Below are 72,089 nucleotides of genomic sequence, written 5' to 3'. Positions count from 1 at the left end.
GCCTTCTTTTCTATCTTCCCAAGCATCCACCCCACACTCATGGCTTCCCCTAGAGAATCCTTTGATAGTTGGATTTCATCTATTCATAGGTAGGACTTAGCAGAGCAAATTTACCCAATCTTTTGCAAGCCACTCAATCTTGAATCACACTTGAGATCTTTCCTTCCTGTCAATAATCCCTCTCTTCAGTTTATTGATAAACCTCTCCATGGGCAGTCTATCATGATTGCTACCTCCCCTCACCCAATGGGTCCCATTCGATATTTTAAGATCTCTTGACCAGAGCGCTAACTTCAAGAAGATTCTTAGCAGGGCCATGGAAAATGTCCCTCTCTCTCTCTCTCTATGAGTTTGCTATTCCCCTTGGGGATCCTTCATCTTTTCCCATTCATTTGATAGAGAGAGATGCAACCCTTGCTATTCTCTTCACAACTAGAAAGTTTGATGAGGACGTACAACAACACCACGAGGGTCCTTATGCATCTACAAGCAGTGGAGCAGGTCCGTCCACAAGTGGTGGAGCAGTCGAGATGAACCTAGACATAGAACCTGAGGAGCATGCTGTAGACCTGGCCAATGAGCAATTTGAAAGCCATGTCATCCTATCAGATTATTGGAGTCATGCATGCCTATCCTCCACTTATAATCATGACGAGCCAACAACTAGGCCACACCTCGCATCAATTGATCCAATCACTATTGAGGGTCAAGAATACCTTACCCTTTTAGAAGTGATGGAGGAAACTGGTCTTCGAGAGGATGAGGTTACTATGCCTGGTTGCAAATGATGCCTATGATGATATCATTAACTTCAGTGCTCCCATCAATCCAAAAGTCAATGAGATAGCATGCTATGATGACTCAAGCTTGAGTAATCCATCTCACACAAAAGGCAATTGAGGATGTTGAGTAGCTGTCGAGTAGTTGCTAGACTACCAGATGTTGGAGGAGGAATTCTTGGATTTGCAAAGATCATTGTTCGGGGACAAGGATGAAGAAGCTAGCACCTCAACTCAAGAAGAAGTGCAAGACCAACCACAAAAGGGATTCTAGTTGGACACTATGGCTGATACTATGAAGGGATTCCAATTGGACACTGTGGTTGATACCCAACATGATGAGGCAGAAAAGGTATGTATCTTTGAACCCTTAGGGTTTAGGGTTTATTTTCATCATTTGATTCATATCATCTATATACTTTGGTAGGGAATTAAAACTAGGGTTTAGGGTTTAGGATTTACCTCACAAATAGCAAAACCCAACAACCAGGGTTTAACCAAGGTTTAGGGTTCCAAGTGAAACCCAACAACCCATAAATATTCCAACTCATATACAACAAAACTAGCTAGGGTTTAGGGTTCCAAGTCAAAAAAAAAATCCTATTTTCCTTGAAGCCATGTGCTCCAATGTCCCTGGAAAAGCATAGCATCACTTTGCAACCCCCACAGAGCCCTGGAAGCATGAAATTCAACATCATGCGACCAGGACCTACTTTTTGAAGTTGTCATATGAAGTTTAGAGGACATTGGGACACCTGGGTTCAATTAAATTCAAAAATAAATTTGTTCACTTGGAAAATAAAAAATAAAGGTAATTACTTCAAAATCCTAATTTTTCCTACCATAAATATGCTTTTATAATCACAAATCAAGCTTTCGGATGTTGATGTGAGACATTCATTCCAGGATATTTTGTGGATTGATGAATACGCTAGTCGCAAAGGCAGAAGCTGAGAATCCTTCGAGGGAGGGATGGCTTCAATTGGACAATATATTGACAAAGTGGCCCAAAACATTTTGGTTTTCCATTGGCAGTTATCACCAGATGGAAAATTAGACATTACGAAGTTCAGGGTCCTTAATTGCATGGTGATGATGAAGCCTATTTGTCACACTGCAGATCGTGTTGTTATGATAAAGCATAGTATTGCTTTATTTTTATTCTCAGACACACAATTTGGACCGCTCCATAGCATCATAGCCATTGTAGGGCTAGCTGGGGTCATTGATCCCCAAGAGATTTATCATGAAATTGTTCAACCCTCTCTTCTTAGACGAGCCAAAGAGGGTGTAGAACCCAACAGAAAGAAGCGTATGCTACTTTGCGAGTTTGGTCGTGCGTTTCATTGCCTAAACAAGCTAAATTTCACACTTCATGACCATTTCATAATGGGTTCACGAAGATACGTTATGCTTACATGGCGTGTAAAATAAGCATGGGGGACAAATCTTTTGATGCTTGTTCATTAGCATACCTTGTGACATAATGCAAGTTTGAGTAAGAAAGAAATGTAGAATGTTGTGTACAGTGGAGCTCCTAGAGCAAAATGAAAGACCAACTTTCAAGATTCCCAAAAGTGTCAAGGTCTGAAATCTAGGATGCAGTCTTTTATCCTCACTTTTGGGGGATATTCTTTGTTAATGAGATCAATTAACTCAACCTGAGTATATTACTTTGCCAATTGATGGAGAGTGGCAAAGATTAACATCTGGTTATTAGAGTGGAAAGAGATGAAATTAATCATCCATAACAAAAACATGCCACAATCCACTAGATTTAGCAAAGACATGCAAGCCATTATAGTTGCATCTGGAATTGAGGAGAACTAGTTTTCATCTAACAAAAAGGACATCTAGAGGCATTGAAGAGGCTAGAAGTTATACATATGACAAACCATTCATCTTCTAGATGAGCATCAAGTATTGTTTGCCTCAATTTGTAGTTCTAAAGCATATTTATCTTTCTATTAGTGACAACAATTAGTGGTTTGTAGTGCTATCTACTAGCTTTAGCTATGATAATGTTTCAACTATAGCCACAATGTTGTAAGTGCTTTATTGTGTGGCACTTGTACAATACTACTACGTGGAGTTGTCTATTCTTAGTAGCGAATAGTAATGTCACAAGGCTGCAATGTAATAGTTTATCCCTAAATGATAGAGTGATGCTTAACATTGCTACAATATGAGATGATAGTATTTCATAGCAATTACAACTATGACACTATAAAGTATGACTGATTTAAAAATTAGCACTACTAGCAATTAGTAGTTAGTGCTATCTAGTAAATATGTTGTAGCACTATGTTCTGGCAATCCCTTCTTTCATTTCCATGTACCAATTGCAACAACTAGTCGCGATGCTTTTTGTCGTGTGGCATAGGTAAAATACTGTTATGTGGGAGTTGCCACTTCTTAGTAGTATTTTGCAATATTCTTATGTAGTTTCCACTTCTTAGTTGCATTTAGCAATGACAATGGGTTGCTATCTATTGCTAAGCCCCTAAATAGCACTATAGTGTGGTGGTTAACACTACTACGATATAAAATAGTAAGAGTATGTAGCAATTATCACTAGCACACTATGAATTAGGATTGATTTACCAATTAGAAACTAACTTATTAGTGATAAGCCCAAGCTTTGAAGAAGGGAGAATCGAGTTATAAGTTTGCACCCAAGTTTATAAGAAGGAGGAGTGAAGTTGCAAGTTTGCACTTAAAACACATATGTTTGTGCTTTTGAAGTCATTTTGTATTTAAGGCCTTGTGGATTCATCAACAATTGGGCAAGAGGATGGAAGGAAAGGTGCATCATGACCAAGTCATGCATTTGCTAAGATATAGATCCTTATGTTGATAAATAAAGTAGACATGAGTAACGATCAAGGCGGCAACAATGACCATGTTGCACAGACTTGTCTATCAAGCAATAGGATTCACACATGATGATGTAGTTTGGCTTGGAGTTCCGTTCTTTAATTGAGGACGCATCCATGATATGTCTTCTTCTCACCTTTGGCACCTATGCCACATGTATAAAAATGATGCCACCAATGGAAGTGCATTGTAGAGAGTAGAGCTCTCCCATTATGATGTCGAAGCAAACAAGACTATTATGCTAGTAATCATTGCACATCATAGCATTTGTCTCCTATACATAGAAGTAGACAAAACTTGTTTTTTGACAATCATTATAGCAATTTTTTGGGCATTGAAAGAAGCGCAGTCGCGACATTTTATGGTTGCAATTACATGCTCAATTTCAATATTGATGGTGCATTGGTGCAGATTCAAATCATTGGCACATTAGTGTGGGTAGAAATCATTTAGTGGGGTAAGTCCCTTCAACAGATTTCTTTGGTTTACATAAGATATGAATCCAAGTGCAAAAGAGTTGAATTAGACAATTGCATGACTACACATAGTAGCCCTTGGTTGGTGGTCTTAGATTGCTATGTGGTGGGTTGGTTGTTCGAGAAAATGTCCAAGTTCCTCATTGATTGGAGTGCAACTTTTAAAGACTTTTATGTCCCATTGTGACATTTTTGCACTAACTAAAGATAAGTATAATAAAGGAGGACCCACATGAGCACGCTTGCATGGAAGAAATCTTCACTAGGCTGCAAGCTCTCCAATTCAACAAGGATGAAGCAATGCACCTATAGCAGAGGAAGGCATGCTATAGTTCATTTTGAAGAAAAGGACCATTTATGATAAACCATACAAGGTCAACTATGATACTCTAAGGTCCTGCAACTCATCTATGAAAAATACACATGGCTTCTTCCATGCATCAATGTTCATTCCCATGAAATCTCTATACCAATGCCATTGATGCATGTTAATTTTGTATCTTGATATGATAACAGGATATCTTAAGAGAAGCAGAACCAATGATTGTTGTACTTTGCATGGTGCGCTCCAAGCTCTTCTTCTTGATCTTCAACTATTTTATCTCTATCACTTTTGGCATTTTAGCTCTTAAATCCTTTGTTGGTGTGGCATCCGCATCCATTGAGCTCAACCACTTTCTAGTTCATATCATGTCAACTAGTTGACTAATAAGGCCAAGTGCCTTCTTCTTATCCACATCAACTGCTTTACCAGTTAACCCCTCATCTGAACTGAGTAAAAAAAATAATGCTGATAGAGCAGCTTCACCTTGAGCCATTTAGGTGACCACTTCATCCAAGTGACTTTGCTTGCTCTTTTTCCAAAGAATCACTCACCATTAAGCAGCTGCTGCATACATATTTTGTTATTCCATCTGGAGTGAACTGGAGTGAACCTTAATGGTCACCACCACACAATGGAGATGGGTCTTATTATTGCTTTCTTCTAATTTGTAGTATGCTCTTGCGCCTCATATGGTATCTTCCCTGCTTCATATGCTTTGCGTACATCCATGATGACTAAAACACTAACTCCTCATGAAACATAATGCTAGTGTGATCCCTATATCTTGTAAACTGTGGTGTTCAGATCAATTAAAAGAAAGGAAATAATAACAAAGAAATAAATCAATTGAAAATTATAGTCTTTATTTCATCAAAGTGAGTTTACAAAGATAACCGCTTTAGGGCACATTTCACATGAGGGGAATTGGGGAGAGGGGTTATTTTGTTCAAATTACCCCATTAAAAAAAAATCATCTTCCCCCCTTATTCTGATCTCATCAATGTGATCCTTATTGAAATAAGAGTTTACCTTTTTTCCTCCCTTATTTTCACCATTGATGAAATGAGAGTTTACTTTTTTTTCTCCCTTTAAAAAAGGCCTTCAAAGGTTTAAAAAAATAAGTTCTGATATACACAAAGCCCACTTCCATCTTATTTAAAATATTAGCATTTTTCTTCTCTCTCTTACTAAAAGAATGGCCAAAATGAATGCATAAAACTAATGCAAGAAAGGCCTCTAGATGATAATTTACTTTTGGCATTTTTTACTGATAATTAAGAGCCCATACAAAGGCCTCAAGATGATAATTATTTTCTTCCATTGGAAAATCTATATTTACATATTTGAATGTTAAAACTTGTGGCATCATGGTATGTGCACTTTTAAATAGGAAACAATGTAGGAAAATTAATACAATACATAGTTATGCATGTGAGGATGTACTAAGGAATATTATTATTCTACTTCTTGAACTTTCTAGAAAATTAATGCCAGCTCTTCGGATGTCAAAATCTTGATTATTTAAGATCCTTGAGATCTCGTTATATGTGTACATAGAGACATGTGTCTTTTTGTGCGTGTGTTGGTTACTTAAAGGATTTGAGAGAAAATCTTATAAACAGGTACCAACGTTACCCAAATTAGATGTCTTCACCTACAGTTGTAACAATCCAGCCTTTTGGTATCGATACAAGCTTGCAAGTCATTCGATTGGCAGACCAGTGAACCAGCACAAAAGAGGGGGCACATTGACCCTCCCTAGGGTGCCTTTGGGTCTCGTTCGAACAACCATGGCAGAGAGGAAGGTATAAGTAGAAGCACAATTCCCCTTTTTTGTGCTCAGTCCACTCCTGCAAAGGGCTTCAGGTAGGTCAGCTCTATGATGGATTGGCTGTCCCTTGCCTCTATAAGGATGCCATTGGGCCTCATTGCGTTACCCTCTACGGGCAGACTCCACCTCCCTGCCTGAAACTAGCCTCAAGGGTGACAAGAGGTGGTAGAACACTAACCAACCAAAAACTTTCACATTAGGATACCAAGCAAACACTCAAAACACAGATAGGGGAAGCTAGAGCGCTCCTACTCAAGTACAAAGACACAGATTGGTCCCAAAGCCTTGATGACCCTTTCGGTATTTCTTTATTAATTGAAAAGATTCCCACAAGTAAATTACACAATGAGTAACAACTCACTCGCATTTAGTGCTCTTCCCTCCATGTGACCATAGGCATCCATACTCAGTGCAAACACTTGCATTTAACATGGGAGCTGTTACTTGCAGTCCAAACAAGGCCACACACTCCCCAGACAATCACAAGTGTCCACTGACTCACTGAATACCCAAACTATGGGTGAAAGCATAACTGAGCTGCCCCCGGTGCTTAGAAGCACAAACAATCTCTGCAAGCATTCATTGTGATCACTCTGCCAAGCAAGTCTCTTCACAAACCAGCCCAATGCTCACGGGCATTCACTAGAAGGAGTGAGTGCATAGGTGCATCCTCATGAAACCAAAATCTCAACCGTGCTCATTCATGAGCTAAGTGCACACCCTCATGGACTCACTGCCCTAGATGAACCTCTATTCAGCCACTTAGTAGCAGCCCATATTCAAAGGGCACGTGGGTGGCTGTTGTACAACCCATACAGCCACAAAGCTGTAATCAATGGCCATCAAGCAGCCTGTGCTTTCCGTACACACCGTACTACGTATGCTGCTGCAATCCGTACAGCCTCGTAATTCATGCCCCGTACAGTCCATATGTACCAGCCATACAAGAGCAGGGAACACCTCCGTACAGCCTGCATTTAATGGCTAGGCTGTTTCATACAGCCCGTGGAAGAAGACTCGTAACAATCCGTACGTCATCCTATGCAACTGGTTTGCAGACCCGTATGCCGTCGCACATCACATGCGGTCATCCGTACCATCGCAGATGCAGCCGTACATCACATACGGTCATCCGTACCAGCAATGATTAAGAACTCCATACAACCGCACGGCAGCAGCAGGAATTGCCCCGTACGACCGTACAACCACCGCCATCCATCCGGTGTCTTTTGCCCCTATAAGGTTGCCTTTGAACCCCTAATCTTATTACATCATTCCTCTGGCATACGACAGACAGGAAGACATCCAGTAATAGTAGGAGCACAAGTCCCCCTTTTGGTACTCAAAGGCCTGAAAGTGGGTCAGCTCTAGACTGCTACATAGACATCAATTTTGGGGCATCTTTGAATATTACTCAGTCCACATCAGTGGGGAGTGCTATATGTTCCCAGCTGTCTACTTTGCTGAGCAGTCTTCCAGAAATGGAAGTGCTTCGCCTATCTACTTTGTGTACACAAGTCTATTTAGGAGGTCTAAGCGTCGTGTGATCAAAACATTCCAAGAATTCCCTGTCATTTCTGACAAACTATCCCCCCAATCCGAGAATATGCTTGCTATTTGATTCACAAGAGGTTGCAACTGACCCCAAAGGACCACTGGATCTTTGTATATCCCTCCCGCCCCCCCCAAAAAAAAGGTCTGAGAATCTCTTATTTGAATCTTTGATGAAGCAATACATGCAAGAGAATCATCCTCTAATCTTACAAGGAGAGATGCTTACACCTCTTCCTACTAAAGGTGAGGAGACACAGAGACCAATTCTCCAGAGTTGTCGTATCACGCGCTTAGATATCCCACACAATTGTCAAACTTTTTATCAGGAGGAGGACAGCACGCAGTAAGACCACTGAGCTAATTCCATGGCCATAGATAAGCCAGTACACAACCTGGATATCATACAGGTAGCTCAGATTTCCCCTATTCTTACAAGCCACTAACAAACTGGCAGCAACTAGATGCCTGCAGAGAGTTGATCATGCACTGGAGACTATTGGGGCTCTTCCTGTCAGAGACATGGGATGATTGGGGCTGCTATGTACTTACCTGCTGGCAGCAAATCACAAACATGCTCCATTCGGAAAATGGGTTTTGACGATGGCACATCTCAGCACACCCATCTTACATTGTATCATACTACTTCAGTAGAGGTGTACTACACACTTTGTTGTTCCTTGTGGCATTTCATGCATTGTACTATACTTTGTCTCGTATATTGATAGAGACCAAATGGGCATTTGATGACATATTTACCCCCCCGCCCCTTCTCTCTCTCTCTCTCTCCCCCCATATGCACATACATGCATACTTAAATATGTATGTATGTACGTACGTATAGACAATAGATATACATATGTGTAAGCGCCTGCTCTCTCTCTCTCTCTCTCACACACACACACACACACACACACAATAGATATACATGTGTGTAAGCGCCTGCTCTCTCTCTCTCTCTCTCACACACACACACACACACACACACACACACACAAAGAATTGAGATCACACTAACTCAATATTGGATCAATAGAGGATTAGGGAATATTCTAACCAAGGGTTAGAAACAACCTAAAGTTGAGTCTAGAGTGGAATGTGTGGAAAATCAAGGTCCCATTGCTAGGGACATCTTAGGTAAAGTAAGTCCAATTGTGTCGCCCGGTTGGCAGAAAGTTGTAGGTTGATAAAAGGGGCATGTGTTCTAACTATCAATTTTCAATCGTTTTGACATGAGGCTTCACATGTGGTTCAAGGTACATGACCTATGGCCTAGTGGTGAGATCGCCAGGTATTTCAGGGCTTGATTATAGTGTTTGTTTTGTTCCCATTGCTGCGACTTGAGAAATCCATGGATTCTTACTTGAGGCGGTTATACAAGGCATAATATGGTACTGTCACTGTTCTTGTCCTTCCAGCCCCACCACTCTTGGGGGGCCCTCACTGCTCTATCAAACCAACACAAGGAATGTATTGAAAAAAGTCCAAAAGAAGGTTAATACAAACTAGACCATGTTGCCCCATTCTTCTGATTCTTGCCTCTGAAACTTCTCAACCGCTACAACATTCACAACATGCCAAAACACGCGATCTCCATTTAAAGAATACAGGCCTCCTAAAAGACCAAACAGAGCAATATGTTGTGGGCAGTTGATAGCAAGAGCTTGGAAAACGGGGAGCAAATGAGCTTTTGGAAGAGAAGTCGATGCAATAGCCTACTTATGAAATTCATTGACAAATGGGGACCAAATAAGATAAAAAATATAAGATCATATTTTTCTACAGAAAAGAAGGCGATGATAGAGCCCATAGATACGAGAAACTACCCAACAAGATCGGGAGAGTAATAAGGTGTATGTGGAGAGGCTCTCGCCAATTTAAGTGAGAAACTGGGAGAAAAGGGTATGTGCCAAATGCATGGACAGCAAGAGAGAGAACCGACAGCACATTTTCTCGGAATGACCTGCAGACTCACACATCAAGAAGAGATTCATAAACCCTCTCACGCACCAAATCTTCAATTATAAACACATTATGAGTCCCATAAGCATCTGCGTCTCTGTTTTTTGCATCATGTGGAGTGGACCCCAAAAAATGGCGCCATAAAATTGAATATATACCTTTGTAAGACTAGAATATATCCAATCATACAAATTTAGATTTTTTGTTGTTCTAAAGTCCACAAATCTACACAGAAAATAAAAGAGAAAACGAAAGAGAAGAAAAAAGAGGTAAAAAACTCTTTTGAAAAACAAAAGGAAGACATACTTAACAAGCAAAGCAACACTTTTGTCGTCATCAGTGCCCAAGCATAAGCAGCTATACTGGGTTTCTAAAGACCCACGGAGTCTCTTGGGCAAACCCAGTGCTTACTAAAATACATCAAATAAACAAAGAGAGAAAACAAGAAATAAAGAAGAAAGGAAGAAGGTGACTAAGCCAAAAAAAAAAAAAGAAAATAAATAGAATTGAAGGTACGATGCCTTGCTGCTTCCTCATAGATGAACTCAATTCCAATTGCATAGGCTTCAATGGAATTGCATAGGCTTCAAGATTGATATGCAGCTAAAGCAAGACAACCAGAAGGGCAACAAGAATTGCTGCTATGACGGAGTATTTCAAAGCAGCTGCGGTTATCGCGATCGCTACCAATAGTAACTGCCAAAATATTTACACCACTGGCAAGCCGAGCAGGCCAGTTAGCAAAAGAGCAAGAAGGTTTTCTGGCGTTGGATCCAGAATATCACGCCATTGTACCGCAAACACTTCATCATCCAATCCGATTAGTTTTTCTGGTGGAGATTGCTCCTTCTCAGAACTCCAAAACCATCTAAATTTTTTCCAGATGCCGCCCTGGGAAGGGAGATCCTGGGTTTCCGCGCCGGCTAATTCGGCATCTTCTTCTGCTTGGTCTACGGATTCAACGTCGGGAAGGAATAGCGGGGGTGAATGGGAGATGGGATTTTGTTGATGGGTTGTGGAGCAAAGAGGGGGTTGAGCTGACGAACAGGATTGATGGAGAAGCTAAGGTAATGGGAACAGAGAGGAGATCGATGGATGGACACGGAAGGCAAAGCAAACTGGGAGAGATGGGCTATAGCTATGGCTATGGCTATGGCTATGGAGCCGTAGCTCCATTAGCTTTGCCCAACATCAGCTCTTGCTACTTACCTCCAAGCACTTGCTTTAACCATAGGGGAATTTGAGTCCACACTTGAGGTGGCGCTGAATTCATAAGATGGGGGGAAAGAGTTCTCCATGAGTCGTCTAGTGGGTGTTAGTGCTTCACACAGAAAAGCCGGCACTCAAAACAAAACCAAACCCTTGCCACCTAGGCACAACGATGTCGCGGCGGCAAATCAGACTATAGGAGGTGACAAGGCCACAAGAGACTAACACAAATCGGGCACAACATGTCACATATTTCTATGCGTTCAAGTCAGGCCCAACACATAGTGGAGTAGAGGAGGAGGAGATAAGGAAAATGAGAGCATAGTGGATTAGCAGAAAGAGACAAGGTGCAAAGTGGTTGAACCAAAGACATAGACTCACCATCCCACGATTTTTGATGCTGCTTAGAGCATGTACTGCTCAATGCTACCCTAGCATATTGAAGCAAAAATGACTACCTGTGTAAAAAATGACTGCCTGTGCAAGCCAAAGGTGGCCAAAAATTGCGGAGGTGCGACTATCTTTTTATTGCATGAAGATAGAAACTAATTGTTGATTGTGGAACTAGTGTTAAATAAGCCAGTGGAGGAGTGGGTAAAGAGCATGCAAATAAAAAAAGCAATCGCATCTCCCCAAAAAAAGCAACAGCCACTATATTTGCGATAACTTTTGATTTGTAGGAGTCTTTGTTATCGCTGCAAAGTTGAGATTGAGGTCTATGAGTTTCTAGAAAAAGTTGGGTCTAGATCGGCAGGATAGAGGATCAAAAACTCAGAATATAGCAGGTGACATGTTTTTGTTGAAAAAGGTGTAGGGAAGCTAATGTTTTTGAGGAGCAAAGGAAGTGTGTGAGTGTCTTGCGATTGGAAGAAGGGTGGTGCTTCCACTTTGCACCAACTAGAGTCTTCCTTGTGTATGAGAGTGCCCTTTGATCGATGTTCTTATTTGCAAACGCGGAAATTTAAAAATGTGGTTTGAAGGAGTTATGATTGTCGCAAGGTGTGTTGATGAGATATATGAGTTGTCAACCCTTTTCTAGTGTTTGGTGTATGTTCGTGTGTTAGAATTCTGCCATAAAGGTCACCTACGATCATCTAGTTTCTCTCATCAATGTGTACTTATGTGCGTGCATGCGTGTGTGTTACATGCTAGCTTCCTCAAGGTTTATTTAAAATGCTTAAAAATACTCTAACAAGTAGTAACTTCGCCAAAAATGGTTGTATACATCTATTTATTATACATTATCAAAATTAGAACAGATTTTAATATGCAAGAAGTGTATATTTTAGGGCATATTTTTGGTTTGCCTTCAAAAGGCCTTAGCTTTTGGTCCTCACTTTCCTAAGCTAAAAGTAATGTTGTGAATTGTGGTTTATTTTGGTGCCGAGTTCCCAAGTTGAGTTGTGTGCTTAGGGTTTGAATGAGATTAACTAGGTCTCTTTATATGCTACTATGTTGGATCTAAAGCTATCATTCTTGTGGGAATAAGACATGCTTATGATGATAGAAACAAAAGAATCTTTGAATGTTTCCTACAATTATATACACAAAACCCACAATCACATGCTAACCATCTATTCCATAAAACAATTATCATATAAATTAATAGGGAGCATTAGGATTAGCTAGAGAAGCATCAAAAGATGATCAAAACTATGCACTTAAAATTAATACAAGAAAAAAGCTTGGAAAATATTCGACATAATTATTTGCAAAAATACAAGTATACATCTATTATTATATATTATCAAGTTGAAGAAGAATACACCTTAATGTGTATGGAGTGTATCTTTTCTTGTTTCTCTAAAACAGGGCTTTTTTTTAAAGCTTGCCTTCAAACAACTTTAACATATGGTCCTCACTTTCATGAGCTAAAAGTAGTATTGTAAATTGTAGTTATGTGTCCCAAGTTCTCAACGTTTCACATTCCCACATATGGAAGTGTTGAATAGGAGAAATTTAAAAAGATAATTGAGATATTCTATGGATAATGTCCCTCAAAATTTGAAGGAAGATTGGATTTAATCAATAGAATGTACTTGTTGGGCTATGGTCTGGCTGCAGGGTTATGTGCATACAAGGTTTCTATGCATATCATGTTTGGTCTCTATCTATATACATATATGTTGTTGGATTTTTAAAGGTATTATGTTTGCAATTATAGATTGATGTGTGTCTAGTTTGGTTTTAACTTCTTGATCTTATGATTCAATCTAGGCATTGGCAACTTGATGGATGCCACCACATCACCATGCACAATAGCAAGTGGTGCCTTTGTGAGCAATGTGTAGTTGTTTCTCCTAGAGGGCAACTTGTCTTGGTAGATACTTCAAAATTTTTTCTTCCCTACATTGAAGAGATTGCCTCATCCATCTATAAGTTGTTTTGTGACTGTGGACTTTGTCATCAAACATCAGACAATCTCATCTTGCTCTTCATTCTCATCTATTGTGCACATTACAAGTCCTAGCATGCAAACATGACCTAAGATGAACAATAGTATCACTTCCGCCTAGTTCCTATTACTAGCAATTTAAATTTGGGGTCCTCAAAACCTACCTATCACTTTTTCCCACCCCTCAACTGTAGACATTCATGTCCAGCAGCATCCTTTTACTTTTCCTTGTTATCCTCCTAGGTCAAAAGGAAGTAAACCCTTCCTTTCATACTAGCCACATTGCCTCGAGCCACCTACATCCAAGTAAATTTGAGTCTCTTGTCCATGTGTCTTCAACGTTTGTAGTAATCTCTCCAATTGCCTACATCCAAGTAAATTTGAGTCTCTTGTCCATGTGTCTTCAACGTTTGTAGCCCATGTTTTAATCCCTCAATTGAATCCTCAAAGCCCCAATCAAGAATCTTTCGATTGCCATTGGTTTTTGCCTATATATCTCTATTTGAGAACTCTCCATAAGATGCATCATGCATTGAATCATGTGGCATGCTACCTTTACCTGGTCATCTAAGATTTCCTCATTGTACATGATTTGGAAAGATATATTTCTGTCAAAGGAATCCAAATCATAGGCTTGCACTTGCAATACACCCATAACATCAAGAGGCATAGTCCTACAAGAACCTTCGAATCCTGTCCTCCTACATTAGATCTACTACAATAGGCTTGTTTCCGTGCTCTGCATTATCATTCTCATTGTTCTCACACTTTGTTTTCACTGGCACTACCTCTTGATCAATATGGGATTGATACGGTTCATGCCCATCCTCTTGTCTACCTTCATCCATAATTGTCTCTACCTCATGGACTAGTTGCATAAATGCATCCCAAGCATCTACCTCTCCATCATGCTGAGCATTTGTCACATTCAAACAATCTTCTTTCTAGTTGGAAATATAAATTGCATTCTTCTCCTCTTCTTTAGCATAAAAATCCTCCTTATTTTTAGCATGCGTGCTTGAATCTTCTTCAAGATATCTTGGATCCTCTTCTAATTGAGCCTTGTACCCATAAGAGCTCTTTGCTTCTTCTTCATCACCCCCTTCAAGCATCTCTGGTTCCACTTCATTGGCATCGGCTAAAAACAATTCCTCATCTATGAATTGAGAGTCCGAAGTGTAATCAAGCAGTCCTTCATCACCTTCTATAAATGAAATTGCAACACCTATCATTGGGGATGGCGAAAGTCTTTGGTCACATTCTATCACATCATTGGTCTCCTCTCATGTCATTACATCATATCCAATTGCATCGTTGACATTACCAACATGTTGAGCTGATACATTAAAAAGAAAATCACGACTGGGCATATAAGGCAACACATACACATCCCAATCAGGATTTACAAGCTTTGATGCATAAGACCAATTCCCTCATAATAAACTAGACACATTGATCAAACCAATTGATGCATTTTCTACTGCTTGGCATGTGCAGTTTTAATAAATTCATCAAAGTGACAAGCATTCTTGAATTCCACCTTCAATCTGAGATTTGCCATGAGCCCAACAACAAATCTCTTAATCTTCAGTACTTCGAGTGGACTTCAGGATGCAAAGAAGAATCCATTCCTGTTTAGGTAGTGGTCCAGTTCCTGCTTGGGACTGGTCCACATCCTGATTGGGCGTTCGCTGGTGGTCACACAACTCCTTCCAGATTTGATTAGATCCCTTTCATGTGTGTACTTGACCAAAAATGCAGCTCTTACCTCCTAATATTCAACATCCCGAATTTGGGTTCATGAAACACCTTGAGCAAAACTCTGAAACCATAGCCTTGCTTCACCTTGTAGATAAGAGCGTAGGATTTGTAAAAGAACTATGGGTCTATCTTTTTCATTTAGCAATGCTATGAACTCTACATTGAGAGGAATCCTTTTTAGACAATCCAAGAAGCTTGGGAAAATTTTGGGTCATCTCGCTCTTGAAACAACAGCTATATATGTGACGTGAGTGCTTCTCCTTAGTCACAAGAAATTCCTAAGAAAACTCTTGGATGGGCGCTCCAAAATACTTGATGAGAGAAACCAGAGGACCATGGGTGACCTTTATGATAGGCCTCTAACACACAAACATATGCTGAACACTAGAAAGGGATTGGCAACCCATGTATTTCGTCAACACACCTTGCAGAAATCATAACTTCTTCAACCCACACTTTTAATTTCTGTGTCTACAGACAAGAACAATGATTAAAGGGGACTCTCATACACAAGGAAGACTTTGGTATGGCGCAAAGTGGAAGCATCACCCTTCTTCAAATCCCAAGACACTCACAAACTTCCTCTGCTCCTCAATAACACCAGCTTCCCTACACCTTTTTCAACAAAAAATGGTTGCATGTCGTATTCTAAGTTTTCTACCCTTTGTCCTACTGTCCCCAACTTCTTCTTAAAAAAAACACACACACACACACTAGTACACACAATTTTCCCTTACCATCAACTATGTGCTTTACTAACCCCGCACTTGTCTTAGTCTTCCCACTTCTCTTTTAAAAAATCACCCCTTGTTAGTCCCCTAACCCATCCTTGTTTCTAAATTTCCCCATGTAATTCCCCTAACCCTTCATGTAAACCCCATATGTTTACTCTTGGTTGTTTGCATTTTATTCTAACCTTCCTTATTAAAAACCCTTATTCACACACACACACACACACACACACACACACACACACACACACACACACACACACACACACACACACACACACACACACACACGTTAAATCCCTTTTTCTAACACTCAACTTTTCCATGATTTAATGTCCCTTTTCTTATTTACTTATTTCCCTTGCAACTAATCTTGCATTTTTATTGTTGTCCCCCTCCTAATTATTTAATGGCACTATATAATGTAGTCCCTTCCTATTTAATTACCCTTCTTCGGATTCCAAAACCTCTTTTTATTTTTAATTAATTACTTACCCTTTCCCCCCCCCTTCTATTTATTTACCCTATGTTAACAACGATCCCTACCTATCTTTCCCTTGTGCCTTTCTTATTGATGACCCCCTTACTCTAACCACCCTCATTGCCAAGTGTCTCCACGTGTCCATCTGCCCAGGATCACTGTTACCCCTCATTCAAACTATTTAATAACCCGCCCCTAGCCATTTTGCATTGCCACCATCTTAGTGGTTTGTCCACGTTGCATTTCTATTTGGAGGCCTCCTTTATTGCTTTGGCTCCTCTTCCCTTCCTACTCAAAGTACGATTACTCTATTGGTTCTATGACTTTTGCTTTACTTGCCCTGCCAGTTTACGCAAGTGTAGCCACCCGTAGGAAGCCTTCCTTGCATTCTTCATCCTTAGCTATGCCTTCACACCAACAACCCGTGGTATCCCTTCCTCATTCACTTTACATGGTGTTAGATGGCTCTTACTCCCTACTAGTTGTGGCACAACTCGTCTTCTTTCGTAACGTCACTTCACCTTGGTAGCCTCATAGGTGTCGTTTCTTGTCTTTTTCTGCCTTCTTCTCGTTCATTTGCTTCTTGTAACCATTGTCATTCATGCTTATGAGCTTTATCATGAACGTTCTTCTCGTAGTGGCGATCGGTTCTCTCTTTGTTGCAGTTTTTTGGACCTCATGACCCCTTCTTGCCTCATACTCTACCCCTTGGCCTCATCTGCATGTTTGTCGTATGCCAAAATCTACACACACATAAAATCTTTACATAGGCTTATCTTTTGTTCATGACGGTCAATTTGAAGCTATCTTAGTAACTCCTTGTTGGCAGTTGCTCCAAGATGCTCTTCATAGCTTGCTCATCGCCATGGGTGTCTTCTACATTGCAGAAGCTTCACAATTTCTTTTGCAAGAGTTGTTCTTGTAGCTTTTCGCACACCCTTTGGTGGACACTACTATTTGAGCTACCCATTGAATCCTTTTACACAATCTACTATGGTGTGTGGCTGCTGCTTCAGGTGGTTAGAGCTTATGCAAAGCTCCCATTCTTATTTTACAAGTTTTTGTTGTGGCTCAAGCTCTTATAAACATTCTTACTAGATCCAGTTCTTTCCTCAGCTCATGTACGACTTTGACTAGTCCATTACGCCTCTCAAGTCTCCTTTCTTACGTTGCATGATTTTTTTCTACTAGTTGGTTGTAGTGATAGACATCCATGCATGGCGTTCACTTTGTTTACCTTATCCAGCCTAGCTTAACTACTCTCCGGGGAGTCCCATATTGACTGTTATGTGGTTTTGTAATATTTCTTCATGGTCTCTTACGTTTTCTTTCATGGTGTGCAAGCTTGTGGACTTGGTTCACTAATTTGGCATCTCTTAGTTATTAGCATTGTTGGCTGAGAGTGAGCTTGTGCACGTGACTTATCTCAACCTTCTTCTACCTCCTTTTACCCTCCTTCCTGGTTTTCTGCTCTATTTGTGCTTGTTGCCTGCTCATATCTCTTCTTAGTTGGCCCTTTGCGTCCCCTTTCTTCTCTCGACTGCTTGAATGCAAGGTTTGATTTCTTTTATGTTGCTTGATGCTAATTGTTGCACGCAGCCATCTCCTCGCTTTACTACCTCCTCTGCTCAAGTAGCTTTTCTCTTAGTCATATGTGGCCTTGTCTACAGTTCTCTTCGCAACTTGTTTACAATGTAGCTCGTGCATGCTTTAATTACGGTGGAAGTAGCTGCACTTGTTTTCTCTCTATGTCTCTATGTATATATATATATGCATATATATACTTCTATATTTTTTCATTTTCCTTAAACTTACGTGAGTTTGTCTCTTTGTCCATATATATATATATATATATATATATATATATATATTTATATGTATTAACATTTACATATCTTTATTTATACTCTTTTGTACCTATCCTTATACCTATTGTAAACTTCTTTCTTTCTTTATGTGTGTAGCTTTCTTTAAAGAATTTTCTTAGTACAAAATTTTTAGTAATTTCTGGGATTACTGCCCAAGGATAAGCCTCCACACTGAGAGTGCTTTCAACAGAAGCAGAACAGAAGAGGGTGAGAGAGAGGGAGAGCCAAAAGAGAGAACCACACAAGTTTTGGTGAGTGCAGAACACCCTAATCTTCTATGTCATCCATGTATATATATGTGTGCGTGTTTGAGTATTATACATAATTGGGGTTAAGGTACAGTGGCCTTTAACCTGCACAACCTTCCACTTAAAGGCCAATGTGACTTTAAGGGAAAACAACCAATGGACATACTATCCATTGCCCATCAATACATGACAATACTCAAACCGCTGACTATGCTATCTACATATCTACAGGGCTATCATCTGTATGAACCTTGACAAGCTCTATGCTCTTGTCCTCAAGTACCTCCCTGATGAAATGGTACCTGACTTCAATGTGTTTGGTCTTTACATGAAAAACGGATTTCATGCTAGCTAAATAGCACTCATGGTATTATCACTATGCAATGTTGGTACACTTGTATGAATCCCCAAATCTCCCACTAGCCAATCAAGTCATACAGCCTCCTTGCAACCCTTTGTGGCCGCAACATACTCGGCCTCTGTGGTAGGCAATGGAGTACTTACTGCCTTCCCCCCCTTGATATTGAAATGCTGCAACACTTTTGTAACATACTCCTTTTGTGAAAGCCAAAGGAGTTTCCTACTCCAATCACGCATGATGCGCATACCAAGAATATGACCTGCAGGTCCCAAATCCTTCATGTCAAAGGCCTCATGCAACTTGGCCTTCAATGCATTAAGCTCATAAGTGTTCTTGCTAGCCAATAGCATATCATCCACATAAAGTGCCAAGAGTATCAGGCTATTATCCTTAGCCCTTTTAGTGTAGAGGTAGTGATTAATCTCACTTCTTCTAAAATCTTGGGACTGAATGAAAGCATCAAACTTCTGATACCATTCTCTAGGCACTTGCTTAAGGCCATAGAGACTCTTTTTCAGCTTGCAAACCAAATTCTCTTTTCCCTTTTCTTCAAAGCCTTCCTGCTGTACCATGTAAATTTCCTCATGCAAATCCCCATGCAAGAAAGCTGTCTTGACATCCATTTACTGCCACAAGTCCAAGCTTCATATCCTCTACTGCCACAAGTCCAAGTACACATCTAAGTGTGGTCATCTTCACAACCAGAGAGAAGATCTCATCAAGTCCACACCCTTCTCTTGCTTGAACCCTTTAGCAACCAAAAAGTCCTTGTGCTTAGGCACATCATCACCTGTTACCTTCACCTTATAAACCCAATTACATGGCAATGCTTTCTTTCCTTGTGGCAAAGAAACCAAGTCCCAAATCTTATTTTTCATGAGTGAATTCAGCTTTGATTGCATAGCATACTCCCACTTGTGTTGATCCTCATGCATCCTAGCCTCTCTGTAGTAAGAAGGCTCCCCACAATCACATAGTCTGCCCCTAGAACAAATCTCTCAGGCAATCTAGACACTCTAGATGTTCTTCTCAAGGGCATTTTAGCTTGCTGTCTCACCTGCATATCAGCCACATTTGGCTCATCATTGCCACCAATAGATGAGCCATCATCTATCCTTGATTGTGTACCTGTGGGAGTACTTGGTGGCACCATTTCCTGCACATTTGGTGCATGGACGGCTTGTTGTCTATCAATAGATGCAGGTGGATTCACATCCTGGAAAGTGATTCTTCTCATTTCCCTCATGGGTGTCTTATGCATCTTCTTCTCGTTGAATCAGCTTCGTATGATTTTATTTGCGTCTGGATCCCAGAGACGATAGCCCATCTCCCCACTTTCACCATAGCCCAGAAAGATGCATTTCCTAGACTTAGGATCTAGCTTCTTCTGAAGCTCTTTTGGCACATGTGCATAAGCCTCACACCCAGATATACACGAATGACAGTATGAGGGATTCTTGCCACTCCATGCCTCTTCAAGAATACCACCATCCAAACTCTTACTAGGTGATCTATTGATCACATGCACTACAGTCTTCATTGCCTCAGCCCAAAAACCACCAGAAAGACTTGCATTGGAAAGCATACACTGCAACCTTTCCTGAATGGTGCAGTTCATCTATTCTGCAATTGGATTTTGCTCTGGAGTATGAGGGGTCCATAGGCATTTAAGCGCTCTACCTGACTGATTTTTAACCAAAGCTAACCATTTCTAAAATACTTGGAACACATCGCTCTTTTGAGCTATAGCATAAGCCCACACTTTCATAGTTGCATCATCAATGAATGCCACATAGTATTCAGCCCTGCCTAATGATCATGTAGGCATGGGACCACATACATCTGAATGCACCAAATCAAGCCTTTCAAGATCTTTCTTTACCCTTCTTTTATGGGATGATTTAGTCTCCTTCTCATAGAGACAATGCTCACAAAATTTAAGTCAGAAAAACTCAAATGTGGTATATAACCCAAATGGCATAAGAGTTTCATTCCATTCTAGCTCATGTGCCCCAACCTACAATGCCACAAAGAAGTACTTGGCTGCTTGGTTATTGTAACAAAATGATCAAACACCCCTGGTACATGTAAGGGATACAAAGTCCCACAATTGACACCCATGGCCAAAACCATAGAGCCCTTCTGAAATTTCCAACTCTAAAAGCCAAAAGTGGTCTAAAAACTAGCAACATCTAGTTGACCTGCTAAAATAAGACTCTTGGTTAGCTTAGGAACATGTCTCAAATTTTTCAAAACAAATGCAGACCCATTTGCAAAACAAAACTTTATGTCACGTGCTACCACTGTCACGTGCATAGTTATTTCCACGATGCACACAACCTGTCTTTCCACTGTCATAAGTGGAGAACCATTCCCTATGGGGAGTAACATGGAATGAAGCACCAGAATCCAAAATACAATCCTAGGAATATGCATCATCTGAAGTGGTAAGCAAGTCTACAGGTAGACTAGGCATGAAGAGAATGTCATTGTCACTATTATTAGTGACTGCATTGATCACCTCGATCCTTTATCAGTGACTGATTGATCTCCTCGATCTTCATTTTTCCTTTGTCCTCCATTGGACTCTCTTCCTTATTTGCACCCCAATTTGCATTCTTTTTCTTATACTTTTGCTCTCTTTTCAACTTATAACAATCCTTTCTAATGTGGCCCTTCTTGCCACCATGGTAACACTTAGTGTCCCAGGCCCTGGATTTGCTACGAGATTTCTCTCTTTCTTGGGACTTCCCCCTAAACTGTGATCTGCCCCTTTTCACATTTAAAGCTGCATCCTGCTTGTTGCCTTCCATAGATTTCCGTCTAATCCCCTCGGCTAACAAGCTACCCACAACATCATCAAACTTCAGAACTCCACCAGGTGCAAAGTTACCGACAGTTGTATGGAAAATATCCCATGAGGATGGCAATGAACACGAGAGAAATATTACCTTAAGTGAGAAGTAATGGAGAGCCCTTCCTTCATCTGCAACTCAAACAGCCTCTTCATGAGGTACCATTGTCTAGCCACAACAATAAGTAATAAGGCATGGATGAATACCACTATTTGGTAATCAATAGTACTAAGGCATGGATAAATACCACTATCTGACAATCAATAAGTAATAAGGCATGGATGAATACCACTTCCCAACAATCAATAAGTAGTAAGGAATGGATGAATGCCACTGTCCAAAAATTAATGAATAATAAGGCATGGGATGAATACCATATGCACTATCCAAAAATCAAGAAGGAATGCATGAAGAGCACTATCCCATTATCAAAAATCAATGAGTAATGAGGCATAGATGAATAACATTATTTGGAAATCAACAAGCCTAATAAGGAATAGAGGGATTATACCAATGTCTAGCCAACAACCAATAACAAGGCCTGCAGGGACTATTGTCAAGGGAGATCATCTCTTTCATGCATTGTGGCCATGATTGCCATGAGCTAATGTTAGCTATGACCACGTCATAGTAACATACTTTCATAGGTTATGGATATGCCAGAACAACATATTTTCATAGGTTATGGCTCAAAGGGTTCACTCAATAATTTATGTGACTATCATGTTATTGAGAGAGAAGAAGAAGAGATGATAGACACACCAAATAGACTTCCAAAAACTGATCCATATTGATCACTAGTTACATATATATAATTGAGACCTAGTTCAAGTTAGGGCAAGCTATATATAGCTCTAACACCCACACTCAAACAAAGGTCTCTAGCTACAGATGAAAATACCCTTGGGGAGCACAAGGGAAACACTCGAGCTCCTATATACAAGTATACAAGTTGATCATTTGTACAATTACAAGTATGTAATGCAAATGTACATTTATATACAAATGGTCACCCATAGGTGTGTTAATCTTGGAAGAAAGAAGTTGCAAGAACTCCAAGTTCTGATTGTAGCACTGTGAAGTGTGCCTCACTAAGTCCTTTAGTGAGAATATCTGCAATCATTTGAGAAGTGGGACAATGTTCAATCATTATCATCCCTTGCTTCACTTCATGTCTAACATAATGGTAATGAATAGTAATATGTTTGGATTTGTTATGCTGAACATAGTCTCTAGCCAGACTTATGGCACTTTGATTATCACATCTAAGAGGAGTACTGGATGATGGAGGATGACCAATATCTGCAAGCAATTGTTGCAGCCAAACCAATTCTCGAGCTGCTAGAGAAGCCGCTACATACTTAGATTCTGTGGTAGAAACAACAACACAACATTGCTTCTTACTTGCCCAAGAGACCAAGCAACCATTGATAAAGAAGCAATTATCGCTTGTAGATTGCATAGAGAAGTGAGAGCTTGCCCAATCTACATCTGTATATCCCAAAAGATCAAGAGACATCACAGAAGATGAATCCTGTATGACGTCGATAAACTAATCCAAAATCAAAAGTGCCTTTCAAATACTTTAGAACACGTTTTGCTACAGATCACAATGTTGCACTGAGGGAGCAACTAGATATTGTCCTAGAAAATTAGCTTTAAAAAGAATATCTAGTTGAGTTTTCAAACCGACAAACTATAAGCAACCAACAAGATTGGCATAGGGTTGATGTAAAACCTTAACATCATGAGTCAATCGAGGATTTTTGATAGAGCTCACAAGACAAGGAGTGGTAACAGAGTGAGAATTTGTCAAGCAAAAGTTTTGAACTGCATCTTGAATGATTTTAGTTTGTCGCAGTAGTAGAATTCCCTTGTGACGAAATTGTTGAACTTGAATACTAAGACATGAATGAATGTCACCAAGATCAACCATATCAAATGCTGAAAATAACATGCTGCAAGAAATTGAGATCGTTGGAAACAAGTATGGTGTCATCTGTTGAGATATCGAGCTCCACTCGTAATATGCCAGGGTGACCATTGTGCATTTATGTCACCGACTTGTTAGCTGCAGATGCGGTTGGTACACCGCCCATGAATAATAGCTAGATGACAGCTATCTTTATGTACTCTAGTTAGTGAATCAATTAGTATGCCACCTTAGTTAGTTGACTTTGGTTTGAGACCCACATATAGGGTTCACCTATTCCTTTTGTACTTAGAGAGTTCTTTTGGCTTTCACAACTAAGAAGAGGAAAACTGTTTTCAGCCTCCAACTTTGAGTATATTCCCCCATTTTGTATGTGAGAAAGCTGCAAGTGAGACTCCTTACTTCTCTCCCACTCTCTTCACATGGTATCAGAGCTCGGTTCGTGGTAAGAAGCTCAAGAAAGCAAACCAAGTTCGCGGTGTCTTGGTAAGAGGATCAGTGTTGCTTTCCTTTTTTAAGTTTAGGAGCAAATCCCTGCAGGTAGCACAATTAGAAAGTGCAAGAGTGCATTGTCTTAGATTGAGACGCCCTTCGCGGTGGTGTGGTGAGAGGGCAGTATATGCTGCAGGGCCTGTTTTGGTGGTGGAAGTTTTCTACAGGCACTCAGAAAAGTGCCCTGTTTTTGTTGTGTGACCACTGTTCTGCCGGTCGATGAAAAGTTGTCATAGAAATTGCATCGTATGCCTATACGCAGAGATATTAGGAGTGACAAAATCATTCTTAATGCCTATTGATGCAAAATCGTCACTAGGAAGTGACTGTGTGGTCAAATACCACTTTTGTCAGTTTTGCAGATTTGCCCTTGTGAGGCAGAAGTTGTGTATTTTGTAGTGACAGAATATTTTTGCAGTGTTTTGTAATGGCGTCTGATGTTCTTTCATAGATAGTCACTAAAAAGCTTGACAAGAACAACTTCCAAGCATGGAAGTTTAGAATGACGAATTTCCTTGAGGGAAAATGCTATTGGGAGTTCATTACTAGAGCTGAACAAGAACCAATTATTCCTAATGTTGCCAATCAATAGGAGTTGTAGGCATTTAAAGGCTGGCATGAGAGAGCCATAAAAGTTATGTACTGGCTGTCTATCAGTATTTTAGATTCTATGATTGTGCATATTCAGGATGCAAGCATGCCGAAGGAGGTGTGGGATACTTTGACAAAAATGTATAGCACAAATACGCAAGCCAAGAAAATGCAGCTCAAGGAGGAGTTGCATAATGTGCAAAGAGAAAATATGAGCATCAATGACTACCACATGAAGGTGAAGAAGATTTCAGATGCACTTTGTTCTATTGGGTCGCCAGTGGAAGATGATGATTTAGTTTCTATGACCTTGAATGGTCTAGGAAAGGATTATGCATAGTTCTGGACATCCATTGCCATCCATGAGAATTTTCCTGATCTTGGAGAGTTGATTGCTCTTCTAATTTTTGAAGAGCAGAGAAATAGTGGTGCATCTTCTTCAGGAGGAACTTCAAAAGAAATTGTCTTCTACTCAAATGCTAGAAGAGGTAGACGTAGAGGTAGAGCAGGCCAATCTGGACGCCGTGGCAGAAATCAAAATATGCAGCAAATTCAAGAAAACCAGTCCTATGGAGGAGGACATGGTAATTTTAGAGGCAGGGGGCGCCAAAGAAGTTGTGGTGGATGGCAAAGAGGCCAAAATGCAAACACCAATGTTGAATGCTACTAGTGTGGTAAAATGGGTCATATGGTTAAAGACTGCTATAAAAAGCAGAATGACTTCATGACTAGAAAATTGTAGCAAGGCAATTATGCATCCTCTAGTAGACAGGATGATGACAAAAATGAGCATCTGTTTATGGTGCATCACATGACCAATTCTGTGACAAGTGCAGATGAAAGCAATGATGTGTGGTATGTTGACTTAGGTGCATCAAACCACATGATAGGTCATGCAGAATGGATGCAGGATGCAAGGAAAATGGAAAGACCAGGATTTGTGGAGACTAGTGATGATACTGCACATCCTATTGTGTAGATTGGTAAAATTTCTTTGTCTATGCAGGATGGGAAAAAGAAATACCTGTCTAATGTATTTCATGTCCCGAATATCATCAAGAACCTGGTTTCTGTTGGTCAAATGGTTGAGCAGGGCTTGCAAGTCAGATTTAATCCTCATGGATGTTTTGTTGAGGATATGAAAAATAAAGGTCGCTTGATAGCAAAAGGGAAGAAGAAGGGCAAGATTTTTATGTTGGATGCAGACATGCCTAAATTGAGTGCAGAAATGTCTGCACATGGGATCGATGTAGTTGCAGATATTGATATCTGGCATAAACACATTGGTCATGTTAATGTATAACGACTTAAATTAATGTAGGCCCAAAATATTGTTGTAGGATTGCCTAAGTTCAAGGTTGTAGAAATGCATAAGGTATGTGAAGTTGGAAAACAGCCAAGCAAACCATTTCCTTGACATGTTCAAGAGAGTAAGAGGCCATTGGAATTAATCCACTCTGATGTGTGGACTACTAAAGCTGCATCTATTGGAGGCTGTCAGTATTTTGTCACTTTTATTGATGACTACAGTAGAAAAGTTTGGGTATATTTTATGAAAAAGAAAAGTGAAGTGTTTGGGCATTTCAAAGCTTTTAAAGCTATGGTTGAAAAAGAAACAGGCCTACAAATAAGATGCCTAAGGTCAGATGGAGGGGGAGAGTACCTCTCAAATGAGTTTGCAAGGTTCCTACAGGAGCATGGCATAAAGCAGCAATATTCATGCGGTCATACCCCACAACAAAATGGAATTGCAGAAAGGAAAGGCATGCATATTGGAGAGGTATCTCATGCCATGCTACGAAGAAGACATGCCAGATTATTATTGGGTTGAAGCAGCTGCTACAGCAGTCTACATAATGAATAGGACTCCCATTGCAACAACACATGGCATGACGCCAGAGGAGATGTATACTGGTATGAAACGAGATATTTCTCATTTGAAAGTTTTTGGTTGCATTTCCTATGTTCATGTGCCAGATGAGTTGAGATCCAAGTTGGATCCAAAAGCTGAGAAGTGCATCTTTATTGGTTATTCTATGTAGTAGAAATGGTATAGTTGCTATAACCCTTCTACTCATAAGTTTACAGTGAGCAGAGATGTTGTTTTTTATGAGATGAGTAGCTGGTATAAACCAGTAAATGTGATTGATAATGTAGATGCACAAAATGGTAATGCTGCATAGAATTCACAACAGCAATCACAAAATATTAGTGGACCTGTAGTGTCCTCTAGTAGTGGTTCACATACTTCACCATGGACAGGCAGATTGAGATCAGGAGGATCTCCTCAAAGCAATGTAGATAGTGGTATGGAAGTATCATGAAAGGGAAAAGAGAAAGTAGATCAGCCCATGGTTGATGTGAATGCAGGTCACTCTTATGTGGATGGTGAATCCAGTGGCTCAGAATGGAGCCTTGATGATGAGTTGGGTATTCCTTGTGTTGTTACACCTGGAGTAAGGAAGAGAAGGGATGTTTTGAGAGCACCTGGTAGTGAGCCTATTCTGCACAAGTCTACCAGAGCTAGGTATCATGTGGATAGGCTGAGATATGATGGATTTACATCCATTCACTATGCCTATATGGTCAAAGTGATTTGATTGTCACTTTGTACTTAGAGAGTTCACCTATTCCTTTTGTACTTAGAGAGTTCTTTTGGCTTTCACAACTAAGAAGAGGAAACTGTTTACAGCCTCCACCTTTGTGTATATTCCCCCATTGTGTATGCGAGAAAGCTGCAAGTGAGACTCCTTACTTCTCTCCGAGTCTCTTCACATCATCCACATAAAGAGCAAGAATGACAAAAAGAGCAGCATCACGTTTGGCATATAAGTTGGGGTCAGAGAAACTAGAGTTGAAACCTTGAGATGTTAGAAATTGATAAATTTTCATGTACCAAGAATGGAAAGCTTATTTTAGACCATAAAGAGCACAATGAAGGTGACAAACAAGATAGTCCTGACCGGGAAGTATGAACCCTTCTGGTTGCTCCATATAAATCTCCTCTTTAAGAGCTCCATTAAGAAAAGCAGTTTTCACATCCATTTGATGAATCTCTAAATCAAATTGAGCCAAGAGTATCTAAATAATTGTGCTACGAACAACGGGTGAAAAAGTATCATGATAATCAACTCTTGCAATTTGTGAGTATCCTTTTGCAATTAGACCGAGCTTTAAACTTGTCAAAAGAACCATTAGCTTTAGTTTTGGTTTTATAAAGCCACTTACATTTGATAGGAGTGCGACCAGGAGGTAGTTCAGTAAGAACCAATGTACCATTAGAGATCAAAGAATCATATTCAGCTTCCATTGCCTCTTGCCATTGACTCTTTTGAGAGTGCTCTCAACACAAGCAGAACGGAAGAGGGAGAGAGAGAAACAAAGAGCCACACAAGTTTTTGGTGGGTGCAGAACACCCTAATCTTCTTTTTCATTCATTTATATATGTGTTTGAGTATTGTACATAACCGAGGTAAAGGCACAGTGACCTTTAACCCCCACAACCTCCCACTTAAAGGACAATGTGCCTTTAAGGGAGAACAATCAGTGAGCATACTTTCCAATGCCCATCAATACACGACAATACTCAAACTGCCGACTAGGTAGACTCTTTGTTAGCATATCTGTGGGGTTATCATCTATATGAACCTTGACAAGCTCTATGCGCTTGTCCTCAAGTACCTCCTTGATGAAATGGTACCTAACCTCAATGTGTTTGGTCTTTGCATGAAAGACCGGATTTTGTGCTAGCTGAATAGCACTCATGGAATCACTATGCAATGTCGGTACACCTGTATGAATCCCCAAATATCCCACTAGCTGATTAAGCCATATAGCCTCCTTGAAAGCCTCTGTGGTTGCAACATACTTAGCCTCTATGGTAGACAAAGCAACGCACTTCCGTGCACGAGACATCCACGACACTGCACCACCTGCAAAGGTGAGCACATAACCAGAAGTGGATCTCCTACTATCCACATGCCCTGCATAGTCTGAATCTATGTACCCAAGTACACGCATGTCTTCTCTACCAAAGTAGATGCACATTTCCTTGGTACCCTTCATGTACCTCATGATGCACTCAACTGCCTCCCAATGCCTCTTTCCTGGATTAGCCATATACCAGCTAACAACTCCCATTGCAAATGCAATGTATGGTCTAATAGCTATCATAGCATACATAAGGCTCCCAACCACTGATGCATAAGGAACCTTGGCCATCATGGCCCTCTCCTCATCTGATTTGGGACTATCTATATGACTCAGTTTCACATATGGAGGCAATGGAGTACTCACTACCTTCCCCCCCTCCATAGTGAAATGCTGCAATACTTTTGTAACATACTCCTTTTGTGAAATCCAAAGGAGTTTCCTACTCTGATCATGCTGTGAAGAGAGTGGGAGAGAAATAAGGAGTCTCACTTGTAGCTTTCTCACATACACAATGGGGGAATACACACAAAGGTGGAGGCTGAAAAACAGTTTTCCTCTTCTTAGTTGTGAAAGCCAAAAGAACTCTCTCTTTTTACAAAAGGAATAGATGAGCCCTATATGTGGGTCTCAAACCAAACTCAGCTAACCTAGGTGGCATACTAATTGAGCCACTAACTAGAGTACATAAAGATAGTTGTCATCTAGCTATTATTCATGGGCGGTGTACCAACTGCATCTGCAGCTAACAAGTTGGTGACATAAATGCACAATAGTCACCCTGGCATATCACAAGTGGAGCTCAATATCTCAACACTCCCCCTCGAGCTCAATCCCAATTTTGTATATTACTCATGTTGTCACATTAAATGACAACTGGCCCATCATGCATATCATAAAGTAGCTTATGCATGTGACGTAGCACAGAGGCTTATGCAACCAAGCTAAAGTAGCTTATGCAACCAAGCTACCTCACATGCAGCCATTGCTGCACCCCTGTACTCAGCCTCTGTGCTCGACAAGGCAACTGTAGGCTATTTCTTACTGCTCCAAGTGACTGCAGCACTCCCAAAAGAGAACACATATCCACTGGTAGATCATCTATTAGAAATACTATAAGCCCAATCAGAATCAGTGTATCCATGCAACTGTATTTGAACCCCAGTCTCATAAAATAGTCCATACTACAATGTGGACTTCACGTACCTCCGTATGCATGTAGCTGCATCCAAATGTAGTTTCCTTGGAGCCTGCATAAACTGACTTACCAACCCAATAGCATAGCTCAAATCTGGCCTGGTAATAGTCATATAAATCAAACTTCCTACTATGCATCTGTACATAGTAGGGTCTTCCAGAAGCTCATCTGCATCTGTGCTCAACTTCACATTCTGCTCCAAAGAAACTGAAATAGGCTTACAATCTGTCATCCCATATTTGGACAACATGTCCAATCCATACTGCCTCTACAAGAGCCATATCCCACTTATGGATCTAATCACCTCAATGCCAAGAAGTAACATAGCTCTCCCAAATCCTTCATCTCAAACTTCTGCTTCAATAGCATTTTCACATGAAGGATAAATTTATCACTATCACCTGTGATGATCTAATCATCAACATAAATGACAAGCAGCATAATACCTTTCTCTGTTTTTCTCACATAAAGTGAGAAATTTGCCTTGGAAATCTGAAAGCCAATAGTGACAAGATACTGTCCTATCTTGTCTCTGGGTGCTTGCTTCAAGCCATACAAGGCTTTCTTCAACCTACAAACAAACTCAGGATGGAACAACATGAACATAACCTAGTGGTTGCTCCATATAGACCTCTTCTTGCAAATCACCATGCAAGAAGGCATTCTTTACATCCATCTGATGTAAAGACCATCCCTCTGATGCAGCCATAGCAATAACTTCTCTTACGGTTGCCATCCTTGCAATGGGACTGATGTTTCTTCATAATCAATGCCATATGTCTATGCATACCCCTTGACAACTAATCTTGCCTTGTATCTGCTCACAGAACCATCTGCATTGTGCATCATCTTATAAACCCACTTGTAGCCAATTGTATTCTTGTCTTTAGGCAAAGGCATTGATTCCCATGTAGCATTTGCTTCCAAGGCATCCATTTCTTCATCCATGGCTTTCTCCCATTTTTCTTTTCCCATGGCTTACTCAAAAGAAGTCGGTTCTGGTTCTTGTATCACTTTGACCATATAGGCATAGTGAATGGCTATAAATCCATCATATTTCAGCCTATCCACAGGATACTTAACTGTGGTAGACCTAGCCAAAACAGGCTCATTACCAGGTGCTCTCAAAACATCTCTTATCTTCCTTACTCGAGGCGTAACATAGGAAGGAATACCCAACTCATCATCAAGGCTCTATTCTGAGCCTTTGGATTCACCATCCACATAAAAGTGACCTGCATTCACATCAACCATGTGCTGATCTACTTTCTCTTTTCCTTTTCATGATACTTGCATACCACTATCTGCATTGCTTTGAGGAGATCCTCTTGATCTCAATGTGCCTGTCCATGGTGAAGTATGTGAACCACTGCTAGAGGACACTACAAGTCCACTAATATTTTGTGATTGCTATTGTGAATTCTATGCAGCATCACCATTTTGTGAATCTACATCATCAATCACATTTACTGGTTTATACCAGCTACTCATCTCATCAAAAACAACATCTCTACTCGCTGTGAACTTACAAGTAGAAGGGTTATAGCATCTATACCCTTTCTGCTGTAGAGAATACCCAATAAAGATGCAGTTCTCAGCTTTTGGATCCAACTTGGATATCAACTCGATCTCAACTCATTTGGCACATGAACATAGGCAATGCAACCAAAAACTTCCAAGTGAGAAATATCTAGTTTCCTACCAGTATACCTCTTCTCTGGCATCATGCCATGTATTGTTGTAGTGGGAGTCCTGTTCATTATGTACAATGTTGTAGCAAATGCTTCAACCCAATAATAATATGGCAAGTCTTTTTCATTGAGCATGGCACGAGATACCTCTCCAATATGCCTGTTTTTCCTTTCTGCAAGTCCATTTTGCTGTGGGGTATGACTGCTTGAATATTGCTGTTTTATCCCATGCTCCCACAAGAACCTTGCAAACTCATTTGAGAGGTACTCTCCCCCTCCATCTGACCTTAGACATTTTATTTGCAAGCCTATTTCTTTTTCAGCCATAGCTTTAGAAGCTTTGAAATGGCCAAACACTTCACTTTTCTTTTTCATAAAATACACCCAAACTTTTCTACTATAGTTATCAATAAAAGTAACAAAATAATGACAGCCTCCAATAGATGCAGCTTTAGTAGTCCACACATCAGAGTGCATTAATTTCAATGGCCTCTTACTCTCTTGAACATGTCTAGGAAATGGTTTCCTTGCCTGTTTTCCAGATTGATAGGCTTCACATATCTTATGCCTTTCTGCAACCTTGAACTTAGGCAATCCTGCAAAAATATTTTGGGCCTACATTAATTTAAGTCGCTGTACATTAACATGAGCAATGCGTTTATGCCAAATATCAATATTTGCAACACCGGTCCCATGTGCAAACATTGCTTCACTCAATTCAGGCATGTCCGCATTTAACGTAAACATCCTACCCTTCTTCTTCCCTTTTGCTATTAAGTGACCTTTATTTTTCATATCCTCAACAAATCATACATGAGGATTAAATCTGACCTGCAAGCCTTGCTCAACCCTTTGACCAAAAGAAACCAAGTTCTTGGTGATATTCGGGACATGAAATACATCAGATAGGTATATCCTTTTCCCATCCTGCATAAACAAAGGAACTTTACCAATCTGCACAATAGGATGTGTACTAGTCTCCACAAATCTTGGGCTTTCCATTTTCCTTGCATTGTGCATCCATTCTGCGTGACCTGTCATGTGGTTTGACGCACCTGAGTCAACATACCACAGATCATTGCTTTCTTTTGCACTTGTCCTAGAATTGGTCATGTGCTACACCATAAACAAATGCTCATTTCTGTCATCACCGTGTCTACTAGAGGATGCATAATTGACTTGCTGCACTTTTCCATTCATGATGTAATTCTACTTTTTATAGCAGTATTTAGCCATATGACCCATTTTACCACAGTAGTAGCATTCAACATTGCTGTTTGCATTTTGGCCTCTCTGCCATCCACCACAACCTCTTTGGCTCCACTTGCCTCTAAGGTTACCACGTCCTACTCCATAGTACTGGTTTTCTTGAATTTGCTGCATATTCTAATTTCTACCACGGCCTCCAAATCATCCTGCTCTACCGTTACCTCTACCTCTTCTAGCACTTGAGTAGCAGACATCTTCTTTTGAAGTTCCTCTTGAAGAAGATGCACCACGATTTCTCTACTCTTGAGAAATTAGAAGAGCAATCAACTCCTCAAAATCAGGAAATTTTTCATGAACGGCAATGGATGTCTGGAATTGTGCATAATCCTTTCCTAGACCATTCAAGATCAGAGAAACTAAATCATCATCTTCCACTGGCGACCCAATGCAAGCAAGTGCATCTGCAATCTTCTTCACCTTCATGTGGTAGTCATTGATGCTCATATTTTCTCTCTGCACATTATGCAACTCCTGCTTTAGCTGCATTTTCTTGGCTTGCATATTTGTGCTATACATTTTTGTCAAAGTGTCCCACACCTCCTTCGGCGTGCTTGCATTTGAATATGCACAATCATAGAATCTGAAATACTGATAGATAGCCAGTACATAACTTTTCTGGCTCTCTCATGCCATCCTTTAAATGCCTGCAACTCCTGTTGATTGGGAACATTAGGAATAATTGGTTCTTGTTCACCTCCAGTAATGAACTCCTAATAGCCTTTTCCCTTAAGGAAATTCGTGATTCTAAACTTCCATGCTTGGAAGTTGTTCTTGTCAAGCTTTTCAGTGACAATCTATGAAAGAGCGTCAGATGCCATTACAAAACACTACAAAATATTTTGTCACTGCAAAAAGCACAACTACCTCACAAGGGCAAATCTGCAAAACTGACAAAAGTGGTATTTGACCACACAATCACTTCCTGGTGATGATTATGCATCACAGGCAATAAGAATGATTCTGTCACTCCCAATATCACAGGCATACAATGCAATTTCTATGGCAACTTTTCATCAACCTGTAGAACAGTGGTTGCACAGCGAAAACAAGGCACTTTCCTGAGTGCCTGCGGAAAATTTTCGCCACCAAAACGGGCCCCGAAATGGCCTCAAATCATATATTGCCCTCTCACCGCACCGCGAAGGGCATCCCAATCTGAGATAGTGCACTCTTGCACTTTCCGGTTGTGCTACCTGCAGAAATTTGCTCCCAAACTCGAAAAAGGAAAGCAACACTGATCCTCTTACCAAGACACTGCGAACTTGGTTTGCTTTCTTGAGCTCCTTACCATGAACTTGGCTCTAATACCATGTGAAGAGAGTGGGAGAGTGAGTATTGTACATAACTGGGATAAAGGCACAGTGACCTTTAACTTCCACATCTTTTGTGCAGAAGAGATAGCTTCTGTATAAGTAGTAGGGTCTTCATGAGAAACCATTGCATGATCAATGATTTCAAAGTCATCAACACAATCATGAGTAGAACCATGTTCAAAATCAATAGGTAGATCAACATAAATATCAACACTATCATCAATGGCTTCGTATGTCCAGGATGCAAATCAAGATTGTCAACACATTGCTCTATAGATGGAGTAGCAGTGATTCAAATGAACTAGTAGTAATGACATCAGAAGTGGAACCCTTATCAAATTAAAAAGGAAAGACAAAAAGTAAGGACTCAGTGTCCTTTGCATCCTTGGTAGACCATGTCCCTCCCAACGCTGAAAGGATGGATGATTTCCGCCACAGTATTCTCAAGGAGAATTATTGGATAAGTGGGGTTGCTTAGTTGTAACACCATGTTCCTCATCATATTGCCGAGCCCAACAATCAGAGATAACATGACCATGCTTATCACAGTAAGAACAATGTTTCTCAGGATATTTGAGACGAGAAGAATTGCCACCTCTATACGGATGACCACCATGTCCATAACTACCACATCCATATTTGAAGAAGGATGTTTGCGAGCAACACAAGCTGTCTCAGAATCTGCATCATCCATTGTTATCATGACAGATTCATGAGGGTCTTTACGACACTCGCATCATTGAGTGTACTAAATCAAAGAAATACATGTTTGATCAAAATAAATCTTGTTTTTGTTGGAAAGAATGGTAAAAATATTATCATATAATGGATCTCGGATTGTGTTGAGAAGATAGGCCACCAATTGATTTCGTGGAGTAGGTGCACCAGTAGCAGCAAGTTGATTGATGATATTCTTGAATGAGTCAATATGAGTTGTCATAGGAGCTCCAACTTTGTACGGAGTGCTTAAAAGATTATGAAGATAAAGAATCTCTGTGACAGATTTCTTCTCAAAAGTAGCAATGAGATATTCCCATATTGCATGAGAAGAAAGAAGGGCAAATACATCCAGCATAAGAGAATCATGTAGAGCAAATAAAATATACCGACAAGCTGCTTTATCACGAGAACGCCAATCAACAGAGTCAGATCTCCATTTCTCAAACAGAGGGCCTTGAGTCACAAGAGCATGATTCGGAGTTTCATTAATAGGTTGGGATGGACAAATGAGATCATCAAGAACAATATCTGAAAGATTATCACCTTCGAGTATCAATAATATCTTCACTTCCCAACCAAGAAAACCTTGTCCTTAAAACAAAGGAATAGATCGTTGGCTAGAAGGAAAGCCGTTGACGATTATAGACGTTGCCATTATACTTTGGGAGAATACATTTGTCAGAGCTCACATTAATGATCGAGAATACAATTGTCGCTCTGAAAATATAAAACTCGAGATACCCCAAAAAAGGATAGAACATGAGACGGGAGTATACTAGAAATAGCATGCATGCCAAGAAAGCACTTTGAGCTTATTGATCACAAAACCACAATATTTTTGGAGAAAAGCAGAACTTGTCGATCACAAAACGGAGGTATTTTTGGCAAAAAGCACTATGATCATGCTAATCACAAAACCAATACGTTTATCACGAAGCCATAAGATTCTTGCCAAAAAGCAGTATGAGCGTGCCAATCACAAAAGCAAGGAAAAAAAAATTGTCACAAAAACTGATGTAACTTTTTGCTCCGATGTTTGATTAGGGCGTTTAAGTGCTCAGAACGAAGAGCACGATGAGAACTACATGCTGCAACTTGATCTACAATCCATGTGCCATTGATAACTTTCTTAAATTCGCACCAGAAGACCTCCAAAAAACAACATCAAGTTAGACATGTCAAAATCAACAAGAGAAAATAAGTGATGAGATACTAAAAGCACTATGTAATTAAATCAACAACTAATACTTCTTGTCTTTCTTCATTATAGTGAGCATACAATAGCAACACCTTTGTAGCTTTGATACTATGTTGAGAGAGAAGAAGAAGAGATGATAGACACACCAAATAGACTCCCAAAGACTGATTCATATTGATCACTAGTTACATATATATAGGTGAGACCTAGTTCAAGTTAGGGCAAACTATATTTAGCTCTAACACACGTGAGTTCACCATAAGGGAATATTCAATTTCATTTGTTCTCACATTTTCACAGACAGAAGGGTGCCAAAAAAGGTATTTTGGGAAAAAGATCACCGATTGAATAGGAAAAGGGTGCATTCTATTAATAAAGAATTCACACATAAGGGGTTTTACAATTAGACCTTGAACACATGTGATATATAGGGTTCATACATAGTAACCCCCCTAAGGGTTATGGTCATTCCAGGGTTCCTTCTATAGGATGGACCAGCTACTATTACTGAAAGCAAAGATGGAATCAAACTTGTTAGAATAATAAATAATAAAAGAGCATGAATAAGCAATGCAACATGTATGTAATGTATACTTACCCAAACTTGATTCTTTCAATCACCTATGTAAAGCTTGCATGCTCTTTTAAACACTATTTGATATGATGAACAAAAACATATGCACTCGTCGATATTCAAACCAATATTGATGAGCACTTGGATGAAATCGCATGGGCTGCATTGGGTAATCCAAAACTCATCCAAGCGCTAGTTTAGACCTACATATACTTGAGTGTGAGGGAAAAAACATATGCCTTCATCTTGGGGAAACTCCTGCCTTCAAAACAAAATGGAAATTTGAGAAGTTCCCTTCATGGCAAAAATTGAATTCTTGAAGGAACACAATAGTCAAACTTATTAGTAGATATAATAGTAGCAAGATGATCCAAGAAAACATCGTTACAATATCTAATTATATTGGAGTACAAAACTATAGGAAATAGCCTTGAAATATCCATGTTAGACAATAGGAACATTAGATCCACAAATTGTCCTTGCATGTCAAACATACTCATAGCATTGACAAGTTCTCACAACGATAAGAATCATAAGGATGAATCAAGAAAACATAATAGAAATGCTAACAACTTTTTTAAATCTATCTGATAGCAGGAATAAATTTATCAATTAATGTTACCAACAAATCCGTTCTCACTTTAGGATACTTTATGTGGATGCTTTATGATAGAATATGATATTGTCTTTGTTGGGTTTACTTTGATACTAAGGGTAGCCACATAAGTAACATCCATGGTTAAGGTAGAATAATAAATAATAAAAATAGTATGGATAAGAAATGTGCTCATCATCAAAATAAATTAGATCTTATGCATAACATTGAATGCTTAAACAAACTTGATTTGTCCAATTGTTAGCAAATATATTAGTAGTAAAACTTGTTAGTAGTCATTGTTGCAAAATATGTTAGTAGGATAGTTAGCAAAACTTGTGCATCCAAGATGCAAATATAGCCTTGAAAATTTCACATAACATTTGCGAAGCTCCTTTCCATGGGTCAACTCCTTGAAGTGCAGGTGGAGCAAAACTTGTTAGTAAAATATAAAACAATAATGTCCAGCACTCATGAGGTAGTAAAATATCCTTTGAATATTCTAATTATATTGGAGCAAGTAGATGACCAAAAATATATGAGCTTCACACCAAAAATAACCTCGATGTTATGGAGAAAGAGGTGTTCTCCATTGAAACAATGTCAACCTCTTGCATCATTGACTAGCTACCTACAATAAACTCAAAAACTACACTAAACATATTGAAATATCCATGTTAGATAATAGAAACATCAAATCCACAAGTTTCCTTGCATATCAATCACACCTATACCATTGGCAAGTGATCTCACAATGAGAAGAAACAATCATGGATTTCAAGCATAATATTAATTCTTGCTTATAGAAAAGATTGCAACAATTATAGAATCTCAGTGCCACAAGTAATGAAGTTTTAATTGATTACCATAAAGCAGTCATGGATTCCAAATATGATATCAAGTAATGAATGTACAAACCAAAAGAATTTATTCCAATAAATAACCAAGTCATAGTCTATGCATAATAAAGAATCTACCAATATTCCTCCAAATGAAATCTTAGTGTATGACTATAATAATTAAATTTTTATTCCAAAATTTCTTGTACTATATACTACTAATCTAGAGACATACCTCTAGGAATTTGATTGGGTTACGGCAAAGCCACTGATGCCATTCTAAAATAATATTGTTAATATTAGGATTGGAATCGATGTGCATGCCATGATTTAAATCAGATAGGTCAACAATGGATAGTATAAAGAGATAGTAGTATTTGTAATAAACCTCTACATTGATGGGAGGAATGAGCCTATTTGAGACAGCTTGTTGGTCAAACAACATCATAGATGATTAGTATTGAAAGCATAAGTCTATCTCTCAAAAGTAGATCATAATGCCATCATTGTCATGGGATTCAGGGAGAAGAGTTTCATGACACTATAGATGTCACACAAAGTTTGTTGAGTTACCTATACAGAGATCATATAGACGGCGTGTGTATGTGTGTGTGTGTGTGTGTGTGTTTAAAAAATAGAAACCTATAAACAACACGGCACACGATGCTTAGACAAAGATGGAAAAAACTTTTATTGATATCAGGATTCTCATGAATATAACTGGTAAAAAAGTGTCAAATCCATCCGATAGTCTAGGCTCCGAGGTTGGGGTCCACTTACCTGCCACCATCCAAACAAACCTAGGTGTTAGGACAACATAGATTTGTGAGGGAAGACAGGTAATGCATGTGCACCCTAGCTTGTTATCGTTTATATCAAAGACCAAGACACCAAATAGGATTCTGAAACTTCATAAATAAAAAAATAAGGTGGAAATATTACTCCCTAACAAAGGATACATAAGTTCTAAAAAAGCGAGGGGGTTTTTTTCCATGCCCATATTTTCTTAAATTTTGGGGTTTATAAGCAATTGAAAAACGATAGCATGAATAGTGAAAGAAGGAAACCATGCTCAAGGTGGGTAATCCACACCCTCGAGGAAAATATATGTTATATTTATTTTCTTACAAAAAATAAAGAAAAAATAAAATAATTAATCATTGGGGGTATTCCATACCCATTAGCGAGTGCCAACATCATTGGGGGCTAATCCACACCCATAAGCAAAGTCCATTAATGACCTAAATCACACCAATTATTAGAGGGGGTAGTCCTCACCTCCACCAAATTCCATTAATTTATATAAATACAAAATGTTCCATACCCATAACAAGGACAAAAGGAGTCAATAAAATGGGGTCATCCATGAGTTTAAACAATAATCATCCTTTATTAGATAAAATAATTAAGCTCCAACTAAATAACTAAATATATATACCCATCCTATATGAAGACATATATTAGTCTAATATAATACGAAGGATATTGTGAGTTAACAAAGGAAGGAAATAAAATTTTGGATTTTAAGATGGAAAATTTAGAAAAAAGAGCATTAAGCAATGGTAAAAGTTAACTAAGGAAAGAAAAATGGAAAAAGTAAAGGAGGTGTTACAATGAAAGCACACCTAATTTGAAAGCAATAAAGTGTAAATTTAGTAAATTAGTAGAGCTATAAATATGTATATATACAATTAGAGTAATAAAACATATATGTACATACATAAGGAAATGCGATACATCAATCTAGATTATAGGAAAAGCATGGTAAGAGTAGATATAAGAGTTAAAATGTACATTTGGGGTTAAAATCCCTCACTTTCTTTTTTTTTGAAAATGCGGGTTTATATTAATATGGAGTCAAACATATTTACAATAGTCAAAAAACACCAATAGACTTCCAACAGAAGTTCTAATCATTAACAGTGCCTATAACAGACACCATCTGTTCAATAGAAAACCCAGTGGTAGGAAAAGAAATAGAGAGGAACAAGGAACTAGGATGTCTCCTGCGGCTCTTCCTTGGGCGCCAAGTGTGCAACCTCCCACAAATTAATCATGCCTAGGATGCGAGGATGGGGGCATAGCTTTTGGATGGTGGTTCGTGGTCTGGGCTCCAGAGGCTTGAAGTTAAGAGGAGGAGTGACTTCATTATGAATCTTGAGGGTAACTCTAGCAGGGTCATTCCGTGTCACTGATCTCTTGTATACAACCCAGGGAGGGGGTGCCGGTGCGGAGGGCATAGCATAGGTCATCGGTAAGATATGCAAGGAAGCCGTGGTGGTGGGGAGAGGTTGTGTCACACGGGAGGCAGGGAATAGTTGACCTAAAGGCACGTTGTAAGAAAGAACATGAACTTTAACTGTCAACGTTGCCTGGCCGTGATGAGGAGGTACCATATGTGGGGTGGCAGTCATGTAGAACTCTTCTTTTTCGGCCTATTTCTGTAGTTGGGCCAGCAAAGAAGTCTCTTTCTTCATAGAATGTTCATCCTTGCTCTTGAATTTGCTGATGTAGTCATGATATCTTTTCAAGATTTGTGCCTCTTTCTTGTGTTCACACATACGTTCATTACAATTTCGTTAGTACAGATAGAGACATTATGAAAAACCTTAGTGCATCTCTGAGCCCATAGAGACCAAAGAATGGAGTTGCACATAATGTTCTAGTTTTTCGAGGACCTTATTGGTTTGTCACCCAGCAAAAGGCAAGCATAATTGATCAAGAAAAAGCCAAACTGTTTGTGCACAGTGTCCCAAACTTCTCTTGAAGATCTATAGTTTAGAAACAAGTGGGGGATATCTTCCTGTGCTCTAATACATCTTTGGCAATCACCATCTCCTTGACCTATTATCAGTGCTCGTTTGGCCGTCCAGACACGTTTGTGCATAATGAGCCATAAGAGGCAAGCATCTTTCTGTAAAAGTTCCCTATCCCACATTCTTTTGAATCTTTTGAACCACACTCTTTCCGAGTCTGCTCTCAACCACTTCTGATTCAGTTGAGCTAGTAGTTCTTCTTGCCCTTTGACAAAGATGGGGATAGGGAAGAGTTCAGTATCGTCTGCCCACCTAAACTCTTTGGTAGATGTAGGAGCCCTTCCACCCATCCAAGCAATCGAATCTCTGTCCCACAAAGTCTATCTCACGGCTAGCATCTCTAGGTCAAATATGTTCAGATTAAATCTAACTTTTAACTTGTCATTTTCTATCCACTTCCTTTACTCTCTATCCCATATATCTCCTCAGACCTGAATCCATTTCTTGTTGAGCCACAAGGCATTTTTGATTTCATCGTCCCTGAGTAGGGTGGCTACCTAGATGGCTGAAAACCAGATTGAATCATTGGCCGTGAAAGTGCCCATTTTCCAAGAGAACCCTTTCCGGATCTCAGTGACTCCCAAACTGACCACATACCTTTCCAAAGGTCTGAGCCCTTTGCTATGCAACCTTCCTTTCCGTAGAGGGCAAACCCAACAGGAAGATGCTTCCAGTGTTTACACCTGATAATCTTTACCTTACTTATATTTCTAAGGATTAAGTAAGCCCAAATTTTATCTGGGTTCTGCGGTGCCTTTATGATTCATTGCGCCATGAATCTTGCCATAGATTTTTCAACATTTTCTATTCCTAGTCCAGCTACAGCCTTTGGTTTTGTGCAGGTTTGCCATTTCACTTTAGGGACCTTGTGATTGACCTCATCTCCTCCCCAAATAAATGATCTGAACAAGCTGTTGATTTGTCTTAGGAACTTCTTGGTCGGGAACCAGCAAGAGATATAGTAAATAATGGAGGGGTAGATGTAGTGGTTCAGGACAAATTTTCTTCTTGGAAGGGTCGATTGCAATCCTTGCCATTTGTTTACCTTGCTTTTGACTCTGTCTAAGACCTAGTCCCATCTGTCCTGCATAGTGCAACCGAACCCCATAGGAATTTCTAGTAATCTAAAGACCTCTCCTTTTCTGATTTCTTTGCACCCCTTATTATATAAGAAGAGGGGGGGAGGGCTCAACGTACCATAGATCCCTGTTTTATCATGATTTATCCTGGATCCCAAGGCCGTGCAAAAGGTGTTTAAGCATTCTAGCATGACTTGAACTGACTCTTCATCATTGTATGGTGTTAGATTTGTGTCGTTTGTGAATTGCTGACACATAATCTGTTTGTCCCCTTCCACTTGAATTCCTTTCATTGTGCCCTTGTCTACTTCATCCTTGACGAGCCAACCAAGGGCATCTGTAGCTATGGCGAAGAGCAGAGGGGCTAGCGATGGATCTTTTAAGCTTGAAAGGTTGTGTCATTTTGCCATGTACTTCAACTTTACTTCTAGCTTGACATAGAAGAATTTCAACTTAAGCCACAAATCTGGGTCCTGCTCCCATGTCTTTAAGGGAAGATAAGGTGAATCCCCACTCCATTCAATCATAGGGCTTGTCAAAGTCTATCTTGAGGAAGTAGATGTCCTGCTACGTCTCCTCAGCCAATTCAAGACCTTCCCACAAAGTGAGAATGGCTTCCAAGATATGCCTTCCTTGTATAAATTCCTTTTGTTCCTCCTTGATCCAGCATTGCATCTTGGTTTTGAGTCTGATAGCAAGTGCCTTAAATGCAAAGATCTTGTAGTTGCTATTCAGCATAGTCAACGGTCTCTAGTTCTTCAATTCACTTTTGGTCCACCTTTAGGAATAAGTTTTATCATGCCTGTGTTTATTCTTGGGTCTAAAAAGCCCTTTGCTTTGGAGTCTTGCCAAAGTAGCATGTGAGGCAGGGACCTACTGTTTCCCAAAATACTTGATAGAACTCTATAGGAAGTCCATCTTCTCCCAAGGTCTTTCCCTTCCCCATTTGGTCTACTACTCCTTTCAATTCCTCTAGAGAGATATATCTATCCAAATATATGCTGTTCAACACATAGACTTTTCTTTCTCTTGCTCTAGAGCACTTTTCGTGGGCTATAGCATTTTTTGTTGTGATGACCTCCTCTTCTCCAAGCAACTATTTGAAGTGTTCTGAAATTACCTCAAGGATTTCCTCTAGGTCTTAGATGTGCCTGTCGCCAACTAGAAGGGCATCAAGGGATTCTTGGCCGTGTTTTTTCTTCAGGCTTTTAAACATATCGTCATTAGCCTTATCTGCTGTTTCGACCCACCAATCTATAGTGTAAGTTCTAGCGTGATTGGTTGTTATTTTAGCTTCTGCCCTAAGTTTGGCTCTAACTATCCTCCGTTGTTCCTCACCCCAAATGGTGTAGTCACTCTCAAGGAGAGCCAGTTGTACTTCAAGTTGTACTTCAAGCTTGTGGTTCTTTGCGATCTAGCTTTGTCAGCTCTACGTATGATTGCTTGCAAGAAGGTTTTAGTCCTCTCCATGGCTCTGGTCCAATTACCAGTTGCATAAGCTATTCCCCCAAAGGCATTTATCCATATTTTATCTATCTTGTCCTTGATGTAGGGGAGTTGAAGAAAAAAGGGATTGGCTTGGAACCACGAACAGCCAATGGTCCTTTCTTCCTTTTCCAGAACTATGGAGATGGGTTTATGATTCGAAAAGGTAAGGGTACCCAGCGCTCTACTTTAATACACATCATCTCCTCAATAATTCTCTTAGAACAGTATGCTCTATCAAGCTGCCCTTTCTTGTGGAGGGGCCCCACCTAGTTGTTTGTCCAAGTAAAGGCAGTATCTCCTGATACATCCAAGAGCTTGGCCCTTTCTTTAAAATTTAACCACGTATTTAGCTCATGACCTCTTATTACACTACCTATGCCTTCCCACATGTCCCCTCTGCTCTCAAACATATTATAGTCTCCAAGAAGAAGCATGTTTATCTGTTAGATGGATGATTTCCCACAGTAGGGCTCTGTCCCTAGCCACATTCGGGGCATACACCGAGAAGACTTGGCAAGAGAGATTTGGATGGCAAAATTTCACCCCTAACCCAAATTTGCAAAGGTCTGAAGAACTCTCCATACTCGAGCCAGATGTTTAGCTACACCTATAGTAGCTCCACCTTATTGAGATATGGAGCTACTCGTGATATGCCAAGGTGACCGTTGTGCATTTATGTAACCGACTTGTTAGCTGCAGATGCGGTTGGTACACTGCCCATGAATAATAGCTAGGTTGCAGCTATCTTTATGTACTCTAGTTAGTGGCTCAGCTAGTATGCCACCTAGGTTAGCTGAGTTTGGTTTGAGACCCACATATAGGGTTCACCTATTCCTTTTGTACTTAGAGAGAGTCCTTTTGGCTTACACAACTAAGAAGAGGAAAACTGTTTTCAGCCTCCACCTTTGTGTGTATTCCCTCATTGTGTATGTGAGAAAGCCACAAGTGAGACTCCTTACTTCTCTTCCACTCTCTTCACATGGTATTAGAGCTCGGTTCATGGTAAGGAGCTCAAGAAAGCAAACCAAGTTTGCGGTGTCTTGGTAAGAGGATCAATGTTGCTTTCCTTTTCTGAGTTTGGGAGCAAATCTCTATAGGTAGCACAACCAGAAAGTGCAAGAGTGCACTGTCTCAGATTGGGATGCTCTTCGTGGTGTGGCAAGAGGGTAGTATATAATGCAGTCATTATTTTTTTGATTCGAGGTCATTTCGGGGCCCGTTTTAGTACAGAAGTTCTCTGTAGGCACTCAAAAAAGTGCCATGCTTTTGCTGTGCGACCACTGTTCTGCAAGTCAGTGAAAAGTTGCCGCACAAATTGCATTGTATGCCTGTGTGTAGAGATATTGGGAGTGACAAAATCATTCTTATTGCTTGTTGATGCAAAATCATCACTAGGAAGTGACTGTGTGGTCAACTACCACTTTCGCTAGTTTTGTAGATTTGCCCTTGTGAGGCAGAAGTTGTGTTTGTTGTAGTGATATAACATTTTTGCAGCGTTCTATAATGGCGTCTAATGCTCTTTCACAGATAGTCATTGAAAATCTTGATAAGAACAACTTCCAAGCATGGAAGTTTAGAATGACGAATTTCCTTAAGGGAAAAGGCTATTAGGAGTTCATTACTAGAGCTAAACAAGAACCAATTATTCCTAATGTTCCCAATCAACAGGAGTTCCAGGCATTTAAAGGCTGGCATCAGAGGGCCAAAAAAGTTATGCACTGGCTGTCTATCAGTATTTCAGATTCTATGATTGTGCATATTCAGGATGCAAGCACACCAAAGGAGGCGTGGGATACTTTGACAAAAATGTATAGCACAAATATGCAAGCCAGGAAAATGCAGCTCAAGTAGGAGTTGCATAATGTGTAGAGAGAAAATATGAGCATCAATGACTACCACATGAAGGTGAAGAAGATTGCAGATGCACTTGCTTCCATTGGGTTGCCAAAGGAAGATGATGATTTAGTTTCTCAGACCTTGAATGCTCTAGGAAAGGATTATACACAATTTCGGACATCCATTGCCATTCGTGAAAAATTTGAAAAATTCCCTGATTTTGAGGAGTTGATTGCTTTTCTAATTTCTCAAGAGTAGAGAAATGGTGGTGTATCTTCTTCAAGAGGAACTTCAAAAGAAGCTGTCTTCTACTCAAATGCTAGAAGAGGTAGAGGCAGAGGTAGAGCAAGCGGATCTAGAGGCCATGGCAAAAATTAGAATATGCAGCAATATCAAGAAAACCAGTCCTATGGAGGAGGACATGGTAACTTTAGAGGCAGGGTGAGCCAAAGAGGTCGTGGTGGATGGCAGAGAGGCCAAAATGCAAATAGCAATGTTGAATGCTACTACTATGGTAAAATGGGTCTAATGGTTAAAGACTGCTATAAAAAGCAGAATGACATTATGACTAGAAAATTGCAGCAAGGCAATTATGCATCCTTTAATAGACAGGGTGATGATAGAAATGAGAATTTATTTATGGTATAGCACATGACCAATTCTGTGACAAGTGCAGAAGAAAGAAATGATTTGTGGTATGTTGACTTAGGTGCATCAAACCACATGACAGGTCATGTAGAATGGATGTAGGATGCAAGGAAAATGGAAAGACCAGGATTTGTGGAGACTGGTGATGATACTACACATCCTATTGTGCAGATTGGTAAAGTTCCTTTGTCTATGTAGGATGGGAAAAAGAAATACCTGTCTGATGTATTTCATGTCCCAAATATCACCAAGAACCTGGTTTTTGTTGGTCAAATGGTTGAGTAGGGCTTGCAGGTCAGATTTAATCCTCATGGATGCTTTATTGAGGATATGAAAACTAAAGGCCGCTTGATAGCAAAAGGGAAGAAGAAGGGCATGATGTTTACGTTGGATGCGGACATGCCTGAATTGAGTGCAGCAATGTTTGCACATGGGACCAGTGTAGTTGCAGATATTGATATCTAGCATACGCATTGGTCATTTTAATGTACAACGACTTAAATTAATGCAAGCCCAAAATATTATTGCAGGATTGCCTAAGTTCAAGGTTGCAGAAATGCATAAGGTATGTGAAGCCTATCAATTTGGAAAACAGGCAAGGAAACCATTTCATAGACATGTTTAAGAGAGTAAGAGGCCATTGGAACTAATCCACTCTAATGTGTGGACTACTGAAGCTGCATCTATTGGAGGCTATCATTATTTTGTCACTTTTATTGATGACTATAGCAGAAAAGTTTGGGTGCATTTTATGAAAAAGAAAAGTGAAGTGTTTGGGCATTTCAAAGCTTTTAAAACTATGGTTGAAAAAGAAACAGTCATGTAAATAAAATGCCTAAGGTCAGATTGAGGGGGAGAGTAACTCTCAAATGAGTTTGCAAGGTTCTTGCAGGAGCATGGCATAAAGCATCAATATTCATGCAGTCATACCCCACAACAAAATGGACTTGCAGAAAGGAAAAACATGCATATTGGAGAGGTATCTCATGCCATGCTCAACGAAAAAGACCTGCCAGATTATTATTGGGCTGAAGTAGTTGCTATAGCAGTCTACATAATGAACAGGACTCCCACTGTAGCAATACATGGCATGACGCCAGAGTAGAGGTATACTGGTAGGAAACCAGATATTTCTCATTTGAAATTTTTTGGTTGCATTACCTATGTTCATGTGCCAGATATGAGTTGAGATCCAAGTTGGATCCAAAAGCTGAGAACTGCATCTTTATTGGTTATTCTCTGTAGCGAAAAGGGTATAGATGCTATAACCCTTCTACTCATATGTTTACAGTGAGCAGAATTTTGTTTCTGATGAGATGAGTAGCTGGTATAAACCAATAAATGTGATTGATGATGTAGATGCACAAAATGGTAATGCTGCACAGAATTCACAGCAGCAATCACAAAATATTAGTGGACTTGTAGTGTCCTCTAGTAGTGGTTCACATACTTTGCCATGGACAAGCATATTGAGATCAAGAAGATCTCCTCAAAGCGATGTGGATAGTGGTATGCAAGTATCATGAAAAGGAAAAGAGGAATTAGATCAGCCCATGGTTGATGTGCATGCAGGTCACTCTTATGTGGATGGTGAATCCAGTGGCTCAGAATAGAGCCTTGATGATGAGTTGGGTATTCCTTCTATTGTTACACCTGGAGTAAGGAAGACAAGGGATGTTTTTTGCACAGGTCTGCTAGAGCTAGATATCTTGTGGATAGGCTAAAATATGATGGATTTACAGCCATTCACTATGCCTATATGGTTAAAGTGATACATGAACCAGAACCCACTTCTTTTGAGCAAGCCATGGGAAAAGAAAAATGGGACAAGCATATTGAGATCAGAAGGATCTGCTCAAAGAAATGCAGATAGTGGTATGCAAGTATCATGAAAAGGAAAAGAGAAAGTAGATCAGCCCATGGTTGATGTGAATGCAGGTCACTGTTGTGTGGATGGTGAATCCAGTGGCTCAGAATAGAGCCTTGATGATGAGCTGGGTATTCCTTCTATTGTTACACCTGGAGTAAGGAAGACAAGGGATGTTTTGAGAGCAGTTGGTAGTGAGCCTATTTTGTGTAGGTCTACTAGAGTTAAGTATCCTATGGATAGGCTGAAATATGATGGATTTACAGCCATTCACTATGCCTATATGGTCAAAGTGATACAAGAACCAGAACCCACTTCTTTTGAGCAAGCCATGGGAAAAGAAAAATGGGAGAAAGCCATGGATGAAGAAATGGATGCCTTGGAAGCAAATGCTACATGGGAATTGGTGCCTTTGGCTAGAGACAAGAATGCAATTGGGTTTATAAGGCGAAGCACAATGCAGATGGTTCTGTGAACAGATATAAGGCAAGATTAGTTGTCAAGGGGTATGCACAAACATATGGCATTGATTTTGAAGAAACATTCAGTCCAGTTGCAAGGATGGCAATTGTAAGAGCAGTCATTGCTATGGCTGCATCAAAGGGATGGTCGTTACATCGGATGGATGTAAAGAATGCCTTCTTGCATGGTGATTTGCAAGAAGAGGTCTATATGGAGGAGCCACCAGGTTATGTGCATGCTGTTCAGCCTGAGTTTGTTTGCAGAGGTTGAAGAAATCCTTGTATGGCTTGAAGCAAGTACCCAGAGCATGGTCTTACAAGATAGGACAGTATCTTGTGACTATTGGCTTTCAGATTTCCAAGGCATATTTTATTGAGATATCGAGCTCCACTTGTGATATGTTAGGGTGACTGTTGTGCATTTATGTCATCGACTTGTTAGCTGTAGATGCAGTTGGTACACCATCAATGAATAATAGCTAGATGACAGCTATCTTTATGTACTCTAGTTAGTGGCTCAGTTAGTATGGCACCTACGTTAGCTTAGTTTTGTTTGACACCCACAAATAGGGTTCATCTATTCCTTTTGTACTAAGAGAGAGTTCTTTTTTTCTTTCACAACTAAGAAGAGGAAAACTATTTTTTGCCTCCACCTTTGTGTGTATTCCCCCATTGTGTATGTGAGAAAGCCGCAAGTGAGACTCCTTACTTCTCTCCCACTCTCTTCACATGGTATCAGAGCTCAGTTCGTGGTAAGGAGCTCAAGAAAGCAAACCAAGTTTGCAGTGTTTTGGTAAGAGGATCAGTGTTGCTTTCCTTTTTTGAGTTTGGGAGCAAATCTCTGAAGATAGCACAGCCGAAAAGTGCAAGAGTGCACTGTCTTAGATTGGGATGCCCTTTGCGATGTGGCCAGAGGGCATTTTGGGGCCTTGAAAAATTTCCAGATTTTGAGGAGTTGATTGCTTGTCTAATTTCTGAAGAGCAGAGAAATGGTGGTGCATCTTCTTCGAGAGGAACTTCAAAAGAAACTGTCTTCTACTCAAATGTTGGAAGAGGTAGAGGCAGAGGTAGAGCAGGCCGATCTGGAGGCCATGGCAAAAATAAGAATATGCAGCAAATTCAAGAGAACTAGTCCTATGGAGGAGGACTGGTTTTATTGGTTATTGGTTTGAAGCGAGAAGTAAGGAGTTTCACTTGCAGCTTTCTCACATACACAATGGGGGAATACACACAAAGGTGGAGGCTAAAAACAGTTTTCCTCTTCTTAGTTGTGAAAGCCAAAAAAACTCTCTCTTAGTACAAAAGGAATAGATGAACCCTATTTGTGGGTCTCAAACCAAACTCAACTAACCTAGGTGCCATACTAACTGAGCCACTAATTAGAGTACATAAAGATAGCTGTCATCCAGCTATTATTCATGGATGGTGTACCAACCGCATCTGCAGCTAACAAGTCAATGACATAAATGGACAATGGTCACCCTAGCATATCACTAGTGGAGCTTGATATCTCAACAAAATATGCCTTGGAAATCTGAAAGTGAATAGTGACAAGATACTGTCCTATCTTGTAAGACCATGCTCTAGGTGCTTACTTCAAGCCATATAAGTATTTCTTCAACCTGCAAACAAACTCAGACTATACAGCATGCATGTAACGACCATCCCTTTGATGCAGCCATAGCAATGACTGCTCTTACGGTTGCCATCCTTGCAACCGAACTGAATGTTTCTTCATAATCAATGCCATATGTCTGTGCATACCCCTTGACAACTAATCTTGCCTTGTATCTGCTCACAGAACCATCTGCATTGTGCTTCGCCTTATAAACCGACTTGCAGCCAATTGCATTCTTATCTTTAGGCAAAGCCACCAATTCCCATGTAGCATTTGCTTCCAAGGCATCCATTTCTTCATCCATGGCTTTCTCCCATTTTTCTTTTCCCATGGCTTGCTCAAAAGAAGTGGGTTCTGGTTCTTGTATCACTTTGACCATATAGGCATAGTGTATGGTTGTATATCCATCATATTTCAGCCTATCCATAGGATACTTAACTCTGGTAGACCTACACAAAATAGGCTCACTACCAAATGCTCTCAAAACATCCCTTGTCTTCCTTACTCCAGGTGTAACAACAGAAGGAATACCCAGCTCATCATCAAGGCTCTATTCTGAGCCACTGGATTCACCATCCACATAATAGTGACTTGCATTCACATCAACCATGGGCTGATCTACTTTCTCTTTTCCTTTTCATGATACTTGCATACCACTATCTGCATTGCTTTGAGCAGATCCTCCTGATCTCAATATGCTTGTCCATGGCAAAGTATGTGAACCACTGCTAGAGCACACTACAGGTCCACTAATATTTTGTGATTGTTGCTATGAATTCTATGTAGCATTACCATTTTTTGCATCTACATCATCAATCACATTTACTGGTTTTTACCAGCTCCTCATCTCATAAAAAACAACATCTCTGCTCACTCTGAACTTATGAGTAGAAGGGTTATAGCAACTATACCCTTTCTACTATAGAGAATAACCAATAAAGATGCCCTTCTCAGCTTTTTGTTCCAACTTGGATCTCAACTCATTTGGCACATGAACATAGGCAAGCAACCAAAAACTTTCAAATGAGAAATATCTGGTTTCCTGCCAGTATACCTCTCCTCTGGCATCATGCCATGTATTGATGTAGTGGGAGTCTTGTTCATTATGTACACTGCTGTAGGAACCGCTTCAAACCAATAACCAATAAAACCAATCCTCCTCCATAGGACTAGTTCTCTTGAATTTGCTGCATATTCTGATTTTTGCCATGGCCTCCAGATCATCCTGCTCTACCTCTGCCTCTACCTCTTCCAGCATTTGAGTAGAAGATAGTTTCTTTTGAAGTTCCTCCTGAAGAAGATGCACCACCATTTCTCTGCTCTTCAAAAATTGGAAGAGCAATCAACTCCTCAAAATCAAGAAATTTTTCAAGTCCCCCAAAATGCCCTCTGGCCACACTGCAAAGGGCATCCCAATCTGAGACAGTGCACTCTTGCACTTTCCAACTATGCTACCTGCAGAGATTTGCTCCCAAACTCGAAAAAGGAAAGCAAAACTAATCCTCTTACCAAGACACCGCAAACTTGGTTTGGTTTCTTGAGCTCCTTACCATGAACCGAGCTCTGATACCATGTGAAGAGATTGGGAGAGAAGGAGTCTCACTTGCAGCTTTCTCACATACATAATGGCGGAATACACACAAAGGTGGAGGCTAAAAACAGTTTTCCTCTTCTTAGTTGTGAAAGCCAAAAAGAACTCTCTCTTACTACAAAAGGAATAGATGAACCCTTTTTGTGGGTCTCAAACCAAACTCAACTAACTAAGGTGCCATACTAACTGAGCCACTAACTAGAGTGCATAAAGATAGCTGTCATCTAGCTATTATTCATGGATTGTGTACCAACCGCATCTGTAGCTAACAAGTCGGTGACATAAATGGACAATGGTCACCCTAGCATATCACGAGTGGAGCTCGATATCTCAACAAAATATGCCTTGAAAATCTTAAAGCCAATAGTGATAAGATACTGTCCTATCTTGTAAGACCTTGCTCTGGGTGCTTGCTTCAAGCCATACAAGGATTTCTTCAACCTGCAGACAAACTCAGAATAGCATGCACATAACCTGGTGGCTGCTCCATATAGACCTATTCTTGCAAATCACCATGCAAAAAGGCATTCTTTACATCCATCTGATGTAAAGACCATCCCTTTGATGCAGCCATCGCAATGACTACTCTTACGGTTGCCATCCTTGGAACCGGACTGATGAATGTTTCTTCATAATCAATGCCATATGTCTGTGCATACCCCTTGACAACTAATCTTGCCTTGTATCTGATCACAGAACCATCTGCATTGTGCTTCGCCTTATAAACCCACTTGCAGCCAATTGCATACATGTCTTTAGGCAAAGCCACCAATTCCCATGTAGCATTTGCTTCCAAGGCATCCATTTCTTCATCCATGGCTTTCTCCCATTTTTCTTTTCCCATGGCTTGCTCAAAAGAAGTGGGTTCTGGTTCTTGTATCACTTTGACCATATAGGCATAGTGAATAGCTGTCAATCCATCATATTTCAACCTATCCACAGGATACTTAACTTTGGTAGACCTACGCAAAATATCCTCACTACCAAGTGCTCTCAAAACATCCCTTGTCTTCCTTACTACAGGTGTAACAATAGAAGGAAGACCTAACTCATCATCAAGGCTCTATTCTGAGCCACTGGATTCACCATCCACATAAGAGTGACCTGCATTCACATCAACCATGGGCTGATCTACTTTCTCTTTTCCTTTTCGTGTTACTTGCATACCACTATCTGCATTGCTTTAAGGAGATCCTCCTGATCTCAAAATCGATTGATGCTACCTATGTGTAAAGAAGTACATATGTAAGTGAGTGCTCATAATACAATCTAATCCTAACTAAGGAAGACTTGGTTTTCCAAATCTTCGTTTTTGTCGGAGATGGCTTGCGTGTTGATGTAGTAGTGCTTCATTCAGCTCCCATTTATTGTTGTGTTGAATTGGACTCCATCCAATGTTTCTAGCAGCATAGCTCCGATGGGATTCATCTTTTGTACTTGGTAGGGTCCTTGACCTAGATACTTCAGTTTTCCCTTGTGTACTTTGGCATTGTATAACAGGACTAAGTCACCTTCCTTGATGTCTTTAGCTTTCAGATTTCTATTAAACCATTCCTTTCTTCTGCGTTTTTCTATTATCATGGCATGGTAGGCGACTAGTCTTGTCTCTGTATGCTTCTCCAACTGATAGAGCCTTTCTTTCAAGGATTCATGGTCTCCCATGTGTTCTTGTACTGCGATGCATAGACTTGGTATTACAAATTCGAGTGGGACCACAACTTCAAGGTTGTACACCAATTAAAAAGGTGTGTTCCCTGTACTGACCTTGAACATGGTTTTGTATGCCCATAAGGCAACATTCAATTTCTTTGCCCAATCAGAACAATGTGCTTCCGCTACCTTGGTGAGGATAATGCATATTATTTTGTTGGTGGATTCTGCTAGTTCATTCCCTTGGGGGTAGTAGGGTGTGCATTTTCTATGGATTACCATGAAGCCAGACAAGAGTTCTTGGATTACCTCATTGACAAAATGTGTGCCTCTATCCGACACAATTTCAATGGGGCATCCAAATAGGGTGATCACATTTTCGTATAAGAATCTTGCTGTGCTTCTGGCATCTACCTTTCTGACTGCTTTAGCTTCATCCCATTTTGTAAAGTAATCAGTGGCCACAATGATGTAGCGTGCCTATGTTCCTTCTGCTACTGGATGTATGGGACCCACATTGTCAATCCCCCATTTTTCAAATGGTCTTTGTGCAGCAACTAGTGTTAGAGGATTGAAGTCTTTGTGTTGTGGTTTAATAGTCCGTTGGCATACATCACAGCCTTTTACATATTCATAGGCATTTGCCCATAGTGTTGGCCACCAGTAGCCTGCGAGGAGAACTTTTCTTGCTGTGGCTTCCCCTTGGAAGTTTCCTCCTGCAATGCCTTCATGGACTTCGCTCAGGATTGGCATGATCTCATGAGGCATTACACATCTTCTTAATATCTGGTCCTTGCCCATCTTATACAGTTGTCCTACAATGAGTTGATAGGGTGTAGCCTTTAGAATTCATTTTCTGGCATCTACTGCTTTCATTTTAGGGGGTGGTCTTCCTGCCATCAAGTACCCAATGATATCTGCACACCATTTTGGAACAACATCGATTTGAAATAGTGTGGCATCTGGTAAGTCATCTTTGACTCCAGTGGTTTCTTCTCCTGACTTTGACTCAAGATGTGTGATCGGCAATGTAGTGTTGGGAACCTTTGCAGACCACTATTTGGAAGTTGAAATCTTGAAGCAAGAGTAGCCATCTGGTTATTCTTCCTATTGTACACGAACGATTCACAAGATAAAGCAATGCTTTGATGGTCGGTGTAGAAGACAAAATCATTTGCCAATAGATAGTGCCGAAATTTCTTTACACTATACACCATTGCTAGGGCTTCTCGTTCTGTGGTTGTATAGTTGATCTTTGCATCATTGAGTTGCCGACTAGCGAAGTCATGAGGTTGACAAAGCAGACTCCCAATTGCATACTTGGATCCATCAGTATGTACATGAAAATCAATATCCCAATTGGGAGATATAAGGATGGGTGTTGTGATTAGGTGCCACTTTAAAAGCTCAAAGGCTTGGTCGCACTCTTTGGTCCATAAGAAATCCACTTATAATTTGTAAAGTGGTCTAGCTATCTTGGCATACCGCTATATAAATCTTCTATAATAGCCGGCATGTCCCATAAAGACCTGTACACCTTTGGAATTTGTAGGAGGCAATTCCATGATGATTTTGATTTTGTCCATGTTAGTGGCAATCCCATGTTGAGAGATGATGTGTCCCAAAACAACTCCATGGGTGACCATGAACTGGCATTTTGTTGGATTTAGGGAGATGCCATACTCCCTACATTTGATTAGTATTGCTTCAAGACCTTTGAAGTGGTCTTGTTTGTTTGAATGGATGCATAAATCATCCAAGAACACTTGAAAGCTATGAACATGACTCGCTGGAATGTGGCCAGGGCATTACAAAGGCCAAATGGCATGACTCTATGTGCAAAAATACCCCATTCTGTAGCAAATGCTGTTTTTGATTGGTCTTGAGGAGCAATTTGCACTTGGTTATAGCCACTGAAGCCATCCAAGAAGCTATATGTTTCAGATCCTGCCACCTTTTCCAACACTATTTCTATTAAGGGTAGGGGATAGTGATCCCTAATTGTGGCGGCATTCACATTTTGTAAGTTTACACATATTCTGAGCTTCTTGTTGCATTTAGGTACAATGACAATGGGTGAAACCCAATCAGTGTGCTCTATCTCGTAGATGAATCCGGCATCTAGGATTTTTTCTAGCTCGTCATAAACCATGTTGCCATATTTGGGATTTGTGCAATAAGGTCCACATACCTTAGGGTGAGCACCTTCCCTTATAGGTATCGTGTGTACTGCCACTTCTAGTGAAATTCCTTTCATCTCTTTGTATGACCATGCTAGGTAGTCACGGTATTCCATTAAGAGTTCTTTGAGTTTGGTTTCATCTTCTTGACGAAGCTGTTTCCCAATAAAAACCAAATTTTCTTCCTCCCCTTCAAGGGCGAGGTTTATTGTGCATGTTTTTGCTGGTCCCTCATAGATTGGAGTTTCTCCAATGCTATCGGTTTCTTGAACTTTAGATTCTCTAAGTGGTCTTGGCATTGCTATTGGCGCACTGCCACTTGTTTAATTCTTGAAGTATTCCAGCACTTCTCGAAGATCGCCTCTGATGGGGTTGAACTAGCCTGACATGTGTCATGTCTACTGGGTGGCATAGTTGCATTTATTAATTTGTAAGGCTCTTCTTGACTTTCTTTTTTTGAAGTCTCTTGATCGAGATCCATCCGCACATGTAGCTTATATTTTGGAAACTTCTTATGTTGGGAACTATGGGGTAACTTTTCCACTGGTAAGGTGTTTCCAAGTAAGGGTTCATTTGCTGTGCATACTCCTTCCAGTCCCTCAGGGGACCATTCAAAAGGCGGTGATTCTAATTTTGAGGGACCTGACTTTGCAAGGTACAATTCAACGATCCTTGATTGGACTCATTCAAATTCATTGAAGTGCTCGACCTTGGCTTTTCTGCAATTTCCTCCTTCAGCTTTCTTGCGGGATCTTCTGCTGTTATTCAACTTTGGAGGTTTAACTTTTGGGAGCTCGACTGCCATTAGGGCATGCAGAATGGCTAAGTCATTATCAAAGATTTGACCTTCAATTTGAGCATTTGCAGCCTCTATTTCAAGGTCCCAAGGAAAATTTGAGTCATCATTGGTATGAGTACCTTCTTCAGGTTCATTATCTTACTCGAGGTTAGCCATAAAGAATGACATCTCTAGATCGATTGGTTCTTCATGTTGGAGTGGAGGATTTACCTGTAGCGCCTTAGCATCGATCTGTGAGAAGATGGGATCTAATGAATGGTAGTTGTTGATGGTTGCCAATGTTTGTATCCAGTTATTGACATTGCTTTGTGAGTCACCCGCTATGGCATGCAGTTGCAAGGGAGCTGATTTGCTTGAGATTGTTGTTGAAAATGTGTCATCCAATGCTCTAGGCACAATTGGTTTAATACACATTCACCCTGACTACAGTGTCTCGATTCTCGATTGTTAGTCTATCAGTTCCCCAGTCATGGAGGACTGATGCTTCCCATAACCAAGGATGTCCCAGTAAGATTTGATAGGATTTTTTGGGGAGATCCAAGATTGTGAATTGAAGGGAAAAGCAGACTCCTGCGATCTTTGTGGACACGCCATTCACTATTCCCAAGGGTTTAGCCCGTGAATCATCGGCAAGGTGTATGTTTTAATTAGCCTTTTGCATTGGTGGGAGACCCCATTCTTTGTAGAGCTCCTTTGATAGGACATTTACACTTGCTCCACCATCCACTATGGCTTGGACTTCATTATATGCCTTATGGACCAAGGCATAGTAATGTTGCATATGTCATCTCTCTCACCCATCTGCACAGGGATATCTTCAATGTCGTTCATAGGTGGAGAGGGATTTGCGAGTTCAACCCATCCTTTGAAACTCTCCTAGAGATTCGGACAATTCCGTAGGAGGATTCCGATGGGAATTGACACAAGGCAACTCAGGATGCTAGAGAGTGCGGCTCCTTCAAGTTGACGTGGCAGTACATTCTGTTGTGGAACAAGGGCTCGAGTACAGTATCAATACTTTGTGGGGCCAACTCATGGATTGGGTCTTGAGCTTGTTTCTCAACCTCAAATTGAGCTTGTTCATTTTGTACCCATTGTTGAAGTGCCTGAAAACGAGCCTTCTCCACCTCTGGATTTGGGTATGGAGCTTCTTTTATTTGAGGCTCAAGAGTTGATGTGGATGAAATTAGCTTCTCATTGCTTGGTAGAGGTGGAGGCACTTGTGCTTTCTTTTTAAGAAGTCGCTTTGGTTGGATTGGAATGTTAGGGTCCTTGGTGGCCTCTTTTTGTTGGCGTGTAATTACATTTATAGGTTGTGATTTTACACTTACTGGTGGACCCAGACTTTGATGGTCCACCCCAATGATGCTGATGGGGACGTCAGGCTTAATTTTTGTTTGTTTTAGGACCTTATTTTTCATGGGACAATCCATACAGGCATGTCCTATGCCACAATCTCTGCAGAGTGGTTGGAAAGTAGCTAGGCTACCACGATGAGGGCACTCTGCGATCCGGTGATTTTCTCCATAGCCGTAGCACTTGGATTGGTGTGTGATATGTGTTGGGATGTACTTGATTTGCATAAACTGATATTAGACCCTCTGCACCTTCTACATAGTACACTGGGTACTCTGCTTCATAGTCAAACGGTGAGTCTACTTCCTTGGCTTGTAATTGATGTATGGGAACTACCTGAGGAGCTGGATTTGGTGCTCTTGGATATGGTCATGGATTCGGATTCCTGAGTAGTTGTGGGACTTGTGTTCAAATGGGAGCAGGATTTAGCCTCAGAGCTTGTGCAAGTCTTGATTGCTGTATACTAGCATGGGTGCCGCCTTGTATTGTTGAGGTCGAGGCAGGTTGTTGCACATGTTGAAGATGCAACCGTTCTCATCATGGCCACTGATGATGCACATATGGCACCACAACCTTGGCAGTGGATTTGCTTGTGCAGTGATCCTGGCTCTTAGGACTAGGCACTCATTTGCTGTATGATTTGCCAGGCAGTGTGGACACCAAACATTTTCTCGCCATGGATATGTCTGAGTTGGCGGCTGAGACAAGTGAAGTTTTTGTTCCATGGCCTGCATCATGTCTTCTTTCAGCTCCATGGTCATGGCCTCTAGGCAATCTTCATTAGATGTTTTGGCAGTGTCTTTTGATTTACCCTTTTTCGAGAGCTTATCTCGTGTATTAGACCTGCCGTCATCACTGCTAGTGTCTGAGTCGGTCATGCCATCCTCGATGTCAATGGCTACTACATGAGTAGCACTAAACATTTCATAGCTGCTTATCTTTTTCATATCCTTTCGGATTTTCTTTCTGAGTCCTGCAATGAACCATGCCGTGAGGTACTTTGCATTTGGGTATGGGTCACATTTGGTGATTAATCTCTTCATCTTACCCAAGTACATGCGTACATCTTCTCGTTGGCCTTGTTCAAGCTTGCTTAGTTGGAGAGCAGGATCATCTTGTAGCCTCTCTGTTTGAAAGCGTCGTTTGAATTCTGTTTGAAGTAGGTCCCTTGTGGTGCATTCTTCCATGAGAAGGTCTAGGTACCATTTAGACGCTTCATCAATTAAGGCCATGGGAAACCAAGCCACCTTGGTTTCATGGGGATTGATCTCCACCTGCGTGGCATGTGGCATCAAAATGCTGGAGGAATTGGGCTTGATCTCCCCAACCATTATATTTGGGAAGTTCTAGTTTTCCCAAGGGGCATCGGCCTTGATTGTTGTTATTTCTTTGATTGAAGAAATTGTTAGCCTTTGCATCGAGGTCGATATCCCCATCATTATCATAACAGCATCCAGCCATGTTGGGCCATGGAGGAGTAACATGGCATGTGGCATGTGCCATGTGGCTAACTTGACAAGGGTTACCAAGGTGGCACATGGTTGACCTGGCTAAGAGTTAACAAGGTTTGGGTGTGTGTGTGAAAAAAAATAAAACCCTTTAACAACACAGCACACGAAGCTCAGATAAGGGTGGATAAAAAATTATTTATTGCATGGGTGTTCATAAAACAAAAGTTGGTACAATAATGTAAACAAAAATAATAATGCCAGTGAAGTCCTGACAAGCATCTTATTTACTGAAGAGGAGAATCTGCATACTTGCCACCATCCAACAAGAAAACATGATAAGAACTAGCTTAACTTAAGTTGGGAAGATAGGTGTTATAAACACTCCTCTCTTGTTATCAAGGTCATAATAAATTAGAAGCTTAGCCATAAACTTAACCAAAACAATGTAAAAAATTAAGTGAAAAAATATGGGTTTGTTCAAGTGTGGATTAGGTAGAGTGTATAAGGTAAATGGTTAGGTTGTGTGGTTAGGTGTGGAACTATATAGGAAAATAAAATTTTAATTATAAACAATGAGAAAATGGAGAGTAAGAACAATTACCTAGGGCAATTGATAAAGGGAAACTTTTAATGCAGGAATCCTCAATGTGTGATCAGTGGACTGATGTGTAGCATGCCAAGTCATCGACTCCGCTATGGATTTGCATCGGAACATGTGTTATATTCTAGCAATGATGGGAAAGTGTCTCAAGACCTTTACCGGGATTTGCTCACACTGCAAGTCATCTCTATATCGTTGTTCCCCACACTTCAGACAACTAGCCAAATCTCCATGCTCATGACGAAAGAGGATACAATCATTATGGCAAGCATGGATGGTATCATAATCCATACCCACCGTTATCAGCATCTTCTTCGCTTCATCTCTTGATGCAGGCATGGTATTTGGTGCAGGCAACATCTTCTGGAGCAACCTACCACAATTCAAACATACATAGGCTTTGAATAATGAGAAACTATGATGATTCTCAAAACAAACAATATCCAAATAATGAGATAAATTAATGTAGGAGCTAACCTCATTAAGGCCAAGCTTGACACTTGTATCCAACCACCCATACTTTGCCTACACATTCAAGATTGACAGACAAGCCCATAGTTTTGACATCCCAGCACCCTTGTACAACTGTACTGATTGCAACTCTCACATACTAGCCTCAGACTTGGGCATCACATGTACATGCGATGTAGTGTTCCTAAAAATAGAATCCATCGTGTCCACCATACCATCTAGCACATCGGGAAGACTATCCTCTTGCTCAAAGTGTGAAGGTATACGCGCACGCTTGCCACCCTCCTCATCCTATCTCAAGTTTTTGTGTAAATATAAGATCTTGTCTCAAGGTTTTGTGTTGTGTATGCATCCAATATTAATCACAAAATTAAATGCATTGACTTACTGATGATCCATCACCACGTGCCCCACCAATGGTGGGTACTGGTGTGGGCTCCTCCCCATACATTCGCAAGTGGCACATGACAATATGGCATTGATGTCATACTTCTCACTTGCAATGAGTGCAATGACAATACAACCTCTACATAAGTCACTCTGCGCTCCCGGGCGTTGGTGCATCATCTGATGAGCTTCCACTTCCATCTGCACACCTCCAAAATCATAACACAAAATGCAAGGAAATCCATTAAGATAAAAAAAATAGCCACCTATGAGTTCCTTCCCTCTCTTGCTATATTTGGTGCTCTGAACCATTGCTATATAGCGATGTTTTACCCTATTCCATCGCTATATAGAGATGCTTTTAGGGTAAACAGTGTCGCTATATAGCGACGTTGGAGACTAAAACCTAAAACCTTGTGCGATGTCGTCTTTCACAACTCTATTGTGGGAAAAGAAAAAATCTTGCCTCCAACCTTATATTTGGTGACCTCGCTTTCCTCCAACCTCTTCGCCGTACTCCTCACCCCTACCCAGCTCCTCTCCCAACACTTATGCTCCCTCATCACCCTTCTCCCTCTCTGCTCGTGTGAAAGGAAGTTAAGAACGTGTCTCTCTTTAAGCAATGTATGTTCATTTTTTGTGAGATTTCATTTTGTGAGTGTTGAACCATGTTTCTCCTTGCTTGCTAAGCCTATGTGCTAATTTTCATGCTTGATTTTCAAAATTCAAGAACAAAAAACGAGATTTGGTGAAAGAAAGAAGACTCACCTCTTCTCTTTTTGGTATTTCTCTTCCTTCTCTTTCCCTTCCTTTCGTGCTTTCTCCTTGTTTGTAGGCTTGTCCCCTCAATCCAATCCCTTTGGAAAGTTGCTTCTCTAAAGTCCTCCTTTCTCTAACTAGTTATCTTAAAAATGTGATGTTTCCTCTCTTTTGTAGGGCCAGTCCACGAAACATCGAGTGGAATTTTTCCAGGCAAGAAAGTGCTTCCTCTATTTTCCTATTTTTATTTTTGTGATTTGCATTGGCCTATAGCTAGCGCCTTAAGCGCTAGCTGCAATGATGGGTATAGGAACCCTCTCTTCCCCTCTCTTCTCTTATTCCCTCTCTCTTTTCTTCTTTTCGCCTCTCTCTTTTCCTTCTCTTTTCCCCTCTTCCTTCCTCTTATTTCTCCCTCTCTTTTCCCCTCTCTTTCATCCTCTTTTCTCTCTTTTCATAAGCATATGCATTTGCATATGCTTATGCTTATGCATGAGCATATGCTCATATGCTTATGCTCATGCATGGGAATATGCTCATATGCTCATGCATTTCTTCTTTTCCCCTCTCTTTTTTCCTCTCTTTTCTTCTTTTTCGCTCTCTCTTTTCCTTCTCTTTTCCCCTCTTCCTTCCTCTTCTTTTTCCCTCTCTTTTTCCCTCTCTTTCATCCTCTTTTCTCTCTTTTCATAAGCATATGCATTTGTGTATGCTTATGCTCATGCATGAGCATATGCTCACATGCTCATGCATAAGCATAAGCATAAGCATATGCTTTCTCTCTTTTTCTTCTTTTCCCCTCTCTTTTTTTCTTTTCCCCTCTCTCTTCTCCTTCTCTTTTCCCCTCTTCCTTCCTCTTCTTTTTCCTTCTCTTTTCCCCTCTCTTTCATCCTATTTTCTCTCTTTTCATAAGCATATGCATTTGCATATGCTTATGCTCATATGCTCTTTTTCCCCTCTCTATTTTTCCTCTTATTTGCATATGCTTTCTCTCTTTTGACCCTCTCTTTTTCTTCTTTTGCCCTCTCTTTTTTCCTCTCTTTTCTTCTTTTCCCCTCTCTTTTTTCCTTCTCTTTTCCCCTCTTTCTTCTCTTCTTTTTCCCTCTTTCATTCTATTTTCTCTCTTTTCATAAGCATATGCATTTGCGTATGCTTATGCTCATATGCTCTTTTTCCCCTCTCTCTTTTTTCTCTCATTTGCATATGTTTTCTCTCTTTTTTCCTCTCTTTTCTTCTTTTTCTGTCTCTTTTCTCCACTCTTTTCTTATTTTCCCCGCTTTTATCCTTCTCTTTTCCCCTCTTCCTTCTCTTCTTTCTTCCTCTCTTTTCCTTATCTTTTCCCCTCTTCCTTCCTCTTCTTTTTCCCTCTCTTTTACCCTCTCTTTCATCCTCTTTTCTCTCTTTTCATAAGCATATCCATTTGTGTAGTATGCTCTTTTTCCCTTCTCTTTTTCCTCTCATTTGCATATGCTTTCTCTCTTTTTCCCCTCTCTTTTTTCCTCTCATTTGCATATGCATATATGCACATATGCTCATGCATAAGCATAAGCATATGCTTTCTCTCTTTTTCTCCTCTCTTTTTTCCTCTCTTTTCTTCTTTTCCCCCCCTTTTTTCCACTCTCTTCTTATTTTCCCCTCTCTTTTCTCCTTCTCTTTTCCCCTCTTTCTTCCTCTTCTTTTTCCCTCTCTTTTCCCCTCTTTCATCTTCTTTTCTCTCTTTTCATAAGCATAAGCATTTGCATATGCTTATACTCATATGCTCTTTTTCCCCTCTCTCTTTTCCTCTCATTTGCATATGCTTTTTTCCAGTCTATTTTCCCCTCTGTTTTTTCCTTCTCTTTTCCCCTTTTCCTTCTCTTCTTTTTTCCTCTCTTTTCCCCTCTCTTTCATCCTCTTTTCTCTCTTTTCATAAGCATATGCTAAAGTAGATGTTTATGCTTATGCATGAGCATATGCTCATATGCTCATGCATAAGCATAAGAATATGCTTTCTCTCTTTTTCTTATTTCCCCCTCTTTTTTCCTCTCTTTTCTTATTTTCCCGTCTCTCTTTTCCTTCTCTTTTGCCCTCTTCTTTTCTTTTTTCCTCTCTTGTCCTTCTCTTTTCCCCTCTTCCTTCCTCTTCTTTTTCCCTCTCTTTTACCCTTTGTTTCATCCTCTTTTCTCTCTTTTCATATGCATTTGCGTATGCTTATGCTCATATGCTCTTTTTCCCCTCTCTTTTTTTCTCTCATTTGCATATGCTTTCTCCTCTCATTTGCATACGCTTTCTCATCCTCTTTTCTCTCTTTTCATAAGCATATGCATTTGCGTATGCTTATGCTCATATGCTCTTTTTCCCCTCTCTTTTTTCCTTCTCTTTTCCCCTCTTCCTTCTCTTCTTTTTCCCTCTCTTTTCCCCTCTCTTTCATCCTCTTTTCTCTTTTTTCTTATGCTTCTACTAAAGTAGATACTTATGCTATGCATGAGCATATGCTTATGCATGAGCATATGCTTATGCATAAGCATAAGCATATGCTTTCTCTCTTTTTTCCTATCTTTTCTCTCTTTTCTCCTTAGCTGTATTTGGTTCTTTTTTCTTTTGCTCCTTAGCCATATTTGTTTCTTTTTTTTTTTTTAATAGATTCTAAATGGAACAACCATGCCCTCAACCGTGGCTATCCTCCCAAAACCCCAACCCGATTCCCCATGTTGGGGTGATTCGGGACATCTCTTCTCTGCTAGCTCATGTAAAAGAGAAGATTGCACATGATAGCAACTGGGTGAAGTACAACATCTAGGTGCATGCGCTTGGGTGGGGTCCAAGCTAAAGGTGCGTGGAGCAGGGGTGACTGAGAAACATATGATACAACCTATGGGATCTCCGCAAGTTTTGAAGAGACCACCACGATCGCTGGAGCACCAAAGATGAATGTATAAAGGACATAATGGGTTGTGTGCAGGCCTTCATGGAGAGCAAGTACGTAATCCCTGAAGAGTATGAACTCATATTAGAAGAAGTGGAGGATGAGGTCCCGAGTGACCCACCTCATGGCTTGGAGGAGGAAAGTACCTCGGATAGTAATGTAGAGCAGTATATCTCATTCACTATTTTGGCATTTTTGGAGAATGTCTCTTGCGGAGATAGATTTTGCTTAAGCATACTTTTGGAAACAGATTTTGCACTCTCTTTTTGTACATGAGAACTCTTGTTTAACAATAGCATTTTTGGTGATATTTTTATATCTGAAAACCTTCTTGGATTCCACTCGTCTTTCATAAATATTTGTTCTTTCAAAACTGGCTCTTCATAATTGTCTTAAGTAAATAAGTGTCCTTTCATAATTGTCCTTTCTGCGTTGATGTCATTTCATAATTTTCTTAAGTGATTAATTCTCTTTTCATAATTTCTTGAGTTTGAATTTCATTTTAGTCTTAAGTAATTAATTGCCTTTCCGCTTCTTACCCACTCTTGTGTTGTTTTTGTTTTCATGTTTGTATCTACGTTTGTCCAATCCCCCAAATTAGACATGGGATCACGGCGCACGTCTGATGAGTATGAAAACCCTCTTATCTTCTTGCTCTTCCCAATCTTAATAATTGAGACCCTTATCACTTGCAAAGAGAGATGAAGAAAATATTTTCATGCAAAGAAAATCACAACATGTCTTTCTCCTTGCTTCTCTTAGAGGAGAATGAATATGGTAACATCCCAAGTGACATTGTAGTCCAGCATCGGGAGAAGAAAAGGATCCGTAGAGGCCATTATCTCACCAAGCCGGTCGGCTCCTAAGAGAAGAGCGATGCATTGTTGGAAGAAGATTTTTTGGCTCAACATGACATGAATTGATATATATCTAGGGGCTTGAAGGGGCTGATTTGGCTAGATGGGTTTACAAATTCTAGGGAAACATGGCACCTTCTTCATAGAAGCCTCTAGAAATGACTCAAAATCATTCTACAAACTGTTAGAAAACACAGAGGTCTATAACTTCCACCAAAAAATTGATATCAGAAATTAAAGTACATACAGGAAGAAGCTTGCATGGTGGCTTGGGAAACGGATGAACCATGTGTGCACACTGAGCGACCGCACAAGAACTACTTTAGAGACTTGAATAGAGAGAGAAAATAACATAGGAATGGAGACTCAAGGAAAATGATAAGAAGTGACTTTCATTGCCATGAGAGTAAGACTCCACTCAAATACACTCAATATACTAGAAAGACAAGCGAGGAGGAAAGGTTTCATACACACATGAGAGAGCGGAAGCTCCAAGACTACTCATAGAGAGAGAATGAACTAGAGAGAGATGGACTCAAGAGTCTACATAAGAGAATATCTACAAGAGGGAGAGAAGGCTCATGGAAGATGCTTGAGGAGACTAGAGCTACAGCAACATGAGGCCTAATGGTGGAAGAGATGATGAACAAGGGAGAGGAGGCTCCTTTTATAGAGATTTTGTCACCCTCATTCATTCATTTACAATAGATGCCTGTAGATTCCTTCCCCATCAATCACATAAGCCTGTATGTCACCATTCATGTCCTTTTTGGCTACTCTTGCCATGTGTCCCATCAAAAGATGCTCAAGACTCTTAAAATATTGAGAAAGTCAAGAGTCTCTCCACATGGAGCCCATAGGGACCCTCTCTTTTCCATATGTCCACATCCTCCTTATTCCACATAGGAATTCTAGAAGGATTCCTCTTGACTCCACACTCCTCCACATGCCTTCCACATTCTTGGCATGTGATCTCTCTTATACTATTGGAACACATGGACATGAGCCCACCTCTTCATAAGACTCTCTTCCTATTTTCTCAAAACCCCATAATATCCCATACACAAATAACTCTCACCCCATACCAATGTATTTATAATTCATACCTATGGTATTTGCAATGATCCATTCCACTCATCCTCTCAATCCCATACAATATCTTAGAAAATAGAAATAAGTGAGAGCCCCTAGGCTATCACTTGATACTCAAACTCTTATCAAACATAGAGAAAAACAATACCAATGCCAAATTAAAAATATCAATTTTTGGAGTCATAGTAGTCTCATTAATGAATTGAAAAGACAATACCCTAACCTGCCAAATTGGGAGTTCAATGACACTTACATGCGAGAGCGCATGTGTTCTGTCTTGAAGCATCGTAGGTCAACCTTGCGAACTTCCATCACAAAGGGGAAGGATAAACCTAGCTGGGCATAGAAAGCTGACTAGAAGTTTTTGAAGGAGTACAGGGACCATCCCAAATTGTTCGACAGTCAGAGGAGGGCCGCGAGGAGACGGCTAGACTCCGTAGGTACTTCGCACTTTGGTGTAGGTGGACGGTTGGCATTTGAGGCATGGGTGGTAAGTCTACTTCTTCTCATTTAATTTATTGTTCTATTTGTTTTATTACATATTGCATGCACTTTATCTAATTCTTGTAAATTGGGTCCACAACAAGCTGCGATGGGTCACCTTACCATAGACAAAGAGACGAGATGCACATTCCACATAGGAGCGAAGCCGTGGTTTATTGAGATGGAGGCCATGGGAGCGACAGCCAATTAGGCCGAGGTGGTTGCTCTCAGGGTATAAGTCTACTCCTACTTGTAATCTCACTTTTTAAATTGTTTTATTCTTTAAGTTCGAATCTAATTTCCAATTAATATGGTTTCACTCTTAGGGTACAAGCTCGAACGTCCCATCAGCGGAGGTGAGTGGTGATGACGAGGAGGTAGATCTTGAGGGATTTGGCTTACACGACTTCAATAAGGGCCAGGGATCTCAGGCATAGCTCACGAGGTCCAAGGATCAGGCCAGCATGACGAAACATCGACGATGATGACGATTCGGATGAGCAGTATTAGTAGTATTTTGTATATACTTCGGCATGTATATGCTTTTGTATGTCGGCTCGTTTGAGCAATTTCATATCACCCTTTTTGAAAGGGAAATTTTTTAACAAACAAGGTTGTATATCTTCGGCATGTATATGCTTCTGTCTCTTGACTTGTTTGAGCGATTTTGTATCACCCCTTTCACAAGAGAAATTTTGTAACAAACAAGGTTTGAGAGTTTTATCTCGCTTGTGTGCTTGTAAACATTCTTTTGTAATTAATTAAAAAAAAACATTAGTGGGGCAAAAGAGGGTGTGTTGTGGCCCTATTTAGCCCCACTAATGTTTTTTTAAGGTTTTGTTAAGGGTCGCTATATAGTGAAGCTTTACTAGTGTCACTATATAGTAATGTTTACTAGAGTCATTATATAGTGATGTTTACTAGAGTCGCTATATAGTGACGTTTATATAGCGACATTTCTTTTCCGACGTTAATATCAACCTTTGCACTCATCAAAAGAAACTTTTTAGTATAGAAAAGGTCGGTACTTCCATCAGGAAACGGCCTGTGCCTTGTAGTGAATGAGTTTATGTTGCTACAGGAGATGGAACTGAGCATAGTATTATGCACATTGGCTCAAATCCACTTGAGATGGATGATGGGAAAGTGAATGAGCTGTTGCACGTGCCGACCATTCACAAGAATATTGTGTTAGTTGGTTATTTGGTAGACCAGGGATATCAAGTAATTTTAACCGGTTTGGATGTTTCATTGAAGATTTTGATCATGGGTACAAGCTAGTTGCAAAAGGAAGAAAAGAAGGTTGGATGTTCGCACTTGATGCATCCAGTCCAAAGGAGAAGATAGCCATGGTTGCGGACATCAAAGGTGTGGTGAAGGACATTGACATTTGGCATAAGAGGATTTGGCATATTAACTTGCAAAAGTTGAAGAACATGCAGTCAAGGAATGTAGTTACTGGGCGACCAAAATACTTTATGCATGACGAGAAAAACCACATTTGTAGTTCAATGTGCCAGTTTGGGAAGCAAGCAAGGCTTTTGTTTCCCAATCATGGGAGGATTAGTGCAAAGCCGTTGGAAATTCTCCATGGACACAGATATTTGGGGACTAGTACAAACTCCAAGCATAAATGGAAGCAAGTACTACATATCATTTATTGATGATTATAGCAAGAAGACCTAGGTCTACTTCTTACATCCAAAAAGTGACGCTCTTCATACTTTTATGATATTTAATATGATGATGGAGAAGCCATAGGGATGTTACATGAATTGCTTTGCGATCTGATAGTGGTGGTGAGTATACATCACATGTGGTTGAGGCATACTTGTAGGAGCATGGCATTAGGAGGCAGTTGACATGCCAATATCCACCTCAACAAAATCCAGTTGCAAAAAGAAAAAATCAAAGCATTGTAGAAGTTGCAAGTGCTATGTTGAATGAGAAGAACATGCCGGATTACTATTGGGTAGAGGCTATAGCAACAACATTCCTTATTATGAATAGGACCACTATTGCAACCATCAAGAATAGGAGAGGATCTCAAGAGTGAAGCTAGATTTGAGCCATTTGAAGGTGCTTGGCTGCATTGCATATGTGCATGTTCTTGATGAGAAGAGGACAAAGTTAGAACCAAAAGAGGAAAAGTGTAAGTTTCCTTGGCTATGCCGTCGATAGGAAGGCTTATAAGTGTTATAATCCAGTGATGAATCAGGTTGTGATAAGTAGATATGTCATCTTTGATGAGATGGGAAGTTGGTATGTTCAGAAGGATGTCTATGTTGAGGATGTTGATAGATATAGTGGAAAGGAGCATGAAGAAGGCCCATGAGTACCACTATGTTAGGTCTAGAGGAGATATTAGAGCTAAAAGAGTGTAAGTACATGGTTGTGATGCTTGTGAGGAAGTGCGGCAAGGATGTGAACAAATAGGAAAACTCAGGGGAGAGTACCTCAGGTCCATAGAGATGTGCTAAATATGCAAAATGCAGGATATGACTCATCAGGTTCAGAAAGTCTCGATGAACAATTGGGAATGGTACCCATTAGTGAAGACACCGGGTGTAAAAGGTGTACAAGAGAAATATGTACCACCACATGTGTGGAGACAATAAATGCAAATGAATCCTCCACTCAGGAGATCAGAATAGTTGAAATGCCATTAGGAAAAAAGAGAGCTCATTTTGGGGCCCTCTAAGAAATTCACTATTTTCTCTTTTCTCTCTCTTTTAAAACATGGAAAAAGAAATAAAATATGGATATTTGTCAGTTTAGGACCATGAGTGTGTCAATTTAGGGAGGAATAAAAAATTCCTTTTCAATAATTGAGAAGATGTTGCATTAAACGCTCCATATAGATTCTCTCTTGATATAGATTCCACATCTCTTTTGACGGTGGCCTCTCATAAAGAACCCATCACACCATCACTAATCTGCTTTTTTTCAAGTATTTGAATGGCTACCATAAAAGATTAGATGAGTTTTATAAAAACCATACAAGATAAAGAACCAATTCTCATGAAATGGCTGTGTGCAACCATGCTGTTGAAGAAGAACCTCAAAAGAAGCGACTACACCATTTGCACATTGATTTAGAAGAAAAATATGCACTGCTACAGAAAAGAGGAAAGGTTCTGCTTGTGAATGCTAAGCGAAAGGAAAACATGAGAAGAGTAGGGTCCCAACATATCGACTTATGGTGCAATGGACAGATTTACCCAAAATGTCCATTGAGAAATTCGAGCCCTCCATTTTCTAATCCGACAATGCTATTGAGGTTTGTGGGTGACGGGAACAATGGAATGTATGGATACATTTCGACTCAACATTCAACTACGAAAATGTATAAGACATTGTATGTTCGAGAAAGAATGGAGAAGGAGCAAGAAATGTCAATAAATTCAGACTTGAAAATGCAGCTGCTGCAAAGGGAAATCAAAGAGCATTCAAAGACAAAGAATGAGCATAAGGAGAGCAAGAATGAAGAGAACGGTTCTTGAAGAGAGACAACAAAGCAAGAGAATTCGAAACATTGCGGAGTTGAAAGTTGGCACTGGAGGATGTAAGCGCAGAGTACAGAAAGCAAGGTAAGAGTACATCTTGTTTAGCCATTGTATTTGTATATGTGTGTCTATCGTGCAAGAAAATATGTAATATTGCAAAGTGTACTTGTTGCAAGGAAATTTTAGGACTTGGGAAAGAAAACATTGATCCTAATTTAATTCCCATCAAACAAATGAAGGGTTTAGTCTCCATTATTGTTGTGCAAAGAACATGATGGAGGAAAAGAAGTTCACTACTACACATGGGCCCTATTCTGATGCTTAAGTACTGACGTTTAGCATGCGCGGGGTGCTAATCATCGGTAATCAAAGGGGGATTCGTTAAGTGTTGCCATATAGTGACTTTAGACAAGTGTCGCTATATAGTGACGTTTAAAGAGCGTCGCTATATGCGTGTGGGGGTTAAAGGTCACTGTGCCTTTACCCCAGTTATGTACAATACTCAAACACATATATAAATGAATGAAAAAGAAGATTAGGGTGGTTCTGCACCCACCAAAACTTGTGTGGCTCTCTGTTTCTCTCTCTCCTTCTTCCGTTCTTGCTTCCGTTGAGAGCACTCTCAACTGGTATCAGAGCCCAGGTGATCTAGCTGAGCGTGCGTGAATGCTTGAAGCTCAGCAGCTCTATGGGAGGAAGGAGAAGCTCTGTGGGAAGCTTTGTGGGTGACTTTACTTGCATCCGAGTGTGTAGAGACCTTGGAGAAACCTTTGGAAAAGTCACTTTGGCTTTGCGAAGTGGTTTTGAGAGCCTGTTAAGTGTTTTCAAAGAAAAAGTCGTTTTTTAAGATTTTCCCTGTTCCGTTCGATGACAGAGACTCCGTATTGACTTGTACAGGCAACTATTGCTTGCTTTTGGTGTCCACATTACTTCAAGAGCTTGGAAACACCTTTATTCTTGAATTTGGGATCATTTCAGTGGATTTCTGACTCATTGTGTCAGTTTCTGCGTTTTTTGCCCGGGTGTTGGAACTCAAGTTTGGAGCAACCATTTGCAGATCTGTCAGTTCCGGTGGACTCAGGAGGTCCTAAAACTTCTATGTTGCTCATCATTCACACTCCGGTGGAGTTTACAAACAGCTCTGTTTCAAAAAACGTTTTTCAGCCCGTGTGTTGAACCTAGTGATTGAGACCACGGTTTCCAAAACCGTCTGTCCCATTGCGTTTCGGACGCCCAAAAACCCCTACCTATTAGTTCTTGTGCGATTCGGTGGAGGATTTTCAGAGTTATAGATCTCTGTGTATTCCATTTCGTCTCTCTGTTATGCATTTTTCATTCTAAGGTTTTGAAACCTTAGATTTCACAGCAAAAACAGGGCACTTTCTTGAGTGTTGTAGAAGACTTCCGCCACCAAAACGGGCCCCAAAATGGCATCAAATCGAAAAAATAATGCCCTCTCGCCACATTGAGAAGGGCTTCCCAATCTAAGACAATGCACTCGTGCACTTTCCGCTGTGCTACCTGTAGAGATTTGCTCCCAAACTCGAAAAAGGACATTAACACTAATCCTCTTACCAAGATACCATGAACTTGGTTTGCTTTGTGGAGGCTGAAAACATTTTTCCTCTTCTTAGTTGTGAAAGCCAAAAGAACTCTCTCTTAGTACAAAAGGAATAGATAAACCCTATATGTGGGTCTCAAACCAAACTCAGCTAACCTAGGTGGCATACTAACTGAGCCACTAACTAGAGTACATAAAGATAGCTGTCATCCAGCTATTATTCATGGGTGGTGTATCAACCACATCTACAGCTAACAAGTCGGTGACACAAATGCACAACAGTCACCTTGGCATATCACGAGTGGAGCTCGATATGTCAACATACACAAGCCATCCCTCTACCATGCTTGCTTTTGGTCTTCCTCTTTGTCTTACAAATCCCTTCAAAGTTTTCATAAAACGCTTGAGAAAAAACATCCACCAACTATGAACGGTACCTGCAATGGCCACCTCATCAACTATGTGCACAAGCAAGTGCACTTGAGTTGTCATAATGCTCGAGGGAAAGTGCTTCTCAAGCAAGCATACTGCTTCTATGGATTCCACCCTAGCCTTCTTGATGCTTGATATGGAGATCTCT

At 40.2% G+C, this 72,089-nt stretch overlaps 1 pseudogene; it reads right to left on the bottom strand.

The window, feature by feature from the left end:
- Positions 1-34,570: 34,570 nt before the first annotated feature.
- On the bottom strand, positions 34,571-42,241 carry LOC147887938 (uncharacterized; annotated as a pseudogene).
- Positions 42,242-72,089: the final 29,848 nt, after the last annotated feature.

This window comes from Dipteris shenzhenensis, chromosome 22, assembly GCF_047967505.1.
Source record: "Dipteris shenzhenensis isolate YYH24624 ecotype China chromosome 22, Dip_SZ_1.0, whole genome shotgun sequence".
NCBI classification, from domain to species: Eukaryota; Viridiplantae; Streptophyta; class Polypodiopsida; order Gleicheniales; family Dipteridaceae; genus Dipteris; species Dipteris shenzhenensis.
This window is presented reverse-complemented; position numbering and strand designations above follow the sequence as displayed.